The sequence below is a fragment of the Gopherus evgoodei genome, chromosome 24 (genome assembly GCF_007399415.2).
Source record: "Gopherus evgoodei ecotype Sinaloan lineage chromosome 24, rGopEvg1_v1.p, whole genome shotgun sequence".
In the NCBI taxonomy this organism is placed as follows: Eukaryota; Metazoa; Chordata; order Testudines; family Testudinidae; genus Gopherus; species Gopherus evgoodei.
Window position 1 is genome coordinate 4773391 of NC_044345.1, and position 71691 is coordinate 4845081.

Sequence of the window (71691 nt, forward strand, 5' to 3'; positions counted from 1 at the left end):
CATTGATTTTAATGGAGTCACCCAGCATAGAATGGAGTCACGCCAGTGATGTGATCCTAGATTGACTCCAATGGAGTGACACTGGAATTCCACCAGAGAAAGCAGAATCTGGCCTTCAGCTTCTACAGTATGTGAAAAATATTAATAAAAATACAAATCCCTCCTAAAATCCTAGAACGACTTTTGGACTAGTTAACCTTTCCTGGTCCACTCCTATCACTGCAGCCAATGGGAATTTTGCCATGGACTTAACAGAGGTAGGATGGGGCCAGTGTAAAAGTTAATATAAAGTGCATCTGATCTCCAGTCCAGGGCATCACTGCATAACTTCAATCACTGACAGTTCAAGTATTAAAAACAAAAATGAGGTAAAATAAAAATGAATGAGCAAACAATCTGTTTCTTGACCCCTGCAGGGAAGGACCAGACCTCTTCACTCCATCCACCACAAACTCCAAGGGGCCAGGACACAAACCAGAAACCATCACCCTCTGCTTTCAAAAAGCTGCCACCGTTTTAATTTTGTTGCCAGTTGGGCTATGGTGGTTTGGGCTCCGTTTCTGCTCTCCTGATTACAGCAGTGTTAGAGAGAGAAATCAGGCCCAATGGAGTTATTCCTGATTTACACCTGTGAAAGAGAGCAGAATCAAGCCCAATGGAGCTACTCCTGATTTGCAGTGCAGTAAGCAGGAGCATAACAAGAACCAATTGTCTTCACTTCCATCCTAAACTGCCAAACAGCATTACTGTACGCTGTTAAACAGCTGCTACGTCCCACCCCAGAAGCAGCTGCATTTCCAGCAGTTGGGGTGAGGGATGCAGCGACTGCACTGCCTGTGGAAATGCTTTGGGATCCTGCCAGGTGCTAGTGAACTGTAGGACATTATTGGATTCTTTGTGGATGAATCACAGCACAAAATATTAAAAACTAAAACCAAAGGCAACACCTACTTCTCTGAGGCATCTCTTTTGCGGTAGTTAATTTCTTCTCATAACACCTATATATTTTAAAACTATGTTATTTATTATATAATATTATATAAGTGGGAGATTTTGGTGCGATCACCACTGCTGTGGGACACAGGGCTCACCCTACTCTGAATGATGACTAGGGTGTAGCATGACAATACTCAAGGTTGCTGGGCAACCTTTGTCCCATCTACAGCTGTCCAATGCACTCTCTGGGCTGTGTTTCCTACAGTAAAACCTGCCTTGAGTGAATGCCCAGGACACCAGATAAGATTCCATCGACAGATCTCAAAGCTCTGGGCCTTGATCCGTAGCTCCATGAACTGAGTGTAAAGGCTCACATTGATTTCAATGGCTTTTTTGGATCAGACCCTTAAACCTGAACACTGTTCTGCCAGGTAAGGAGGTGTTGGCCACACCTCCTACCAAAGCTGGGAAAAGAACCCAGGAGTCCTGCCTCCCCTTTTACATAGGGGGAAGTCAAGCACGTGGAGCGCGAGGCTGACCTGTCCCTGAGATCATAGTATCTCAGCCGCAGAACTGGGAATCGTTCCCTCTTTCACTCTGGATTCACAGATTAGCCATAAAAATAAAATCGGTATGTGGTTCATTCGCTTCCATCTCAGCACCATAGTGGTACCCTGCGCTCCATCACCCCCCCCCCCTTTGAGCATTTCAAATTGCTTTATCCCCAGTTTAGAGGCAGAGGAAGCTTGAGGCACAGAGCCAGAGGACGTGACTTGCCCAAAGTCTTGCACTGAATTCAGAGGTAGAGCTGGGAATAGAATCCCAGAGTCCTTGCGTGGGACCTGTGCTCTAACCACTAGACCACACTCACTCCAAGACCTAGGAACAGAACCCAGGAGTCCTGATGTCCAGTCCCCTGTTCTAACCCCGAGATAAGTTTCCCCGAAAGGTTGGAGTAGAACCCAGACATCCTGATTCCCTGTACCTGCCCCTAGATCATACTGCCCTTCCAAATCCCAGCGTAATTACACGTCTCCTTCTTTAGCCTCTAGATCACATTGTCTCCTCTAGAGTTGGGTATCGAACTCACAAATCCTGACAGCCAGTGCCCCCTTCTCTACCCACTAGACCCCACTCCCAGGCCGAAGCCAGAAATCGAACCCAGGACTCCTGACTCCCAGTCCTTCTCTCTAACCAACAGATAACACTGCTGTCTTTCCTTTTCTACCTGGAAACCAGAGCATAAATATTAACCTTCCCACAAAGGACCTGAACTGACAGCCCTGATGTAAACTGGTGTAGATGGACGCACAAGAGAATGGAGCAACCAGCTCCTCCCTCCACCCCAGCAAGTCCAAAAGATTCTTTTCCCCAAACATGACACCTCTGAGTCCTCCAACGCCTGAGCCCTGGCAGAATGGCACAAACGCTTAGGTCTACCCGCTAATGCTAGTTGTCCATGGAAACTAGTCATGGTTTTCCAGCGTGTTACGATCATCTCGTCTGATCTCCTGCATAGCGCAGGCCAGAACATTTCACCTGGTGAGTCCTGCAGGAAGCCCAAACACTTGCGGTTAAGCTAAAGCACGTGGGGTTGAACAGTCATTCTACTGGCTTCTCCAAGCAAACTAAGCTGTTCAGGATGGAAAAGTGGATCCCCTTGCAATGCCGCTGGCTCTGCCAGAACCTGCAGATTGTCTAGCAAGCAGGGGACTTTCACATCTCAAAGGCCAAGGTTCATTTTTGCACCATCCATCCTTCCCTCTGCAGTTTGGTGTCGCCCTCTAATGGACAGGGTCAGTAACGCTATCAGACAGACACTCGAGACTTTGGATGCTAACCTCATACATCTCTGGGCTTATTGGCCTGATGCTCTCCCTGTACGGCTCAGATAGTCAGTGCAGAATATTAGCAGGCTGGACTTAGAACTTCCAAGAGAAACTTGCCATCAGTTTTTGTTCTGAGACTTGCACAGCGTGTGCGTCCGGCCAGTGCATCACACAGGACCCTTTGCGAATCCCTCATGCCCACCTAGGAGCCATATCTAAGGCAGAACAGTGTCAGAGGGCCCAATTTCATTTACATCAGTCACCTGAAGGGACTGGCCTTAGGTGCAAATGGAACTCAGGCCCCAAACCCAACACTGCATGATCCACGAGGTGGTGAACGCATTCCTCTGACCTCAAGACACTTGGTAGAAGAAAGAGGTTAAAAAGCATCATCCTTTTACAGCACGTTTCCTTGCCTTTACAGAAGGGATTTCATTTTCCTTTGCCTCTCTGCCTATATATAATGTAACTTGTCTCCACCAGCCTGCTTCAGGGACCTTCCAAAACCATCAGTGCTTTTGAGAAGTTTAAAAAAACCTAAAGTAATAGTATAAGAAACATAACAACTGCGAGATATTTACTTTCAACCCTTCTTTCTCTGAAATCTCCACTTCCACCCATGCTAGCCCAAGGTTGGAGTTCAGAATAAGGCAAAAACAAGGCCTCCCTTGCCAGGTTTGTGTGTTCAGTGGATAGCCAATTTTTATATATTAAAAAAAGGAACATAAAACCCCAAACTGATCTTTTTTTAAAAAAATACATATCATCAGATCCCATTTTTTTCCCCCTCTATAAAAATAACTTCAGGACTTTGATTGACAGAAGGTACCAGACGGAGGTTTGAATTTTTGTTAGGCGCTTTTTTTTTTTTTTTTTTTAAATTTCAGAAAATAGTACTGAGCAAAAATGGATGGAATCTGTGGGGAAATTAAAACAGTAACAACTGACCTTGTTTACAAGTCTAGTTTACATTCTGTTCTGTCTGGGATCATCACCTCTACTATAGATAAAACAATATGGATAACATCTACTATATGAACTAGTTAAGTTTATTTATTTTTTAATCTTTTCTATAGGATTATATGAAATAAATTTCAATGTTTATTATTATTATTTTAATATTTTTATACCCATCAACTCAAACTGTTTTTTCCCCTCTTTTTGGTTAAAAACAAACAATTCTTATTTTAAAATGCTTCTTTAGAAGGCAACAGATTAGAAATACCCCACTACCATCTTTCTGATGCCTTGAAAAGGGTGAATACCGTTAAGGTTGGATTTTCAGAGCTGACACGAGTCACCCCAGCTCCCGCTGACTTGTACTGGGGTCAAGCGTGCTCAGCACTTCTGCAAGTCAGGTCCTTGAGCCAAGATCATGCAAAGCACTTGAGCACACGATTAAAACTTAAGTGCTTTCCAGAACAAGGATGGATTTAAACACACGCTTTGCTGGATTGGGACCTTAATGGCTAAAAGGGTGCAGGGGAATTAACATGCCCACCCTGCCCTCCAAAAGCCCATGGTTTTCTTAAAGAGGATGCATTATCTTTATAGTTTTTTGCAACAAGTGCTGTTAATGCTCTAGTTTGTAGGGGGTCAAAAGAGGGCAAGCTCAGGGTAGCCAGAAATTCAAATAAAAAAAGATAGAGACTGGGCTCTATTCTGTGTACCCTCTTCCCTACCCTTCTGGCTTGGTCATATCACTTACTATAACCTAAGAAGGCTGCATTAAGGCCCCCATCCTGTAAAAGCTACTGGGTGCTGCGGAACCACTTATAACAGGCACCTGATAGTATTTGCAAGGTTGGGCTCTTGTGGTGGATCAGTAATCCCGCTCCCTACCATCCGCAGGGTCAAGCTTCCGATCCACACAAAGGGCTTGAGCTAAAGCACAATAGAATCAAGGGGTAAAAACCTGGCTTTGCTGAAGTCAAAGGCAGAACTTCAGTGGGGCCAGGAATTCATGCAATGGGCTTTGGATCAGGCCCTTAAGTGCATGCTTAAGTTTAAGTCCTGCTCAGTTAACGGGACTTAGGAAGGTATTTAAGTGCTTCACTGAATCAGGGCTTGAAATGACAGTATGATTGCACCAGACAGGAAAAGGCTCAAGCATATGACTAACCCTTGACTCTCATGGCAATTAAGCATATGCTTAAGTGCTTACCCATACAAGGATGGGTTCCTGGACTGGAGCCATAGTGAAATATGCCACTGATTCAGCAAAGGCTTGTGGTCCGATCCTGCAATGACTTGGGGCCCAATCTTGCAGATTCCTGCCTGCTGATAACTTTGCTCCCCCAGGCAATAGGACTACCCCCGTATGTGAAGTGACACATATGAGGGGCAGTTGGGAGGATTGGGGTTTTAAATGGCAGCAAGATTTTGAATTCATAGTGGTTTTTCTCTTCTCTGATTTTTAAGTTTTTTAAAATACATACAACTTTGTGTAACTTTTTTATTTCAGGGAAGGGCCATTTGCACTGTAACTATCAACTTTTACATACACACACGCACACAAAAAAAGAAACATATATTAAAAACACTTTTTAAGCAATACTCTGGATACAAATGTATTTTTTTATCCTACATATATTCTAACCCTTCTAAACTTTGTAAGGATCACTTTATCATAAAATAAAATATCCTTTTTTTTTCTTATAATAAATTACCTAATAAAAAGTATTTTATTAGCCCAGTTCCTTGCTACATTTACATGTAATAAATGCATTTATTAAAATAGAATATTAAATTATAAAGAAATGTTCTAATTTTTAAATCTTTATTTTTTCCTCCTCTCTCTCTTTTTCTTTTTAAAAAACGCCTGTAAAAGAACTGGAATAAAAAGTCAAACACCAAACAAGCAAGTTGAATATTTTTGATTTAAGAGGTTCTGAAGGTTAACAGTCTTAGCCTTTGCATGTATGGAGATTTAAAAAAAAAAAAGAAAGAAAGAAAGAAAAGAGAAAAAAGATTAGATATCCCTCCAGCTGAAAAATACATTTGCAAATGGGAGCTAGGACGATATTCTTATAGTATCTCCTCATTAAATATAAATCCAATTTTGGTTCTTTTTTTAATTTTATGTATTATAATACATACTATTCTCTATATAATTTATGATGAGGATATCACAGTATATTTTATATCCCTCCCTGCCCCTGTGTTACATTTATCATCCCCAAGTCATCCCCCCCATCCCCGCAACCCCTCCCCGATACCTCTAAAATAATGGCCAGAGACATAGCATATTTGTGTCTCCTTTCACAGACAAAGCAGATTTTATTAATTAACCCCTCCTCTGAATATCCTGTCACAGCCCTAGTATCACAGTCCACCATCGAGGGGTATTGTCCCAAAAGCTTGCAGTACCATATACAACACCAAGAGATCTCTCCCTCTGGTCCTGAAAATCTTTACTTGCCCATCAGGACTAGTTGTCTAAGGTGGCTTGGTGAGTAAAGATTGCAGGATCAGGTCCCAGTTCAGCAAAGCACTTAAGCGTGTGCTTAACTTTAAGCACAGGCTTAAATCCATTCCTGTTCAACAAAGCATGTGCTTTAAGTCCCAAGGCTCTGCTGAATTGGGTATCAGATACGTCCCTGTTTTCTCTATCCACTCAGACTCCTAAGGGCCAATCCTGCCAGGTCCTGAGAGCATCAGGAGAAAGGGCTCAGCACTCTCCAGTCCCAATTGATGTTAATGTCACTACTCGTATGAGTTAAGGACTACTTGCATAAGTCAGGTCCCAGGATGTACCAGAGGATGTCCCTTTCTGCCCCCACATCCACCTATGCATCTAATCGATCTAGTTCTTTGGGAGAGAGCCCATCAGCGTGGTATCTGAGCCATCTTACCTCTTATTGACTCCATCACCCCGCAGGCTTGGCCCCTAACACATGAGGGCTCCGTCCTGCCCTCTGCTGTGCAATCTGCCCCCTGTACTGCAAAGGACTTAAACACGTGCCTACACCGCTGAGCACCTTGACAGGATCAAGCCCCTCATGTGACTCCCTAGGTGTTATATATGGTCACTGCTGTTATATATGGTCAAGCCCCCACCTGCTCCATTTCTCCCAGGATCCCACTGGAATCTAGTATCGCCTGATGCTGAAGTCACAACCCACCTCTAGCCTGTCCAGCAACGCCAAGAGGTAGAGCAGCAGCAGCATTAGTAGAGACCTACCCTCTAAGGCCCCGACCCTGCAAATACTTAGGCACATGCGTAACTTTACTATTACTAGCAGCCAAATTGATTACAACAAGATGACTCATGAAAGCAAAGTGTAAGTGTTTGCAGGACTGGGGACTGATCCAGATCCCACTGAGCATTCAGTTTGCTCTTAAACCCTGAGGTGGGGAGAGGGTGGAACAACTCAAATGAGACCCGATACTGGTCACATTTGCTGGGTTCCATTTCAATCCAACCTTGCCCTCTTTCCTCCAGGGATGTTTTAGGGGAGTGAAGGGGGAAGGGAGAGCCCCATAAATTTAGCACCCCAAATAGTGCCTCATGGAGTCCTAAAATACGTCCCTTCTCCCATGACTGCGAGGTGGAGACACTAAGGATTTGTCTAAAGACATTTGCACAGGTGTATCAACTGCAAGATGGGTCACCCAGTACCTTACCCCTCACCGCAAATACACTCACATAGATTTACACTGAGTGTAGGTTACCAAATAAACCCCAGTACAGATAGATTAGACTGGAGTGGGGACATTTCTTTCTTTTATCCTTATTGCTGGTGAATTGGACCAACAAGCCATTTCTAGTCACCTATCCAGGAAGGTATAAGTCAGAGCAAATAGTTAAGGTCGTGGGCAATTTTTGTGTTGTTGATTTTTTTAAATTTTTTTGTGGGGTTTTTTTTTTAAGATTTTTTTTTTAATATATATACATATATTTAAAAAGAAAATAAAGAGTTATGCAAATTTATGCTCAGCCACACGCTGGGGTCCTGGCGAGCTACTAAGATACAGGGCCTGGGGCATTCCATCAGTTGGATGCCCCCTACAGGAGTTCAAGGATTTAGGCCCCCCCGTACTCCTCTCCCCCGCAAAGTACAGCCTCCTCTCAGACCAGAGGTAGCTCTTGATGCCCCTGCAGCCTGCTGTTCTTTCTTCTGAAGTTGCTACATCAAAATATGGGGAAGGAGAAGATGGGTAAGGAAGGGAGAACAAAATAAAACAGGTCGCAATACTGCTGCTCTGTATAAACTAGAACTGCTACATCAAGCTTTCTTTTAATATATATGTATATGTGTGTGTGTGTGTATATATATGTATATATATATATATATATGTAAAGGTTATTGGAACTAAAGATTTCATTAAAGGCCAACTTGGAAGCTGGAGTGGGAATGCCCAGTCCATGGAGATATGGACAGGCTGCCTACTGGCCATCCAGATGGCTTCCCCTCCTGGTTCCGATCGGCCACCTTGGATAGTTGTTAGGGTTAAGTTTTTTTGTTTTCTTTAGAAAGGTTTTTCTAACATTTTCAGCATGCAGGAGGCTTTTATGTCACTTTATTTCATGAAGGGGAGGGAGAGAATCTAAGCTCCCATACCTTCCTCCCCACCATTCCCTAGGGTCAGTGCTAGAATATGGCCCCCATCCCACCAAGGTCCCCAGTCCAGGTATCTTCCCACCCTACCCCATCCCACCCCACCCAAACCTCTTCACAACCTGGCATCAAAGAAAAACATTGATCAAAAACTCGCTCACATTACCACGAACAGACTTCACTTAGCCAATAATGACTAGTCACTCAACTAAGATATTGGCCCCATGGGACTCAGCCAGGGAAGCACCGGCTGTTGTGTTGTAATCCCATCCATTACCAACACAGATATTTCTGAACGCCCCTTTGGAAGGGTGGTCTGATTTCCGACCCCCTTTTTCCCCTAACCACTCTCCTGACATCAGTAGGAAAGGTAAGCGCAAAGAGGAACAGAATTGCAGGGGTTACTCCCCAAAAAGAAAACTTTTTTTGTAACCTTTCCTTCTCTTCTATTGGGATCGAAACAAATCTAGATTTCAAACAATAACTGGACCTTTTCTGAAAAGGATGTGGTCAGAACAGGACAGATCCTCAAGTTTTCACTGAGGCAATGTTTCCATTGAAGTGGCTGGGAGGGGATCTCACTGCTGCACATTGGAGACAGCCCAGATCCCAGGCACCATATAAGCCCTCAAGATTTGAGTGGTACCTAGCCTCTTGCTCCTATGGAAGGCAACTAGCCCAATTCACCATTGTCCTGCAGCACTGGCGTAAACGACCCGAGCAAGTGGGTCTAAAATGCTATGGCTGTGATTTGGTAGCAGTTTGCCCTCTTCTTTGCAGTGGTGTAAATGACTGCAGAAGGTGCAGGGCAATGGAGAATTAGGCTGATTAAGGTTTGTTAAAGCTGTGTGGGGAAGAAGAGGGGTCATAACTTTGACATGATAGTGTCCCCTTTTGTACAACATTTTCTATCATCATCCGCTGCAGAAGCTAGGAACACAACCTCCTACCGCCGTCTGTCCCCTGCCCTGTAAAACAATCCACTATCAATGCAAAGTGTTATAAGTACAAAATTTCACGCCCCTCCACCTAACATCTTAAGACCTTTTCTGAGGCTAGAGTCCAAACAGAGGTCTGCCTCAGTATCAGCAATCCACCCCCTGTATGTGACCAAAGGATGTCTTGAACGAATTGTAAAGGGACCCAATTGGAGTCCAGTGGCAACGAATCAAGAGAAAGAGGGGATAGTCCCAGGAAGCACATTACGATGAAATTAAAGTCTCCTGTAACTCAAGGAACATCTCTGGCTATTTTTATTTACTTTTTGGCTGCAGAACTGTCTCTCCCAAGTTGCTAAGCTCGTTGGTCCACAGTTCTAAATCGGGGTCCAGAATTCGTGAGCAGAAGTAATTTGGGGGTAGGAAGAGAGTGAGGTGGGGGTAAATATATATATATATATTGGTACTTGGTAGGTTAATCCAACACATGTAACTTTGCCACCATGGCAATTTGGCATCCAGGTACTGGTTGAACAAACCTGATCACGTTAAGATGCTGGATTGTGATTGGCGTCGAGGCCAGATTCGAAGCCTGTCTCTCCCACTTCCCAACAGTTTAAAAAGTATCTGATTTAACAAAACCAGGAGTCTTCAAATGATTAAAAGGATGTTCAACAAGGCAATTCATTTATTTATTTTTTTTGTTTTGTTCTGAAAAAAATATAATATATAAAAGTGGCAACCTCCGGAAGATCCAGGTTAAGGACAGGTGAAGAGGTTTTGGTCCATAAAGAAATATTTTCTTCCTTTTTTTTTTTTTTTTTTTTAAATTTTCCACTTGGTTTTGGGTAACAAAAGTTTTGGTCCAGTTTAAAAACAACGACGACGACGACAAAATTATATATATAAACTCGTTTTTTGCTTTCGGTCAGGATGCATGTTGGTTTCAAATGGGCTCATTGTCTGTATTGCATGATCGTCTTTCTTAGGTTTTGGTGTGGTATACTTTTTAAAAGAAAAGAATGTTAGCGTGTGCGTGTACTTTAAGAAAAGAACAATGTTGTGTGTGTGTGCGTAGAGCTGCAGCTGGCATCACTTGGAAAAAGCAAAGAAGAGTGAACTATGGAAACATGGAAGTCAATCCTTGCCCTTGGATGGGAACTCAAGACTGGTTTTGAAATACCCTGTTAGTGACTCCTGATTCAACTGATGAACAAATCCCTGTTTGGATTGGAAAAAAAACAAAAAAAACAAAACAGAGTTCCAAACTCCGCGGTGGCTCAGAATAACAAAATAAATGCTAAGCACCCAGTGTGACTCCTACAGGTTCTTCCAAACCTTCTTCAGTTTCACCGGCGTCATTTTTATGTTTTTTCAATGTTCTTTTTTTTTAGAAAAAAAAGGAAAACAATAAAAGTTCTTTAGCTGCTGTTGTGATTTTTTTTTGTTTGTATTTTTTAAAATCTTTGAGGTAATAGAGTTGTGCCCTCGTTCTAACAGGTTCCCAGAGGTTGATGTTTTTTTTTCCTTTCTTTTTCCCCCCTTTGCCATCTGTTTTCTTTTCTTTCTGTTTGTTTCTTTCCGAGCTCTCGTCTGCCAGTTGGTTTGATGTCCCCAGGAGGAGGGGGCAGCTGCAGACCAACAGGGAGTGTCGGTGGGGAAGGAAGAGCCGTTGGGGAAGCTCTTCATTTTCCACGTGCCCCTGGTGTCTCGGTCAAATAAAGATGACCAAGCTTGGTCAATGCAGAAGAGCTGTGAGTCCCGTCTCGCCACAAAAAAAAAAAAAAAATTAACTAAACTGCTTTGCTTCCGAGATCCAAGTGTGCGTTCAGAGTACTTGTTTTAAAAAGACATCGTAGGCTGGAGCATTGTTTGCCCTTCGAAATTTCTGGCTTTTCTATTCATTTTAATTTATTATTATTCACTTCTTTTTTTAAAAAATAATGTACATTGCTCGTAAAATAATTTTTTTCTTCTTCTTTAAATTAATTATTTTATTCTTTCATTCATTCGGTTATTCTTCAGATGTCATTATTATCATCATCATTATCTTTTTATTGGACTCCCACCCCCTCCCCCTTTCGGTCCCCACTTCCCCCCACCACCCCGTCCTGTCTCTTTAAGAAAATATTCTAATAGCCTGAGTGGCTGCAGCATGGCAAACCGGGCACTCTGGGTCGGTCCTCTCGCAGATCCGCACAGCGCACTCCATGCAGAAGAGGTTATGGCCGCATGGCACCAGGGCTGCCGTCACTTCGCTTTCAAAACACACCATGCACTCCCGGCTGCTGGAGATGGATGTCCGGGCAGTGGTGTTGGCTCCCAGCTTGGAAAATCCTTGCAGTGGTTCCCCTGGAGACCTTCTGGGGAGCCCAGAGAGGTTAGGCTCTTGGATAGAAGAGGATGGGGAGCGATGCGAGTTAGGATGGACGGCGCCAGTGCTGCCAGATCGTTGCTGCTTAGAGAAGAGCACTGAGACGGGGTTGGTGTTTTCCTGCCCGGCCCACATGGGGGCACCAGATTCTGGCACCCCATAATAGAGATCTTGTTTGTTCACACCATAGTTAGGAAAGAGGTAACCATAATTGAAGTCATTTTGGTCGTTCAGTCGAGGTGTCTCGTAGACCGGGTCCACAGAGCAGTCACCGATGCACCCAAGGCTGTTCTGTCGGAAGGTGGAGAGGGGCTTGCAGCCTGGGGCAGGGGTGTGGACCCGCCACGCCTCTGAGTAGCGGTTCTCCATGCTCGAGTCAGGGCTGCTGGACAGGAAGTCATTCTCATTGTTATATTCCAGGATCTTGCCCGTCCTCACCGCGATGTGGGTCTCAATCTCCTCCCGCGCCCGCTCCACATTGCCGGGTGCTCCTGTGATCTCGAAGACGGGGTCCCGGTCCCGGCTGGGTGTGATAATGTAGGTATTGGTTTGCTGCTGGATCCGCTTGATGGTGGCCCCTTTGGGACCCACTACCAAGCCCACCACACGATAGGGTACACGGACCCGGATGGTGACTTGGCCGGGCAGGGTAGGGGCGCTGCCAAAGTTGGTGCCGGCCTTGTTGCGAGAGGCCCGGATCATGGAGAAGTGCTCAGCCGCCGAGATGATCTCCCGCCTAGCCATGGCAACGTCCTCCCGCCGCCCTGTCACCATGAAGACTGGCTCCTCGCCGCGCACTGGGGTCTTGATGTAGGTGTTGGTCTTTGCCCTCAGAGCTTTGATCTTGCAGCCTTGGGGAAAAGCAAAGACAGAAAACAAGGGAGAGGGATTAGAGTCAAGGCCTTCTCCCCAACATCCTCTGCACAAAACCCCACCTGGCGCTCAATTTTCCCTCACGGCCGACTCTGGGTCCCAGCCCCATCAGGGGCCCAGCAATCTCCCACTCCAGACCCAGTCCTGCCAGGGGCCAAATGACCAGAACCATGTATTCTACACTCCCAGGTCTGTGCATAGTGACCAGTTCGTCCAATGGTCTCCCCCAGAAATTTAGGGCCTTAACATGATATAGCTCAATGTTTTATGATCAGCAGCCTCCCCCGACTCCATCCTTCCAAGCAGGGGGTGCTGGGTAGCGATTCCACCCAGCAGGTCTATAGAGAGAAATATGAGGCTCTGGTACATCCTTCGCTGGGGCCTCATCCTCTCCCCATTTCATTTTATTTGCACAGACATCACAAGTGTTTTGGGGGCTCCCTGAGCTCAGGGTCCCAGTACAATTGCCTCCACTCTCTCCTCCTCAAGTCAGCCCTGCCCCTCAGCCCCCTGCCTGGGGAGCAGGGGAGGAAGGGGCCCCCACCCCCCTCAGACACACACTGCGGAGGGGGGGAGGAAGGGGCCCCCAGCCCCCTGACACACACTGGAGAGAGAGGAAGGAGAGACCTCCCTCCTCCCCCCACATAAACACTGCATGTAGAGGCCTCAGGAAATCACCTGCCCTCTGCCCCATAGTGGCTGGTGCCCCCAGTCCCCTTCTCTCTCTCCCCCACCCCGCCAAGTGCCCTATCGTGTCACCCTGAGAACCGTGTCCCCTCCCCTACACACTGCCTGGGCCCTGAGGGGGATTAAATGGCTCCCATGGCAACGCAGGATTCAGCCTGCCTAAGGGGCTCCGACCCGTCATTCCCACCGACATTAGTAGGCCTTATCCCATTGACTCCCATGGGGGAATAACGGGACCCTGACTGCAGACAAGGGAGGCTCAGCCCCTCTCAGCACATTGAAGGTCCAGCTCCTAAATGTAACTGTTGGGTGAGGGGATGAGTGGTGAAAAAGAGGTGGGTTGCTTGAAGAGATGGGTTTAAAGGACGGATCAGGTGTCTGGCAGAAAAGTGTCCCGGCCTAAGGGGCAGCATGATGGAAAGCATGAAGCAGAGAGCGGGGGATGAGGTGAGGAAGGGATAATGCAAACAGCAGGGCCTGGGTTCCCCAACCAGCCAGTGGGAAGCTGGCATGAAGCCTTCCCCGCCCCCAACAAAAGGGGATAAGGATGATTTAAACCCTTGAGCGAAGGGTGATAAGGCCACGGGGCTGAGAGTTTGGACTGAGGACCACATGTGAGGACAACGGACTTTGTTACCCCGGAAGGGGTGGAATTAAAAACATGGCCTGTCTGAAGAGCTGAACTGCAGCAAAAGACAACCCACTGCAGGACTGGAGCAATCACTGGCAGGGAGCACTACAGAGGAAAGAGCTGCTATGCCATATCCAGCGGCGAGGGGGCGAGCCAGTGGGGAGTCTTGTTATATTAATTTAGATGGAATATATGGGCCCGAAGAGTTAAAGCTGTTAACTTGACCCCGTCTGTCACTGTCCCACATTAAACAGTGTTAAATAACCTCTGGGGTTTGGTATACAGAGGCTGCTTAGTACCATGGCAAACATGCTAGGAAATTCACGCCCAAGGTTAGAAATGTATTGATTGAAACACACAAAAGGAAAAGAATCAAAAGATGGCAAAAAGCGTTGGAACTGAGATTGAGTGATTATGCAAAACAAATTTAATCAAAGCCTCTTTTTAAAGAGGGCGAATACTAGTTAAAGTCTTTTATTCTGTCAAACAGTCCTTGGTGGGGAAAAAAGGATTAGTACTGGTGTTCAGTTCTGAGTAGGGAATGATAGCCTCAACACAGAAGGGAGAGGGGGGCAACATGGGGAAAACACAGCTTTTGTTGATGTTTTTAGGGTACAGGGTGACAGGTCAGTCAGGAATGGATGCTTTAGGATGCTCTCAACCCTACCTCACCTCCGATCATCTCAGTGATCTGGTCCGGTCCCTCTCCTGGTCCATCTCAGGCCCTGCAGGACTGAATGGACTGCCTTATGCCAGTGTGGTATAGTTGACTTCAAGATCAGATAAAAAGCAGAGAGAGAGAGAGAGAGAGAGGAGAGAAGGAATATAGTGGGGGACAGAAAGATACATGAAGGAGGGGAAGAAGACAGAGCAGGATCTCACTCGTGTGAGCCTGGGTTCCTCACTGGAGCAGCAGTGATGGTCAAGTGTCCCCAATGGAGTAGCAACGTAAAAATCCCTATGCCGCAGCCATAATGGTTATAGCAGTTCCCTTTCCTCCCAAGCCTCTTTTTAGTGCCCCAAAAAGTGTGATGGGTGGAATGGCTCATTCTTTCCTTATTTTGCCCACCAATTAGGCCTAAGTTCCAAAAAGACGGTTACTCACCTTTGTAACTGTTGTTCTTCGAGATGTGTTGCTCATATCCATTCCAGTTAGGTGTACGCGCCGCGCGTGCACATTCGTCGGAAAACTTTTACCCTAGCCACTCAGTGGGCCGGCAGGTCGCCCCCTAGAGTGGCGCCACCATGGCGCTCCATATATACTCCTGCCGGCCCACCCGCTCCTCAGTTCCTTCTTGCCGGCTACTCCGACAGTGGGGAAGGAGGGCGGGTGCGGAATGGATATGAGCAACACATCTCGAAGAACAACAGTTACAAAGGTGAGTAACCGTCTTTTCTTCTTCGAGTGATTGCTCATATCCATTCCAGTTAGGTGAATCCCAAGCCTTACAAAGGCGGTGGGGTCGGAGTGAAATATGGCAGAATAAAACTGCCGAGCCAGAGGCTACAGCCTCCCTTGACTGCTGAACCAGGGCATACTGCGAAGCAAAGGTAAGGACCGAGGACCAATGGAGCTTCGCGACAGGTCTCGTGGGTAGAAACACGAGCCAGCAAGGCGGCAGATGAAGCCTGAGCCCTGGTAGAATGCACGGTGATGTGGCTTGGTGAAATATGAGCCAAATCAGAACAAGTGGGGATGTCCGCCATCACCCAAGATGAGATCCTCTGAGAGGAAAACAAGCAAGCCCTCCCTTTGGCCCGCTACCGGGGCAGAGCTGGGGCACCTTAGGAAATGATTCTGTCAGCACAAGATAATGCGAGCACTCCACAGATGTCCAAGGAGTGCAAAGGTTATGCCCATTGCGTTGAGCTGTGGGTAACATGAAAGGCCAAAACACCTTAGGGAGGAAAGCCGGGTGCGGTCACAACTGCACCTTGTCTTTGTGGAACCTTCGTAAGAGCTCTGATCTCAGAGACCCGTCTGGCCAAGACTAGGTTGAGGCCCCAGGGCGGGCCTGGGCGGCGCACCCGAGGGTGCAAGCGCTCCAAGCCCTTGAGGGACCTCGAACCCATAGAGCGTGGGACACTGAACGTCCATCTTAGCCTGCTGGAAGGTAGGGACGGCTGCTGAGCGTATCCTCAGCGATGATACCGCCAGATCCTGCCGCTAAAGGCCAGAGGCAGGCCAGAAAGAGGGGATCGAGACCTCAGCAGGAGCAAGATCGAGCGTACTGCAGCTGTAAAGGAAACGCTTCCACCTGGCTCGGTACGTTGACCAGGTGGAAGGCTGCCTGTCACCCCAACTCAGGTACGCAGGAGCCACCGTGAGGCGAAGAGGCTGCAGGTCCGAGTGACGAAGCCTGTCATTGCCCTGAGTGATGAGGTCTGGGCTGACAGGCCGAGCAACGTGGTATGTCAGTGCTGCCTGGACCACTCTGGAGTGATCATGATGACGCACGCTCCGCCCCTGCGGAATTTGAGCAGGACGTAACGAACCAGTGGGAACAGCGGGAAGGCATAATGCAGTTGGCCGTTCCACGGTATCAGGAATGCGTCCAAGATCGATTCCGAGGAGAGACCTTGGAAGGAGCAGGACACCTGGCATTTCCTGCACTCGCGGTGAGCGAACAGGTCTGTGTGAGAAACCATTTCCACTTCCGGAAAGCGGGACGCCTCACATGGGGCAGAGTGATGACTCGTAAGACAGGAAAGACCTGCTGAGTCAAAGAGATAAGACGTTCCGAACGCCTGGGAGAAAGGACGTCGCCAGCTCCATCGAGCGGGCCATGCAAAAGACCCGGAAATGGATGGCCTCCTGACAAAAAAGGGGGAGGACTATGTCCCCCCTGAATGCTTATGAAGCACCTGGCCATTGTGTTGGCTGTAAACACCGAGATACAACGGCCTCGCAGCTGCCGCTGGAACCCCTGGCACGCCAGGCGGACTACTCTGATTTTTGGGGCATTAATGAGGAATGCCAGCTCTCTAGAAGACCGAAGGCCTTAAGCTCGGAGGTGACCATGAGCACTCGAGCAGAGAGATGATGCGTCCGCCGTCAGGGGCAGTGAGGGCTGGGGCGGATGAAACCGCATCCTGTCCACACCAAGGAGGGGGTTAGCCACCACTCTAGGGAGCCTAAGGCGTTCGAGGGAACGGTGACTACCATGACCATTGGCTCCCTGTCCAAGCGGTACGCCGAGGTGGGCCAGACTTGGAGAGGACGGAGGCGGAGCTTGGCGTGTTTGGTTACAAACTTGCGGGCAACCATGGACCCAGGAGACTGAGACAAGAACGAGCTGAGGTCGTTGGGAAAGCCTTCAGACCTCAGATGATTGATGCCATCGCCTAAAACCGCAGTTGCGATAAGCAGGCTCCGGCTAGGCAGGAGACCAAGATAGCCCCTAGGAAGCCCAACCTCTGCGTGGGAACCAGAGTGGATTGCTCTATAGTAATCATCAGGCCTTGATCTGTGAATAAGACCGTGACGATGCCCACGGCTGAGTGGGTTGTGTGTCAGAGTCTCCTCGGATAAGCGAATCGTCCCAATACGGAAAAACGCATATCCGACATAGCTACGGTAGGCGGCGACTATGGCCGTAAACCGGGAGTATTCACCGCTGGCTATAAAGCGGAGGCATCTCCCATGCGGAGGGAAGATGGCATTGCAAAAGTACGCGTCCTTCCTATCCAGGGCGGCATAGTAGCCCCCCGGAGGCAAGGATGGAATAATGGTTCCCAGGGATACCATGCAGAACTTCAACCTTATCCCAAACCGGTTGAGTCCATGCAGGACCAGGAAGGTCTGACCTGTGGTCGAGTGGGGGACTAGGGCATAACGGGAGTAAAACCGCTAGCCCCTTTTGTCCGCTGAAGGGGGACAGGGCTGGAGCAATTTTAAGGTGGTACCTATGCTCCATCGTGCGCAGGACCCAGCGACCTAAAAGTAACTGGGGCCATGCCAGGAGAAAGCGGGATCAGGATCCCGTCCTGCGACTGGTACACCGCCCTCCGGTGAACCTTGGAAGGTCCGTCTTTGGTCCCAGTGGTAATTGCGAGGGACCTCGACTTTGGCTTTTTAGGGGGCCTGACGTTTGTCTGCGACCACCTTGGCCTTGCCGTTTTCCAGAGTTCTGCCTCTGGCTAGGCACAGAGTATGGCGGCTGGGGCCATAAAGGCCTGCGTTTGGTCGCAGGCGTATACATGCTGAGATGCATTAGGACCCTATTGTCCAGCAGGCTTCGCAGTCTGGGGCTGTCTCTGCCGCGAAGATGCCTTTACCAACAAAGGGTAAATCCTTTCCCCCGTCCTCCAAGACGGCAGCGAACTCTAGGTGGGAGGTTCGAGGGAGAAACTCCTCCACCCAGGTGTTATAAGTATCGCAGCTAAGCAAGGCTTGTTGCTTCGCACCCCAGAGGTGCAGGGCCCCTGCAGAATACACCTTGCATTCGCCAAGGCTCTTTCCGCTTCGGGGCTGGCGCCCGCTGGCCATGATATCAGGATCGTGGTCCTGAGCATAAAATCCGCGCATATGGGGTGACACGGATGCGTGTCCGGACGGCCATGGAGGTACTAAAAGAGGGCACGGGCCGAGTCCCTGACTCACTCGGACCTTGCCCAACTCGGCACCGGGGACCGGCATCGGGAGGCGTATCGGTACCTGGAACGAGATCCAGACCCGCAACCAGAACGGTGTCGGGAGGTCGACCGAGATCTCGAGGCTCGGAGAAGAGCTACAGGAGTCAAGGTACCTGCCCCGGTGCCAGATGTCGGAACGGTGCCGATAGCGGGTCGGCGAACGGGATACCGACCGGTGCAGTGAGTGTGACCCGTACCGAGGAAAACAGTACCGGGACTGCCAGTGGTGTCCGGCGTGCCGACAGGACTTGGCGCGTCTGCGGGACCGTGATCATAGACGGTGCCGCTCTGCTGTACTGACAGGGGACAGTCCCTTGAAGAGACTGTATTACCCGTACCGGCGGTGCCCGGGTCAGGCAGCACTGACTCCGTCATGGCACTGAGAGCCCTCGCCGTTGGTAACATCTCCGGCGCGCAGGGAACAGCAGGCTCAACCACAGTGCGTACTGGGGAGCTGTCAGGCACCGGATTCGACGGCCCTCGTGGGGCCGGGATCCATGGTACCGAGGTCATCAGAGCTTCGGTAGGTGCCGGTGCCGGGAGAACCGAGTTAGATAAGCCGTCTGGCTGGGGTGCCGTCAGCACTGAAGCAGCGGGAGTAATACGCTCAACCACGGCGCGTGCCGGGGAGCCGTCGGACACCGGATTCTACGGCCCTTGCGGGACCGGGATCGACGGTGCCGAAGCAGGTGTCGGTGCCGGGCGATCCGACTTAGACTAGCCCTCTGGCCGCGGTGCCGTGGGCACGGAAGCAGCCGGAGAAGTAGCTCGACCACGGCGCGCGCCGGGGAGCTGTCAGGCACCGGATACTATGGCCCTTGCGGGACCGGGATCGACGCTGCCGACGTCATCGGTGCCGCAGCAGGTGTCGGTGCCGGGCGATCCGACGTAGACGAGCTCTGGCTGCGGTGCCGTTGGCACGGAAGCAGCCGGAGCAATACGCTCAACCACGGCGCGTGCCGGGGAGCCGTCAGGCACCGGATACTATGGCCCTTGCGGGACCGGGATCGACGGTGCCGACGTCATCGGTGCCGCAGCAGGTGTCGGTGCCGGGCGATCCAACGTAGACGAGCTCTGGCTGCGGTGCCGTTGGCACGGAAGCAGCCGGAGCAATACGCTCAACCACGGCGCGTGCCGGGGAGCCGTCAGGCACCGGATTCTACGGCCCGTGTGGGACCGGGATCGACGGTGCCGACGCCATCGGTGCCGCAGCAGGTGTCGGTGCCGGGCGATCCGACGTAGACGAGCCCTCAGGCTGCGGTGCCGTTGGCACGGAAGCAGCCGGAGCAAACGCTCAACCACGGCGCGTGCCGGGGAGCCGTCAGGCACCGGATTCCACGGCCCTTGTGGGACCGGGATCGACGGTGACGACGTCATCGGTGCCGTAGCAGGCTGTCGGCGCCGGGCGATCCGACTAGACGAGCTCTCTGGCTGCGGTGCCGCTGGCACGGAAGCAGCAGGAGCAATACGCTCAACCACGGCGCGTGCCGGGGAGCCGTCAGGCACCGGATTCTACGGCCCTTATGGGACCGGGATCGACGGTGACGACGTCATCGGTGCCGTAGTAGGTGTCAGCGCATGGCGATCCGACTAGACGAGCTCTCTGGCTGCGGTGCCGCTGGCACGGAAGCAGCAGGAGCAATACGCTCAACCACGGCGGGTGCCGGGGAGCCGTCAGGCACCGGATTCTACGGCCCTCGTGGGACCGGGATCGACGGTGCCGACGTCGTCGGCGCCGGGCGAGCCATCTTAGACGAGCTGTCTAGCTGTGGTGCAGCTGACACCGAAGCAGCAGGAGCAGTAAGCTCTACCACGGCGCGAGCCGGGGAGCTGCCAGGCACCGGATTCCCTGGTCCTGGGGGACTGGAATCGACGGAGCCGAAGTCATCGGTGCCTCTGCAGGCCGGATAACGCAACTGAGGCGAGCTCTCTCGCTGCGATGCAGGTGGCACGGAAGTAGCGGGAGCAGGGGGCTCAACCACGGCGCGTGCCGGGGAGCCGCCAGGCACCAGCAGAAATCGTAGACTCTCTCGACCTCGGAAGAAGGGAACGGTGCCGAGTCGACATCGGTGCCGGCGACGGTCGGTGCCGGAAGGCCCTGGTGGTACCGGCGGGGTCCGGTGCCGAGGAGGCGCTTCTGCCCGCCGCTTGAACATCGCTCCGCGCCCAAGGTGGAGGGGCAAGTGAAAGTCCCGCACCTTTTTGTTCTCGGCTTAAAAGCCTTGCAAATGGGGCACTTATCTGTCAAGTGTGATTCTTCAAACAGGAGTCATGTAGATCTCTCTTCGGCCGCGGCTTCTGGTAAGCCGGGCCCCTTTTGAAAATCTGGTGAGCCATGCATGGCTCCGGCACTGGGCTCACGGAAGGGCTACTTCCTGAACCCCGCTAACTAAACTAACCATGTTAGCAAAGGAAAAACGTATAACCATACAAATATATATATATAAAAGTGTTATAACTGCATAATTATATACGAGAAAACGAGTAGCTAGGGAAGTGGAGGTCAGCTAAGCCGCGCTCCACTGTTCCAACGACCGACACGGGCGGTAAGAAGGAACTGAGGAGCGGGTGGGCCGGCAGGAGTATATATGGAGCGCCATGGTGGCGCCACTCTAGGGGGCGACCTGCCGGCCCACTGAGTGGCTAGGGTAAAAGTTTTCCGACGAATGTGCACGCGCGGCGCGTACACCTAACTGGAATGGATATGAGCAATCACTCGAAGAAGAAGCACCAGTTTTGGCTCATTAATTTCTGGTCAACTGCTCCTCTTGTTTACCAGTCATAATCTTAATGCAGTCCTTGGGTAATATCAGTCAGTCCTCTCTACTGAAATTAATTTACTCTTTCTGTCTCCTTAAATCTTTTCTTAAAACAGTTTTATACAACAGGTCATTGTAACAATTCATGAACCTTTATCCACTTTCCACTGGCTAGGCTCACAGTTGTAGTAGACCTGCTAGGCCTTCGCGATGACCTGTTATGGAAGTATCTCTGGCCTCTCCCAAGACTGGGATTTATTGTGCTGGGACATGGTGAGAGACAATCCCTGCCCTGAAGTACTTACAATGTAAATAGACAAAGGAAGAATGATTATCCCCTTTTTACAGATAGGAAACCAAGGCACCGAGGGTAAATGATTTGCATAAGGGCAAACCAGGAGTGTGTGATAGAGGCAGGAAACCAGATGTCCTGGGTCCTAGCCCAGCACCTCAGCCACAAGACCATCCTTTTTATAGGTAGAAATAAGGGATAATTACTAGTTGAAAAACAAACATCCTTTGTAAGTTGAAAGAAAAATTCTTCCTGTAGGACAGAGATTCTATTAAAAACTCCTTTTTAAAGCATCTCAACTTTGGGACCAATGCCTGACATGATTTGTCCCATTTGAAATAATGAAGCCGGGAGACTGGCAAGCTCAAGGGGGATGGTAGATGAAGCCTTTCACCTCTAACCCATCCATTCAAATCGTGTTGGTAGTGACCCAGTGTTGTTAACACCTGGAGGCTATTGGGTTGCTTGTGAGAAACAAGTTCAGCAGATCTCAGCGACACAAAACCAGCTGTTGTCACTGGATCCCTTATTGTCAGCCTCAGTGGAGAGAGAATTGAATGTGCCCCTCTCGGTCACAGAGATGATCCCCTCCAGACAGAGTTGAGGCACATTGGGAAGTGTGGTACGTTTGGGGTGGCAGGTAGAATCTTGCATTGCCACTGCTGTGCTGGTATTGAAAACTTGCAGATGATCAGCTCTGCCCGCACCCTGAGTTCCTGGAAAGACCAGTCACTGGCCACGTTGAGCGCTCCACAGGCACATGATCTCACCAGCTGGCTCTCAGCCTTTCTGCCAAGCTGTGGATCACCTAGAAATTCCTCTGCTTTTCACTTTGTCTAGGGCTAACCATTCCCTCTCCCACTGCAGCACCAAACCTGCAGGTAGCCAGCAGCTGTGCCCCCCAGCCCAGCCCACTTAGTGGCAGCTGTGCCTCTGCCTCGCTGGCTTTGCTGCTGGATCAGTGGAGCCGCACATCTACCAGCTCCATCCCCCTCTCCAAAGCCCCACTGTGAAGAAGTGCACAGAGCCGGACTGCATGGTGCTTGGGCCCTGCCCATGAGCCCCAAATCTTCCTGTGGAACTGCATCAAATCTGCAGCATCTGCTGCCACAGAGGAAGCAGCATTTTGCCCTAGATGAATTTCAGAGAGGTGAGATATGCAAAATAAACAGCCCTGGCAGCTGATAGTACTGCATGAGCTGTAGCAAGGTGAGCTACCTTCCTATACTACTTCCCTGTCAATATCCTAGATGCTAGAGGAACCCCATCAAAGTGCTAAGAGGAGAACTGAATCTCCAAGGTCCAGTTACTCAACTTCTCTACTAAGGCTGCCTGGTGGTTTTTCTGGTATGGAACTGGACTAGCCCCCCCCCCCACTCACTCCACACAGGCCACTGAACAGTTGTGAACCTTCTGGTCATAACTGACCTGGGTGAGATTTACACACCATCCTAAAAGGGAAAGAGTACATACCCCACTACCAGTCCCCTCTCCCCTGGTCAAAAATTGCTTCCTGTCTTTTCAAAGGGAGGGAAAGGAGATTCATGGTGGTTTGATGTAGGAAGGAGCCATGGTACAAACAGCCTTAGACAAGGGAAAGAAGGAGATCTGAAAATGATCGGCTCCCTGCCCGTCCCCCCACAAATCTGCAATAGGCAAATGGGGTTGTTCCCAGCTGCAGCATGTTGACCTAAGATGTCTCAGTTACAGCTAGTCAGAAAAAGGGATGTCTTCAACCTGCTTCAGTCTCGATAAATACAGTCCCTCCTTGGTATTTGCTGACCGGGGAGCACAAAGGTTTCAGTTCCCAGCCGGAGCTGTGCAAACCCTAAGCACAACCACAACTCACCTGCTTTCCCATGCTGTTACAGCTCCAAAAGCTGGACCCGAATCTGAGTATGTCTGAAATATAACTGAGATCTGGAGGCAGGAAGGATTTCCTAGTTGGTAGAACATAGACTCATAGACTCATAGGTCAGAAGGGACCAATCTGATCATCTAGTCTGACCTCCTGCACAAGGCAGGCCACAGAACCCCACCCATCCAATTTTATAACAACCCCTATCCCAGGATCGAGTTATTGAAATCTTCAAAATTGGTTTGAAGACCTCAAGCTGCAGAGAATCCACCAGCAAGCGACCCGTGCCCCACGCTGCAGGGGAAGGCGAAAAACCTCCAGGGCCCCTGCCAATCCACCCTGGAGGAAAATTCCTTCCCGACCCCAAATATGGCGATCAGCTAAACCCTGAGCATGTGGGCAAGAGTCACCAGCCAGCACCCAAGAAGGAATTCTCTGCAGTAACTCAGTTCCCATGCCATCCAACATCTCCCCGCAGACCACTGAGCAGACCTATCTGGTGGTAATCCAAGATCAATTGCCCAAATTAACAATCCTATCATAACATCCCCTCCATATACTTATCAAGCTTTGTCTTAAAGCCAGGAAAGTCTTTTGCCCCCACTACTTCCCTCAGAAGGCTGTTCCAGAACTTCACTCCCCTAATGGTTAGAAACCTTCGTCTAATTTCAAGTCTAAACTTCCTAATATCCAGTTTATACCCATTCGTCCTCGTGCCTACATTAGTACTAAACTTAAATAATTCCTCTCCCTCCCTAACGTTAAGCCCCCTGATATATTTATATAGAGCAAACATATCCCCCCCCACTGCGCTTGTGCAATCTGGGACCGACTCTTAGCTCTGCCACACACTGAGAAGCACGCCACTACCTTTGGAGACCTGAATCCCACTTTAAAACGTGATCTGGGGGGTCCACATCCATTGACTTTCACTGCACTGAGGTTCCTTTTGAAAAAGTGACGCAGGGCCAGATTTTTAAACACATTTAGGTGTCAAAAGATGCAGATAGTGGAATTTTCAAAAGTGCCCAGGCAGCCACTAGGCACTTATCCACACCTTCAGCCAAACACATACCTTTAAAAATCTGACCTGTAGGCTCCTAAGTCACTTAGGTACTTTTGAAAATTATTACCCTTTATTTCCCCTGTGCCTCAGTTCCCCATCTGTAAAATGGGGATAAAACCCAATAATGATTGTGAGATGCTCAGATACTATAGTGAGGGCCAAAAATGTACCTACTAGATAGACCAAAGACTAGATGTTAAAAGTATTTAGGAGCCTCACGATCCAGGTAGATGTTTAGTGAGATCTTCAAAAGCACCCAGGCACCTAATTCCCCCAAGTGCCTAAGTAAATCACACTATGTGCCTATCTGCATTGTTAGGGTCCTAAATACACCCTGCTGCTTTAGACTGAGTGGCACCAAATACGATGACATCACATCGGAACACAACCAATGAACAGAGGAACAGTGGTGGTGTGGTTAAGGTGCTCGCCTGAATCTGCTGGCCCCACGTTCCTTCCCAGCAGATTCAGATGGAAATCAGGCACAATCCAGCTGCAGGTTCTGCAGCTCACTCTAGCCCCAATCTCTATAGCAAACTTCAGGACAGCCTATTCTCTGCTACACCATGCCTCGTGCAGTCATTTCCACCTCTGCCAACCAAATCAGGCAAGTCTGTAGTGCTCCATACTCATGCAAATGACTGCATAAGGTGCAGGACAATGGAGCACCTGGCCCGATAGGGCTACTGGTAGATTAAGGAGATAAGGCTGTGATCCTCTGACTGGCATTATCTGTATTGGGAGACTGCACTCCACTACCTCTGTAACCCCCTTCCCTGGAAAACAAGCCACTTCCTTGCCTCCTACTGCCCTCCCGTCCCAACCTTCTTTCCTGCCTTTACATTGTACCTTTAACACACCACAGCCTACAAAGAGGTGTTCTGTACCCAAAAAACTGGGACGACTCAGCTCGTAGGCTGAAACATTATTATTTATATAGATCCTAATAGGTAACAGCAAGTCTCTGAGCTGGGAGCTCTGGACTGGAGTTCGTCTTGCAAGATACTCTCATTGCCGGGGTCAGCAGCAAGGATTGAACTCTGCCTTTTCAGCACAAGGCCACTCACTTGAGCTACAAGGATAACACTAGGTACAGCCACTTTTTTTCCTTCTTTTTTAAGACCTGCAGCAGCAATTGCAGTGTCAACTGACTCGGGCTTGTGCGATGCGGATAAAAATAGAAGTGTAGATGTTCCCGCTCAGGCTGAAGCCCGGGCTCTTAGATACGGCCCCGTCGCTGGGTTTCACTGAAGCCTGGAACACCTACACTGCTCATTTTAGCTCTGTCGTGCAAGCCTGAATCAGTTGACCCAGGCTCTGAGAGTCACTGCTGCAGGATTCCCACCCCCCACTGTAGATGTGTCCTCTGTCAGCTGGCAATAGAGGTAGACTGTTTATATGGTTCAGAAGGGCCACCCAGAGGATTCAGGGGGCCTGGGGCAAAGCAATTTCGGGGGCCCCTTCCATAACAAAAAAAGTTGCAATACTATAGAATACTATATTCTCATGGGGGCCCCTGCAGGGCCCAGGGCAAATTGCCCCACTTGCCCCCCTTCCCTCTCCGGGCAGGCCTGTGGTTCAGTCACTAGATAGGGTTGCATAAAGCATACTGGACCACCACATCATGCTAGTCAACCACTGTGCAACACAACCATTTGGGCTGCATTAGATCGTATGGCAATGAAATACAATGACACCACATCAAAACGTCACTAGCTCATAAGTAAAGAATGGTCTGGTGCTTAAGGCACTGGCCAGGCACTCAGGAAACATGGGTTCATGTCCCAATACTGCCACAGACTCTCAATACAAGTTAGAGCAGGTCACTTAGCCTCTCTGGAGAAAATACTCCTCTGCCCTTTATTTAGGGCAGGGCCTGTCTCTTACTATGAATCTGTACAGAGCCTAGTACCATAAGTAATGTGACAACACCTAACTCTGCCAAGACATCGATTTCACAGAGCCCCATGGAGGGAGTTGCTAGATGCAACCCTGAGAAAGATCAAGGCAATTCCCAGAAATCCAGGCCAGCTAGAAACCCTACCGAGTGCTATCCAGCCTGATGCTACTCCCCACTGAGATTGTGCCCTGCAGTAGATTTGCAGTGCTTTGTCCAGTCAAGGTTTAAAATGGCTCACGTGGACTGACTACTATTTACTATTTGTACCGCAGGAGCACCAGTCAGGGATCCGGGTCCGTACAAACAGAACAAAAACACAGTCCCTATCCCACAGAGCTCACCATCTTCATAAGATTAACCGAGAGTCCATGATGTCCTGTGGGAGATCACCCCACCATTATATAGTTAATGACATGCTTCTGCCTTGGGGAGAATGTTCACCTACTGTGTGGGACTGAAGTTACGTTTGCCCGAACACCCTGGTATTTAGGTAAATAGGTCTGCATCCCAGGAGCAAGAGTCCCGTTTGCATCCAAAATAGAATGTCAGGTTATGCACTTGCCAGGGGCGGACCTGGGATCTGCTAACAGGAGAACCAGGGACAATGGTTGCACACAGATTGAGGGAGATCCAGGCCCAGCCTGATAGGAAACAGTCAAGCAGGTGACGCAAAGGGTCATGCAGGCAGAGACAAAGGAAGGGGGCTCCATGCTGGGGAGAGATGGAAGGAAACCAAGGCAAGATATACATGAATTGGGACAAATGTAGAACAAGATCATATAAGCTGGAGCAGGTAGGGAGAGGTTACAGTGATAGCGAGAAACAAACAGTGATGGGGGCGGGGGGAGAAGGAGAGACGCAGGGAATGGCAATGGGGACACAGGCAAGGAGACAGCACAGGAGAAAGGGGGAGGGAAGATCTGGAAACGGACAAAAGGACGCATGGTGCAGCTGATGGTGTGAGAAGCAGGAGGGAGGGTCTCCAAGCGGCCTGCAGACAGGAGAGCTAGCTTTGCAGAGACAGACAGATGGGGGAACCTTTGCTTTAAACTAAAAAACACAGGAAACAAGATTGACCAACACCCAACCATTAAGCCAGGAGGCTCCTCACAGTCCAGTGGGCCAGATCCTCAGCTGATGTGAATTGGTGTAGTTCCACAAAAGACAATGAAACAGATTCTCAGCTGGTATAAACTGTTTTAGTTCCATTGACTTCCAACTGAGCCACGCTGAATTACACCAGCTAAAAATCTGGCCATTCTTATATTTGATTTATCCATTTATACTTATGATATCCTGAGCCCACATCCAATCCTGATCTCGCTCTATGCTAGTGTAAATGAGGGGCGTAACTCCATTGACTTCAGTAAGTGCATTTTTTGGCAGCACAAACCAGAGTCAGGATCCAGCTCTATTCATCCCAGCTGAAATAAGCAATAAGGATGGCATCCTTTCCCCACAACACACATAGACTCCTCCTTTCCCCTGTTTTTGTTATTCAAGGCTTTTTCTCATCTCTAACAAACAACCCAGAACAAACCTCTTTACTTAGTGGATTAGTAAAGGGCCAGATTTGCCCAGTACGCTATCAAGAATGTAAAACTAAGTAGAGAAGAGAACCTGCAGCACATTTCTGTAGGGAAGTAGTCTTTAAAGCTTTGCACAAACATCACCTAATTTATCCCTGCCAGCTAGGTTTTTATATTGGGAAGGGAAATAAGCCTTTGCTTGTCTATACAGGTTGTTGGTTTTTTTTAAAAACTCAAGTTCATTGATCGCCAATTAACTCAAGTTCACTAACAATTTTGTAAATTATTTCACTAAACTACAAACCTTTGTCCAAGAATAAACCTTTGTGGCATGTCCAGACTTGCACGTACAAACGAGTTAGCTAACTGGAGGCAATTGGTAATCAGTTAACTCCAGCTAAAAAGTCTAGTCTGGCCATATCCCAAATATGGTGATTAAAAATACTGGAAGATTGGAATAGAATGAGTCAAATTCTCCTCTCTGTTACCCCAATGTAAGAGCCTGCTCCAAAAATACATGGAAGTTGAGGGATCAAAGATTAAGGGCTTGATTTGTCATTGCCCTGCACCTAGAGTTATTTAATCAGTGCAGTATGGGTGTAACATGCTATCGTTTGCACACACTGGTCCCAATACTTTTCTCATAACTGGTTTTACACCAGTGTGATTCCATTGAGAGCCAATTCTTGTTTGCATCAAGATCCCTTTGCACTGCTCTGGCAGCGTCAAGGGGGCCTTAAAGTGGATCTAAATCACAGATGCACTCACTTTGGGTGTAAATGCTGATGCAAGGCACAAGGCAAAAGAGAATCAGACCACTAGAAGTTTACACCAGTGTAAATCCAAAGTTAATGTCACTGATAGCAAAATGCAGCTTTTCATTTCCAAGACTGAAGGCCAGATCCTCAGCAGCTGTAGCTCCACCGAAGCCAACATGAATGATCTTCAGCTGGTGTAACTTCACTGAAGCCAGTGCATTAGACCCTCAGATCAAGGAGAAAATGGTGCTACGCCAATTTACATCAGCTGCTAATCTGGTCCTGAGGTTTTTAAACAGATCACATCAACTCAGTATTGGTCTTTACACATATATATATTTTTAAGATATAAATAATTCCCATAGACAAAAGTTTTCAGCCTGATTCTCTTTCACACCACCCCCTTTACACCGCTCTGGTGTAAATTACATACATATGGATCTGCTTTAAGGCACTTTTAGGCTGCCAAAGTAGCACAAAGGGGCCTCAGAGAAAATGAGGACCTGGCCCCTTATCTGTAATATTCATAACATTAAAAGAGGCCTGTAAAATAAACAACCATCAAATATATCTGTGTGGCAAAACTTGTTTTGTTGCTGGTGAAAGTTGAGTTCAAAACACATACCCAAAGCACCAGAAACATGCAACCACTAATTAACTGTTGGGTGAGATTTTGTTGCATTGCTGATGAAAGCTGTATTAAAAAACACATACACACGAAGTACCACAAATAAACAACAACTAAATCTTTTTGCAGTGAGGCCTTAGTGCAGTACTCATGCAAGTTGTGTTAAAAAAACACCAACACACCCCAAAATAAGTAATCACTGAATTTCTGTGTGGTTGAGGCCTTTTTGCATAGGTGATTAAAGTTATTCAACACACACACACATATACACCCCAAGACACCACAACCAACCACCATCTTGTTGTGTTGCAGATGGAAGTTATGCCAGAGAAAAACACAACCTCGACAGCAGATCTCATACAGCAAGGCATCATCATGCAGGGTGGGTGTGTCAGTGTTGTGCCCGCATGGCGCAATCCTGACGTCTGACTTTGTCACATGTTTTAGACCTCGCTGGGAGAACTGCACAGGGATGGGAGGCTGCCAGACAAAGGTGGGAAATTGGTGGTGGTAATCTGGAGGGAGGGGACCAAGGACTAAACAGCAACGTGTTTTCCTGCCGCCCTAGATTCTAGCGACCCGACTCTGCAGTGAGGTTCATTTGGTCAGCAGTAGCACAGCCAGCAGCCAGACCCAACACATGGAAAATTCCCTTTGTCTCTCCAGGCTTCACTTTCTCCTCCTGCTACACACACTTTTGGTTAGGTTCTTAAGAACCACCCAGGGCAGATTTCCCTCTTGCATCAACTGGTGTAAGTCCAGACTAAGCTGGGCCTGAATCTCCTTTACACTTGACACCGCTCGCTCGGGCACACAGCCCAGTTTACACCCAGAGTGAGAATCGGGCCCCACTGCACCGAAAGGAACTAAAACTGGGATTTCCGTGGCAGAGCAGACAGCAGGATCTGACCCAGAGCTGCTTCCCTGATTCTTTTAGACACACCTCCACATGGGGGGCGAGGGGAGGAGATAGAATCATCAGGCTGCCTCAATGAAAAGGTTCCCTCGGACTGTTTTTAAATGCAGAGAACGTTAGAGCGACACAAAGAGCCCAATCACCTGGGGTTACTGGGGCCTCTTGTTATTTGACTTCACCTCACCAAGAAAGCACAATTTATGTTAAGCTCCCTCTCAGCATAATCTCGTCTCTGTTGACAACAGGGCTAGTAAGAGCAGGCAGGGAGATGCTTCACTAGAAAGTCTCTCCGGATTTAGGGAGTAATGATGTTGCCATTGCTAATAAAATAATAAAATAGTAATAATAAAATTATATTTTATTGTTATTATAATTATACCTAGATCTTACAGAGGACTTCTTTTCTCAGACAGGGTGGGGGCGCACAGTTTGCAAATCCACAGCTGGGAGCATTAGAAAGCAAACCTAATCCTCCCCCATCCCTCTACCATACTTACAAAGAAATGTGACTGCATATCAGCTCAGGATGCTGTTTAAAAACTGGAAGCCCCCAGCTAGCCGCTACCTTCCCTGTGGGTGGGAATGGCACCAATTAACCCAGCAAAACATTCAACTCCTTGCCTCTCTCAGGCCTTTCCACAACTAGGCCCTGGGCTCCCCAGTGAAGAACCCAGGTGTTTTAGCGCCTCCGAATTTTGTTCCTTTTAAAGTCCTAGGCACATGTAGTGAGGGGTCACACCTCTCGCTCCCCTCCACTCTCATCTGGCATCAGTCCCCTCTCTGACAATCTTGATAGTCTGGGCACAAGAGCCTTCTCCTTTGCAACTCTGGTCTCTCTGCTCTTCAAAGTCACCTGCAAACCTATTGAACTTCTCCCCTGCCCTCTGCTATGAATTTTGCATTTAACTTTGTGAGCATATTTAGCTCTTGGGAGCAGCTTGCATGGGTGGTAGAATACTGGAGCCAGTAGTAATTCAAAGCACTCCGGGGCAGACCTAGAAGGGACCCAGAAGAGGTAAACATCTGCAAACCCAGCAAAGCCGTATTCTCCCCTAGCTTCATGTACAGAGGGGGTGAACAAGGGGCTGGAGGCCAGGCAGAGGTGCCCCCAGTGGGTTTGCATCTCCAGTGGCCATAAGCAGCCAAGTAGGGGTTTGCCTAGGGGTCATTGCTCCCACTCCAGCTGTGGAAGGGAATGCCTGGTTGGTCCAGGTACCGACCATGGCTCCAACCCCCATGCACGCGGAGTTCATAAATGCCACTCTCAGGAATCATTATTACTTTGTTCCCTGTTGATCCTTCTCTGGTTTCCTTCCATCCACACTGATTTAAAAAGGCAGCAACTGGCTCATCCCACAAGATATCCAGGTTCATTGCTGACCTTTGTGGCAAGATGGGGGAGGAAGTGGCCCTATGTACATGGCTAGCAGCATCCTCCAAAAACCAGGCTCTCCAGGGAAAAAGCCAGTGTCCTAGTGATTCAGAATCTTGTCCCTTTTAAAGTCCACAGCCCACATAGGCTGGGGTTGCATCATTAATGAGGCTCCTGCAGTTTACAGAATGCAGCTGGCTCTTTAAGGGCATATTAACCGTTCCCAAGGAACATGCGTATCTATCAAGCACAAGTTTATTTCCTGGAGCATCTATCATTCAAACTGGATACACCCCTCCCGCCCCCAAATTAAGCCACTTTGCAAAGAGCGCTACAACCATTCAAATAAAAATACATGTTCTGGCAGTGTAAAGGGGTCTTAAACTGGGCAAAAATTGCACTGCTAGAAGTGTGCAAAGAGGCCTTGTGTGTGTACATTTTTAATAAGTTGCACCTGGACAGCTGGGAAAAGTTTTTTTTTTTTAAAGATCAAGAAATTTAGCAATTTATTTAATTGGAACAATGTCAAGTTTAAAAGAAAGACAACTGGTTTTGATTAAAAATCCTCAAACAAGTTTTTAAAAAAGGATATTTATATCTCTTTTCCATACATTTTTATCTCTTGATCCTCAGATATCCACTGAAAGCAACCATTCCCCTTTAATGTATCACAGGCTTGCATTGGCTTCATCCACTCTATTAAACAAGGGACCTCATTTATAATCTTCATGCAGTGGGTTCTCCAGAGACTCCAGGCAGGCCTTTCAAAAGAACTCAGCACCCATTCACCTAACCAAAGTGATCAGGGATAGCACCCAGCAGCACCCATTGTCCTCAATGGATGCTCAGCACTTTTGGAAACCTGTACCCCATCATCTAACCTTCAAACAAAAAACAGACCCCCAAAGGCATAAGATTAGACAAGAAAGAAAAAAAAAAGATCAATCCTCAGCTGGGGTAAATCAGTGTGGTTACATAGACTTTAATGGAGTGAAACTGATTTAAACCAGCTGAAAATTTGTCATCTTGACTTTAAATGGAGCAATGCTGATTTACCCCAGCTGGGAATCTGGCCCATGGATACTTACCAGTTTCCCAGACATTGGAACCAACCCTCCCGCCTCACAGGCAAACCACTAGTGGGAGAATTGCAGCAGGTTTCTGTGTTTCCTTCCATCACTCCATTCACAACACACATACTGCTGCATACAAAACAAATCAAAACACACCCCTCTCCTTTAGTTTGGGTCAGGGATGCTATCCAGACAGAAAACAACACAGGCATCTTTCTGGCATCATATAACATTTCCAGTTTTGATTTGGTCTAACAAATCTCCCTCTCTCTCAACTTTATTAAACAAAGGGGGCCTGATTCTCCATTGCCCAGCACCTGGTGCAATCGTTAACACTGGTGCAAACACCACCCTGCTGACCACACTCACTCTGCTCTGGTGTAAATGACTGCACATGGCATAGGGGCATTGAGAATTGGGCCCAGGGAGATCTTCTTTGATAGCAACATACCCCCACAACCCCCATCCCCTCTATTCGCAGAGACACTGGGCCAGATCCTGAGCTTGGTGGTATGAATCCAGAGTGAAATCCATTGACTTTAACAGAATTGCCCTAGGTTTACACCGAAATCAGACCCCTGAGGCGCTTTTGCCCACACTGGGGTCTTCTAAAGGCACCTCACTGATGGCAAAAGGCCTAAAACTTGCTTTCCCAGAAGAAAGTCAAGCCACTAAAGGCCCTATTGTTCCAATATATGTTCCACTTAACCATGCACAACCATTAGGCATCCATATTTCTCCCTAATTCCCCCCCCTCCCCAGCATCAACCTCAAGAAAGGACCCCCTTTGCCTTTACTCTCTCCCCACATCTGTCCAACAGCAAAACTCCCTGCTAAGGACAACTTTGACTCAGGACCCAAGAAGAGGCATTTGGTTTTTGAACTGCAGTTTTGACCAGTCACGCTTCCAGTGCATCAAGTTACTTGTTTAGAAACAAAAAAAACACATCCCACTTATCCCACACTGCTTCCCCCCCCCAACATAAAACTTCTCTCCGCCAGCCGTATTAATTTTAACCCTGCGTTAGCACTGGACTGATGGCTTCCAGGAATAATTCCTTCGACTTGGAAGCCTGGAAGGGGGTGGAGGGGGAGAGATGGGCGACTTAGGAGTGGGTGTGGTGTATATATATAATTTTTTAAGCCCTCCTCCATTCTACCTCGCTTCGAATGGAGCCCGTAAAGAGAACAAAAGCATTACTGTCAAAGAGATTCTGGTCAGCTCTGGGGGGGATAGAAAAGGAGGATGGAAAATGAAGAATAGGGCACAAGCAGGATTGTTAAATTCCAAACCCTCCAGTCACATGATTCCAGCAAGAGTTCAACTTTCATTAATCTGTTTTTTGAATCCTTTATAGGCCTTAAGAACGCCTCCCCCCCAACCCACAGCACAACCCCCCGACTTCCAGCACGGAGCCCAACAAAGGGGATTTTCCCCTCGCCCCGCCTCGCCCCCGTGGAAAGAATGAGCGCACGAGTCTCCCTAGCCGGAAGGCAGGGAGTGTGGCTGGAGAGAGACATATTTCACACCAGCAAAGTAGCAAAAATGAGGGTTTTTTTCGCCAACGAGCGGAATGATCTCACACACATTCCTCCGGATTTCAGAGCAAACAAACCAACCAACTCGGGACCATCGCTCCCTGCACTTCGGCCCAGAGAAGTCCTCCTCGTTTCAGTCCGGGGACACCGGGGGAGGGTGGGGAGGGGAGATCCAAAGTGAGCTGTATTTCTCCCGGAGGCAGAACATCCCCATTTCCCCCCTTTTGTTTCTTGGCATTATGAAGCACTTTGAAGGGTGATGAGGAAGAAAGGAGAAGGGATGTGGGGAAAGCATTTCCCTCCCCCTGCAGTGGCCATTATTCATCACCGGAGAGGGTGGGTGGAAATACTACTAATAGATGGACCTAGTCGATAACAATGGGAGAGGAGGCCTCACAATGGGGCGGCGGGGGGGGGGGAGAATCTCAAGCGGACACTATTTAACTTTAAAACCCACTTCGAGTTCCACCCCACCTCCCCATAACGAAGGGGAAAGACCGGTGTGTGTGTGTGTGTGGTGTGGGGGTGTGAGTGTGTGTGGGGGGGGGGGGGGTGTTCCCCAGTGATGCCAACTGAGCGGGTGGTTTAACTTTTACCACTTCCACGCACCCCCTCATCTTAACAAAAGAAATAGGTAGGATGCTAGACGTTGAAGATGGGGGGCGTGGAGGCAGGGAAGAGGAGACAGAGTCATGGGGGGGATGTCTGGGAGGGGAGGCAGGTTAAGAAGGGGGGTCGCTCGAGCAGGGCACACACACAAAAGCCCCCCCCCACACACACCCACCCACGCGTACCTTGCCTGCCCACTATCTCCGCCACGTGCTCCGAGCTGGGCACGGGGACGCACTCCGTGGTGTTGGAGCTGCTCTTCAGCCGCAGCTCAGCCTCCTTGTACAAGGCGCACAACTTGGTCTCGGCCGCCCCGGCGGTGGAAGCGGAGGACGAAATGGTCGCGGAGCCTTTCGGGGCCGGCGGGGGCGGCTGCTGCGGCGGCGGCGGCTGAGGCTGGGGCGGCTGCTGCTGCTGCTGGGGCGGCGGCGGCGGGTTATTGTTGTTGTTGTTGCTGTCCTCCGCTCCCACCACCACGGCGGAGGAGGAGGAGGAGGACGGGTCCCCCAGCCCGAGCAGGCATAGCTGATCCAGGGCGAGCTGCAAAGCTCGGTCATCCTCCAGCAGCGCCCTGTCCTTGCTGCTCCCCGCGAAGCAGCCTAGCTCGCCGAAACCCCCGTTCCTTTCCATTATCCCTGATACTACCAGGCTAGGCATGGCTAACAAAGACTTGAGAGGGGGGTGGGTGGTGGTGGGTTGGGGAGGGTGTGTGTGTGTGTGGTGGTGGCGGGGGGGGAGTGTGAGAGAGAGGAGGGGAGTTGGGGGGGAACAAAGAGCTTGGGAGAGAGAGAGAGAGGAGGGGGGGAAAGGCAGAGAGAGAGAAACAGACAGAGGGAGAGAGAGAAAGGGACCCTCCGCCCACCTCCCCTCGCACTGGCCAAGCCCCTTTCTCTCTGTCTCTCTCGGTTCCTTTCTGTAACCTGATCTCTCTCTCTCAGGCACTTCCACTCCAATGTGGATCCCCTCCCACCTTTGCCCAGAAAAGATTCCCCCACGCAGCCTCCCCCCTTGGCAGACCCCGCCTGGCTTTTGAGGGGTGTGCGGAGAAAGAGGCGCAAGAAACAGCAGCAGCCAGCGTGTGCAAAAGGAGGGAGACGAGACGGGGGGGAAACTCTTTTGTTTTAAATTCCCTGGCTGCAGCATGAAACTGACACTCAGGAGGGCCCCGGAGGCTGCTGGGGGATGTAGTTTCGCCCACAGGCGCACACACCCCCTTTTCCTGCTGCTTCTGCAGTCTAGGAAAGAGCGAGAGACAGAGAGGGAAAGAAGGGGAGGGAGGAACGGATGACAGAAGGTAAGAAGCCTGGTATTGTGGTTAAGGCATTGGCTTGGGACACAGGAGATCTGGCTTCGGCCACTGGTTCCCCTTGTGACCATGGGCCAGTCACTTAATCTTGCAGCATCTGATCCCCCAACTGTAAAATGGAGAAAATAATCCTTTCTGGTCTCCACAGGATGCTGGAAGGATAAAATCCACAAATGACAGCGAGAGACTCAGAACCTGTTGTGATAAGTATAGGGAGAGGAAACTAGACAGGAGTAAAGAGAGAGAGAGTGGGCCTGCTCTTGTTTAGACCTGGGCAAATCAGGAGTGAGTCCACTGAAATCCAGAGGAGAAGCAGCCCCAGAAGCTAGAAGGAGCGGTGGGGGCAAAAAGGAGCTAGCTGGGAACGGAAACGGATGCACACACACAGGCCCCTGATTCAGCAACAGGGCTGCATGTGGGTGCTCTGTGCCTGTGCAGAGTCTAACTGACGTACGTGGGGAGCTCCAGTTAACAGAGGAATCAACAGATTCATTGCAGGATCAGGGCCCTGTAGAGAAAGCAACACAGAATGCGACCCAGAGAAGTAGACACACAGGGTCATTTCACTGTAGCCTTGTGCAGCTGTTTGCACCAGGGTAATGAACCTCTGGAACAATTTCCCAAGTGTCTTGGTGGATTCTCCATCACTGACAATTTTCAGATCAAGATTGGATGCTTTTCTAAATGATCTGCTCCTCTAGGAATTGGTTTGGGGAAGTTCTATGGCCCGTGTTATCCAGGAGTTCAGACTAGATGATCACAATGGTCCCTTCTGGCCTTGGAATCTGTGAATTTAGTGCAAAACGCTACCAGATCAGAATGCTCCCACTTCCTGAGGGTGTAAATTACAACTCAAGTTGTAGGGTGACAGTGAAGTGGCCCATGGAGAGAAAAAGGCAGAGGGGAGGGGGGCTGATTCACCACTGCCTTGTGCACTAGTCCTTTGTACCACTCTGTCTGGTAACACTTGCTTTGCACCAGCGTAAATGACAGCACAAGGGGCAGGAGAATCGAGCCCAGTAAGTGGTATTGGGCCATCTCAGACAAGATTTTTTTAAACCTCTTAACGGACAGAGACCCAGCTTAAAAAAAAAAAAATCTTTCACCATCTACCAAAAGAAGTGAGATCCTTGGAAAGAAAAGAGGAACAACCCTGCTTTCAGATGACTCCCGGATGAAGGATTCTCTACATGAGCCAGACTTGGCAGAGCTGTGGGGTGGGGGAGGGGGGCAAGGGAACTCATGTGCTATTTGTTTAATGCAAAAGCAGAAAACTCTTGAATTGATTGCAATAACCCAACCTCCTTTTCCCCCAAATCTAGAGATCGGGGGTGGTAGAAATACAGTGCTCCCTTTTCTTATTGAAATGAGGGGTGACTTGCTGGAAGGGGAGATTGAAAATCGCTTTTCAGCTCCAAGCCTGCAAAGCTGTTTTCCTCCCTCCTTCCCCTTTCTTCCCTTTGAATCAACCAGATGTCTCTCCATGAAATGAGATTGCATGAGCTCACGCTGAAGAGAGACAATGCAGAAAGATGCAAGACCCCTTTGAGCCACACTACACGGCAGCTTTGGCAGAGGCGACGTCTGCCTCTCTGGCTGGAGGGAATAGTGTGCGTGTGTGGAGGGGGGTAGCCTTGTTACTGAAGCAGGAATTTGCTACCCAGCACTGTATTTTGCATTAGTTCCTCTCTCTCTCTCTCTTTCTTTCTGATTCTGCTGCGGCAGAAGATCTCAGCTTGCAAATGAACTAAGTAGATGAGGGATACTGCTCAAGGAAATGTCTCATCCAGTGACTCACAAGGTAAGGTGTTGCTACAGCTTTCTTTGCAACTTTTGGGAGTGGGTATTTTGCATCTTTTCCAACCAGCCTCCCTGATCCATGCCAAAAAATCAGCCGGATGCTGCAACACCATCAGATCAGACAGCCCAGCATGTTTTGTTTTGCTTACACATATGAAATGGTTCTGATTTTTGTTTCAATATCTCATGTTTATGATGCGATCAGAAAAACCTCCAGTATAAGGAGAACAAAATAGCCACCGGGTTATGTTTAATGCATCTTGTTTTGACCATGATTTTAGAATTGTGTAATGTGAATGTATGTACATACATGTATACATATAAACCGACACGCATCACACACACATTCTATACATAACACATGCGTACTCATGTATGAGACATGAACACTACGTATAATACAGGATAAGTCTGTATGTGCATTTATTTAAAATAAATTCATATACTCACACTCAATCATGCGTACACATGCACACATGATCTATGTCAATTACACAAATGCACACATAGACAATGATATATAAAGAGAGAATAAACTATGTGTATATACATAACATGTACTGTGTATGTGTATGCATAATATGTGCATATAGTTGTGTGTTGTAAGCGTTTGTGAGTGTGTATATATAGTGTGTGGGCATACTTAGTGTGTATATTTTGGGGTAAAGTGTGTGTGCGTGCACATAATACATATATATAGTTGTGTGAGCATACACACACACTATAGCTTTTGGGGTGAGTGACAGAATATATATCTTTGAGAAACAATGTACTTGTCTTCTAAATTACAGCATTCAAGAATTGTATTTCACCTGGTCAGAGTTTGATCTCTTTAGAGAGACAGATAGTGATGCCTTGTCCGTAGGTATCACTTCATTTTAGGGAGGCAGTTTCTCTTGCAACCCCCATTTTATGATCCACCCTATAATTCGGGAACAGAACTGTGACCCCTAAAGCAAAGAAAGTGAGTGTGGAGAGTAATTCTGATGTTTATAGGCTGATCTTGTAAATACTGGCTCACTCAGCCTTTACTCAGGCAAATAGCCCCATTAATGTCAGTGGGGCAACTTGCAAAGGGCTCGCTTGTTACTTACTCACATGAGTAAGCATTTGTATAATGAAGTATTTGTTTACTCCTTCACATGACACAAGAACTAGGGATCACCCAATGAAATTAATAGGCAGCAGATTTAAAACAAACAAAAGAAAATATTTCTTCACTCAACACACGGTCACCTGTGGACTCCTTGCCAGAGGATATTGTGAAGGTCAACACTAGATAGGAGTTCAAAAAAAGAGCTAGATAAGTTCATGAGGATAGGTCCATCAATGGCTATTAGCCAAGATGGTCAGGGATGCAACCCCATGCTCTGAGTGTCCCTAGCCTCTGATTGCCTGGAGCTTGGTGTGGACAACAGGGGATGGATCACTGGATGATTGCTTGTTCTGTTCATTCCCTCTGAAGCACCTGACTCTGTGCACCTGACAGGATACTGGCTAGATGGACCATTGTCTGACGCAGTATGGCTGTTCTTGTATTTGTAGAATGGCTACTATGCTTGAAAACTAAACTGGGATTTGAATACAAATAGCCACGCCAACACCCAACATGCCTTTGAGTTTGATGAGCATTCAGAATCCTGATCTGGATTGTGGTGGAGCAGCAGCACTGCCATAGTTCTGGTTACTAGTTTACTGTGTAACAGACAGAGGGGTAGGGGTGCACCTTAACTCTGTATTTCCTGCATACTTGACGTTCTGGAAGGGCCTGTGGCACTGCCAGTCAAACATTAACTAACTTTTGGGGCAGTGAATTTAGATCCACAGTTTGGCCCTGATCCTGCAAGCTGCTCCCTATGGTGGGAATATCTCTGCCCATGTAATGCCCCAGTGACTTCAGTGAGGTCTACCCAGGCAGACGAGATTGTTTGATTGGGATCTGAGGGTACAGCAGCTGGGAGGTGTAATTCCCAGCACAGGTAGACACACCTATGCCACCTCTGCTCGAGGTAGCACCTAAAAATAGCAGCATAGCCCCAGCGACACCTCGGGCTAGCTGCCCGAGTACAATCCCACCCAACCACCCAGTTCGAACCACAGCCTGTGCTGCCACAGCCGCTCTGTTATTGTTAGCACACTAGTGCGATCAGCGGTAGAGCAAGGTGATCTCCCCACTGGCATTCTGGGAATCACACCTCCCAACTGCTGTGTGCAGACATCCCCTTAGTGGCTTGTTCCCTTAACCCATGCCCCTCTGCCCCCTCGAGTTGTGCCTGAGCCACATGTAGAGGTTGATCAGCCTATTAAAGTCTTGGATCTGTCAGCTCAAGCAATAGAGACTCATTCTTTAAGAACCAGAGGTGTGAGGCTCAAACCCTGAACCACCTACAGATGCTGAATTACATCTCCACCTATGGTAGCTGATGTTCATACAATTCATTTGGAACATATTGCTCTTCAACCTGTTTGCTTTGTAGCGTGGGCTGACAGCAACAGAGATCTTGCAGTGACTGTGCTTTCCAGGCAAGGATCCCAAAGTGCTCGACAAACACTCATTCATTAAGCCCCTGTGTGAGATAAGTAAATATTATCTGTAAAGGCCTTAATTCGAAGCTCAGTGAAGTCCTGGATTCAGGTGCTGAGCGCTTGGAAACCTGACCCTGAGCTTTTGGGGAAAGGGGGTGGCTAAAGGAGTTTGAAATCTAGTCAGTTTTGAACATTGATGAGTAGCTTCAGGGATTGCACTCGGCCCTGAGTCTCACTGCCAGCTTGTGTGGTTTTACAACTACATTTTCTTATTTAAAGAGCAATGTGTTTCTCTCCCCTGGGTGGAAGACCCACACAAACAAAGGCCCCAATCCTACAATACAACTGTGGAGGCGGATGTCCTTTTATTTACTGGAGCATCTGGGCAAGCTCACCATCTTTAATATACTTCTCCTCCTGTGAAGGAGGGCAGGGTTCTTATTCCCAGTCTACAGCTGGGGACCTGAAGCAGAGAGAGATCGAGGCTTGGATCCTTAAAGCCATTTAACCCCTAATTCCCAATGGAAGTTGGGCACCTAAATATTGATGAGGATCTGAGCCTAACTGAGACTCACCCAGGCAGTCTGTGGCAGAGCTGGGAATTGTACTGTGGCCTCTTAGATTATGTCTACACTGCTGCAAAACACCCATGGCTGCCCTACATCAGCTAACTCACTGCACGTTGCAGTATGAGCCCAAGTCAGCTACGTGGGCCCACCATGGGTGTTTGAGTGCAGTGTGGATGTACCCTTACGCTGCAGGCTAACAGCCTGACCACTAAACTATCCTCCCCCTCTAAGGCTTGCTCTATGCACAGTTTTAATGCCAATGTACCTATTTCCATTAGGGGTGTGATTTTAATGCCAAAATAGCTAAGGGATTAAGGAAAACCCTTAAGCCCATCTCAGATCTCAATGACTTGAAAGAGAATGCAGGTGGCTGTACAGTTTTGACTGCACTAATCCTTGTTTGTGGAATTGGGGTAGAAAAGGAAAGCTAAGAGCCAGATTCTGATACCCCTACACACACTGAACAGTAGGTCAGAGTCTGCCCTAGTGCAGTGGTTCTCAACCAGGGGTCCGGGGCCTCCGGAAGGGGCATGAGCAGGTTTCAGGGGGTTCGTCAAAATAAATGAGAGAGCAGGGCCGGCGTTCGACTTGTTGGCTCCAGGGCAGAAAGCTGAAGCCTGAGCCCTGCCGCCCAAGCCTGAGCAATTTAGCTTCGCGGCGCTGCCTGTGGTGTCAGACCCAGGGCCATTGCCCTGCTTGCTACCCTCTAATGCTGGCCCTGGCTTTTAATCTACTGCACATGCAGAAAAACAGTCATGGCAAAGGTGGGCCGAGGAGTTTTTATAGCATGTTGCGGGAGGCTCTCAGAAAGAAACAGGTTGAGAACTCCTGCCCTAGTGGACTGTACAGGGGAAACTGTGAAATTGACTATACACACAATGCTGTCCAATGGACAAAGTTAAACAGCAACAGCAGAGAAAGATATTTCTTTAGCCTCTATCTTGAGTTTTTCTCATACCCAAAGCAGGTGACAAATATTCAGACAGCAGCATGAGCCTTAAATTCATGGCATCCCTTTAAGTAATTTGGCCCAAGTCACATAATGAGTCAGTGGCACAGCCAGAAATAGAACCCAGGTGTTGTAGCTGCTCCCAGTTCCTGCAGCCTGTAGACCAGTGGTTTTCAAGGACTGGTCCGTGGACTGGCACTGGTCCCTGAGATCTCTCTGACACAGTTAGGAAGGCGGCAAGCCAGGCTCTGGTATCAAAAGGTTGAGAAACATTGGCCTTGATAACAGTTACTTCCTGTAAGTAGTATTTTCATCTTATGCATTGACATATTCATTTATGTATCTGCTTTTTCTTAATTTTTTGCCCCTTGTGGCAGAATAATCTGTATTTAAAAAATCCTTCCTCTGCTCAGATTTAAACTCGGGGAGATGGGTTACCTCCTTTTTCCCATTCCACAATGTCGCACGTAGTGCTCGGATGAAGAAGGATGTATTACATTTCATTATGTATTATCTCCTTTCGGAAGATGCTTTAATTGTTCCTTTCAGTCAGGGAGGCTGTGGCATGCTTTCTGTTGAGGCTAGTTTTAGTCTCAGGGTAGAGACTGCAACAACTACCACTGCTTTCTTGTTGTGCAGGGCGCTGTGCAGAAACAGAACAATGGGATTCAGATCTCTGACTCGGGGGCCCCTAGGCTCTACAGCAATAGTAAATAAATAATAAATAATATTCATATTCATACAAATTACTTTTAATTCATGTTATTAATAGTTAATGTTGATATTAAAATTAAATAATGATTAGTGATTGTTGATTAGTAATTAACAATTACTCCAAAGGGGAGCAGTGGAAGTTACATCTCATGAGACATTTAAAAGCAAATAGAACAACGCCTATAAACATGGTCATCAGTGGGGACTGAAGTGGTGGCTGTCAGCAGCCACAGAGCCCTATGACTTGAGCTTAAGAGCTTTGCTAGGAGTCACAAAGCAGCAGGTTCTTCTTCTTGCTGGCCCAGCCAGCGTGGGCAACATGATCACATGTATTTAGGCTGAGATGTTCAAAATCTCCCTCAACCTTGATCCAAAGTGACTGATTATCTAGGGAGGTGGTGGAATCTCCTTCCTTAGAGGTTTTTAAGGCCCAGCTTGACAAAGCTCTGGCTGGGATGATTTAGTAGGGGATTGGTCCTGCTTTGAGCAGGGGGTTGAACTAGATATCTCCCGAGGTCCCTTCCAACCCGGATATTCTATGATTCTATTCTATGATTCTGTGACATTCAGTCTCTCCAGTCCATTCATTCCTCAGCCTCTGTGCTGAGACAGCTAACAAGGAGGACAGCCCACACCTGGCATGTTGGTGAATCTGGAGATGTGGGCAGTTGTCTGCTAGGAATTAGGCTGAGACCCAGCAAACTCATTTCAGAGAGGCTCCCGATGTGGAGCTGTCAAGTGGTGCCGTAAGCCTATAGGCGAGGTGAAACAGTGGTCCCCAAAATGAGAAAATGCCATTGTGCACAATTCCAGAAACGCTGCAACGTGACTAAACTCACTGTTTAAGTTAATTTCAACACCTTAATGTCGAGTTCATTGGTCAGAACTACCAAAAGACAATGTATTAAAAGATTTTTATTGGTTTTGCATGGGCAAGTTTTGTTTGTTTGTTTTGTTCAGAAATGATGAAGCTGTTTAGCATATGGAAAAAATGGCAAAGATCAACATTGTGCAATATACTAACAAGAAATATTTTCACATCGCATATTCCTAATTGTCAAAATATCTCAGAAGTAATTGTAATAGTTTTCTGTATTTTCAATTGAGGTTTGCTAACTAAGTCAGTCTCACACTCAAGGTTGTGCACCCGTAGCAGTAGATTGCGTGTCTATGGTTTGCACTGAATAGTGGGTAAATAGAAATGTTTGTGAATTCCTAATGGAATGTTTCTCTGTTTGTAAGCTTTTGTACATGCAATGTATCATCTAGTCTCCCTAGTAGAAGATTTTCATTTGTAATTGCCTATGCCTGTAGTATTAGCCTTTGAAATATTCTAGAAACTAGCTTTTTAATTTGACAACACTCATGCACGGTCAGTATTAGTGTCAGAAATGACAATACACATTCATATTACGAATATCCAAAAGCTAGGAGAGAACAAAGTGGCCTAACAAGAAGTAGTGAAGACAAAGTCCACAAACAAGTCCTTGCTTCTGCACTGAAGGAGAATGAAGAGTATGTTACAGCCCTTACTAACCACACAACAAACCCATCTGGGCCTGAAGCACATCCAGAAGTGCTTATCAACATATCTAGTCGACTGCACGGAACATCAGATGTACAAAAGGCTCTAGTGAAAATAGCAGATGTTGGTGAAGAACAATGGAGAGGCTTGGGAGAGGTGCACCTGATTCTGTTGGGACATGTAGCTCCTTCAGCACTATCATTAAATCTGGCATCAAAACACTTGCCAACATAGCCAAGAAGACCAAATTTGAGTCTGTCTAGGGAGGGACAATCACAGCAGCCATCAGTCCAGCAATTGTTTTCTGCAGAGCCCTGTCCTTAGCAAGATGCAGAGGTAAAGTTTCAATGGCAGCTGTTCTTAGTAGCCTAGTAGGACCTGTACCTGTGTCCCTCTTCCCTGCTGATGGAACAGTGAGAAGAACAGATAAAGCTGAATTAGAGCATCAGCTGGAAGCCTAAAACTGAAGGAATCCATGAGGTAAGAACATACAACAGAGAACCCACACTGTACCTCCGAGATGCCATGGCTGTCAAACAAATGACGGCGGGAGACATATTCCATGCATTCGATGAATTGGCTGTTGAGTATTTGAGGCACAGTCTCCGATTTCGCGGCTTGTCACGGATTAGTGTGGAAATAGAAGGCAAATGGGCATGACGTTTCTAGGCCATCAGTGGTGATTGGGGCAATTAGCAACACAGGTTGAACTGCTGGGATAGCACAGGAACATAAGAGTTACCATCCCAAATTAGGCCTGGGCTCCGCCCGCCTAGCCCAATAGCCTGGACCCAACAATGGCCAGCACCAGCTGCTGTTGCAGAAGGTGCAAGAGCACCGGCATCACTGGGATAACCTGCCCTCTGGGGATGCTTCCTCCTGACCCCACCAGCTAGAGAGTGGTTTATGCCCTGAAGCAGGAGGATTTTCAAACTACCCAAACTCTTGAGGCCTGATTCTGCATCTCCCTGTGCCTTGTGTAGTCATTTAGACTAATGCAAAGTGGGTGCAGGGTGACAGCGTTTCACGCTCGCTTTGCACTGATGTCAGTGACTATGCGAGGCTCAGGGCAAGGCAGAATCAGGCCCTGAGTTGAGTCAAGCCTGTGATAAATCTGGATGTTCTCATTATCCAGATAAATGTCTGATCCCTTCTGACTCCTGCTACTCTCTGGGCTTCAAAGGCACGAAGCGCAGGCAGCAGACACCCTGGCCTTGCGCTCCCCTTTGGAAGTGTCATTCTGCCCCAGCATACACATCTCTGCACTGGATGAGCAGATCTATGGCTGCTGCATTGCACTATGTTCTTATTAGCCGTTATTATTCATTATTTTTGCCAATTCTTAATTATTCATGTAGTTGTTAGTATTTAATTGATCACTTTAATTATTGTTTGCTATTTTTTTCCTGTATTTGCTTCCCTAGCAATGCAAGGATGCTGGTTAATTTACAGACATAAAACCGACAAGCTCCCTGCTCCACAAAAATGCTTATGATCTAAGCAGATCTGTCATGGGGGTTGAGCTGGCCCTTTAAGACTGCTGAGGCTCAGCTGCTCTGTGTTGAAGACCAGACCGTCCCCTGTCACAGAGAGATCCCCCCACCCCCTAGTGGTGCATTGCCCAGAGATCCTGGGATCCACTCTTAAATGGGGATCTGCAGGAGAGGGGAGAGCCATCAGTGGACAAAATCCTGTACCTTTGTATCTTCTTCCGCACCCCGCACACACCCAAACGTGTGGATAACTTTGCTACATTTCAGCCATGCTTCCAGAGCATCCCCTGTGCTGCAGCAGCCCTGGGAACAGGGAGGGCTCTGTGGACGCATGCTAGTCAGTGGGGCATGCAAGGGGGTGAAAGTTTTGGTATGTGGCATTTGAAAGGTAATTTTGTTTCAGTTTCAGGTGCGCTGGCTACATGAGACAGTGTGATATAGCATTCAGCTGGATTGGGTTCTACCCTCTGGTGCGACCATTGCTGGAATACTGTGTCCAGTTCTGCTGCCCACAATTCAGGAAGGATGTTGATAAATTGGAGAGGGGTCAGAGAAGAACCAGGAGACTGATTAAAGGATTAGAAACAGGCTTTATAGTGGTAGACTCAAAGAGCTCAATCTAACAAAGAGATGGGTGAGGGCTGACTTGATTACAGTCTATAAATGTCTATCTGGGGAACAAATATTTAATAATAGGCTCTTCAATCTAGCAGAAGTTTTAACATGATCCAATGGCGGGGTTGAAGCTAGACACATTCAGACTGGTAATAAGGTTTCATTTTTTAACGGTGAGAATAATTAACCATTGGAACAATCTGTCAAGGGTCGTGGTGGATTCTCCATCATTGAAACATTTTAAATCAAGATCGGATGGTTTCCCAAAAAATCTGCTCTAGGAATTATTTGGGGAAGTTATCCAAGAAGTCAGATAAGATGATCACAACAGTCCCTTTTGGCCTTGGAATCTATGAATCTCTTCCCACCTACTTCAGAGGAGTGGGATGTAGTGGCTAGAACATGGGCCCCTGGGTTCTATTCCTGGTTGTGGTGTGGAAAGCATGGTCTAGCGATTAGAGCAGGCTAGTGGGAGTCAGGACTCCTGGGTTCTATTCCTTGTTCTACCACTGTGACCATGAATGAATCCTGTCCCCTCTCTGTGCCTCTGTTTCCACACCTGTAGAATGGAGATAATCATACCAGCATCCTGGGAGGATAGTAGGCTAAATGCATTAACATTTGTAGGGACAGTCTTTTTGTTGTGTGTTTCTGCAGCGACTAACACCATGGGGTCCTGGTCTGCGAATGGGACTCTTGGATGCTACAGTAAGAGAAATAATTAATAATAATAAAAATAACAGTAATAAAGTGCCATGAGATCCTTTAACTAAAGATGCTGCTGTTAATTATTTTATTGTTCATAGTTCGAGTGGGAGCCTTCAAAGCTTTTTAACACAGTGTTTCTGTCTCCCTTATATTTTCTGCTCTGTTGCAAAAGGAGCAGACAGGACCCAGGAGCAATGTTCAGCGATCTGGAGCATCCAGCAATTCCCAGGACCAGCAATGTTGCTTGACACTGGCTCTGGTATAGAGATCCTCAGTGAGGTGGTGCGAGGATGCCTGTTGTGTCCTGGTTGCTCGCATGCAGGGAGAACTCAGATCCTCCTGCTTCTGCTGAGACGGTACCTGTGGGCCAGACAAGACACCGAACAGGTGCCAAGACCACAGATGAGGTCTGTGCTGCAACAGAGCATCAGCTGTTGGCAGGAGAGTTCATGCCAGCTCCGTGGTCCCAGATGGTGGTACAAGTTTTGTATTACAGGTAGGCTCATGGCGGGGCCGGGATGCTTTTCATGCGGGTGTGTGTTGGAAATTGAGCTGTTTTCTGCAATGCGCATCTGCTGGTGCTGGGAATAGAACCCAAGCTCCTGCTCTATCTACTAGAGAACAACCCTTCCTAGAGCTGGGAATAGAACCCAGGAGTCCTGACTTCCAGTGGCCTTGCAAATGAGATTTAGGTTTAGTTTGCCTATTTACTTCTCTGATTCTGCAATGTATATGTATTTATAGTTAGAGCTTGATTCTGCCATCCAAGTCACATGGGGCCTGATTCTCCGTTGCACTTGGTGTAATCATTCACACCAGTGCAAAGTGAATTTAAAATGCTTAAACCAAAGAATCTAGGAAAGCGACTTCACAGACAGGCTTACCCAGCTGCGGGGTTTGAATTCGCTCATTAATACAGTGACTCTGGAGGAGCCTGGGAGGGGCTGGATGGGGCCATAGCTAGCAAAGGAGCAGAGAAAACAAATCCGCACCTGAAGCAGAAGCTGTGTGTGATCCAAATTGTTCTTAAACGGCTCTGATTCTCATTACTCTAAGGCCCCTTTGCCCCATTCTGGTAGCATGAAGGGCCCTTAAAGTGGGCATAAAATTACAGTTAAACTTACTGTATGGCCTCTTCATGCTGTCAAAGCAGAATAAAGGGGCCTTAGCATAGATGAGAATCAGACCCTGTGTCTTTAGAGGGCTGGTGAGCTGGTGGGGCATATATCAGGTGCAATCAATGAAGGGTTCCTCAGAGGACAGGAAATCAAAGCAGGTCACCAAGCCGAAATCAATGGAGTAAGAGAAACTGCCCCAACTGGGAGCCAGCCCAGGTCTCCCACCATAGCTGGGAAGCCAAGTGCATCCATGCAAGGGGAAAATGAGTTGTGGTTAACCCATTGTTTTCCAGGGACCTGGCAGTACCCAAGCTGCTCCCTCCCAGTAATTAGCTCTCTCTGGCATGGCTGGGAGAAATTAACCAGTACAGTTTTTTCTACTACATGGAGGTATAGGCCAGGTGCTGTACAAACACTGAACAAAAGGAGAGTCCCTGCCCCAAAGAGCTTACAAGGGACAATAGATGAATACAGACAGGGGAACACAGGGAAACAAGGAGACAGTAGCCAGGAGCTAAATATTTGGTAGCGCTGGTCTCTGTAACATTCGCTATATGAAGGCTCATGAGAACCAGATGGCATTTTGGTGCTCTGGGCAAAATGAGCTGGGGCTTGGAGATCCTTGGACGGGCCAGATAGCAATGCATTTGGATGGGCATAGGAAAGCTTCGATCCATGATTACTACTATTAATTATCTGTTTTACAGTAGCAGCTAGAGACCCCAGCCAAGAGCAGGGCCTCCATGTGCTGAGTGCTGCACAGATGCAGACTCTGCCCCAAAAAGCTACAGACAAAAGATGTGGATTAGACCTTCTGCGATTTGTTTATGGTCACATAAGGAAATCTATGGCATGCCTAGAACGTGAACCTGTCACTAAGTCCCATCTCTATGCCTTAGCCACAAAGCCATAGAAACACAGGGCTTGAAGGGACCTGGGTGAGTCTTCTAGTCCAATAACCTGAACTGAGGCAGGACCAAATATTATCTAGACCATCCCTGACCGGTGTTTGTCTAACCTGCTCTTAAAAACCTCCAATAAGGAGATCCCATGGCCTCCCTAGGAATTTGTTTTAGTGCTTAACTACCCTGACAATTCGGAAGTTTTTCTTAGGGTCTAACCTAAATCCTTCTTGCTGTAATTTAAGCCCACTGCTTCTTGTCCTGTCCTCAGTGGATAAAGAGAATAATTTATCACCCTGCTTGTACTTGAAGACTGTTATCATGTCTCCCCTCAGTCTTTTCTTCTCCAGACTAAACAACCCCAGTTTTTTCAGTCTTTCCTCATAGGTCATGTTTTCCAGACCTTTTTTTTTTGTTGCTCTCCCCTGGACTTCCTCAATTTGGCCACATCTTTCTTGAAGTGCAGTGCCCAGAGCTGGACACAGTACTCCAGTTGAGGAATGCTGAGTAGAGCGGAAGAATTACTTCTCGTGTCCTGCTTGCAACACTCCTGCTAATGCAGCTCAGAATGAGGTTCGCTTTTTTTTGCAGCAGCGTTACATTGTTGATTCATATTTAGTTTGTGATCCACTGTAACCCCCAGATCCTGTTCTGCAGGACTCCTTCCTAGGCAGTCATTTCCCATGTGATATTTGTGCAACTGATTGTTCCTTCCTAAGTGTGGTACTTTGCTTTTGTCCTTATTGAATTTCATCCTTCCCCTCAATGCAGATGTAGCATATTACTATATATTATTACAAAGTTATTATTACTAGTGTCCTATAGCAATCCAGCCCCTTTTCACCCAAGGATTAGAGTTACCGGGGTTGTAACGCCTAATGGATTAACGTGCATAAAGCTCGTTGGTTGAGATATTAAAGCAGACTTAGTGGTGTAAGATGCATCTATGGGTTTGCAGAGGGGTGGATTCGAGCTACAAAGGAGAGCTGTAATTGCAGCAGCTGATCAAGCAACCCAATCCTGGGCGAGGGGGCTGGGAAAGGAAACTGATGCCACTGCCTGCCCCCAAATCCTAGATAATTAAAACAAAACCCTGGCATAGAGGATCACTCACAAACAAGACCTGGCTCTAATTGGCACCTTTGCTGGCAGCCTCAACGGAGGCCTGGAGCTGAGCAGGCCGTAGAGACTAACTCCTCTCATCTGCCCCCCCCCATAGAGGGGGTCCCCATGGGGCAGGAGTGAGACATGCTGGCAGGGTGACGTGTTGGGGCAAGCAGGGTTGTGTGCCTGCTATGTGGGGAAGCAGAAGCCATTGCTGCCTAAGGCTGTATCAGTGTGGCACCAAGAGCTGGCGTTAAATTCACGAGGGCAAGTGTGCATACTGGGAGAGGGCCAAGAGGGGGTGCACACTTGTACATAGACACACACATCTCAGGACGCCAAAGGCAGCCGATACCATCGCTCCCTGATGGAGGTGTATTCTCCTTTACATCAAGGCCCCTCTTCACCATTCTAGAATCACACAGGGGCCTCGGTTACATTTCCACCCCCTTCTTACCTTGCTGGCGTGGTGCACAGGAGCCATATTCAAGGCATTTAAGGCCAGACGGGACCATCCCCCTGTATATCACAGGCATGCCATTTCACCTACTTCCCCCTTTGTCGAGCCCACCAACCCGGGAAAAGCATTTCTTCCAGAAAGGCAGCCAGTCTTGATCTGAAAACTCCAAAAGACGGAGACCCCACTGCTTCCCGTGGTAGTCTGGTCCAGTGGCGAATCACCCTCACTATACAAGATTTGTGTCCAGTTTGAATTCGCCTCAGGCTGCGTCTTTACGGCCAAAGCAGTGTGGGTTTGTCTGGAGATAGCCGTCTTGCTGTAACATCCTGGAGTGGAGACAAGGCACAGGTAATTCGTGACATAGCCAGACAAAACCCCAGGTGATGGTGGGATGGAGAGTGTGACCTTGACGAGCTACAGGAGAGTTGAAAACAACCTCTGCCTCGTCTCTGCTAGGATTGTACATCAGCATCACTACCTCCATGTCAAACACACACCTTTTTTGTAGGGAAGCCGAAGTCTGGTTTCTGTTAACCCTGCACCGCTTTCTCGTGTAGACGTGGGGTTTGATTGGAACGCGGCCTGAGCTGAGCTGTTTCTTTAGCCCTCTGGCTGCGTCTGCACTGGAACCGTGGGGAGGGGTGTAATTTGCAGCTTGTGGTGACAGACCTGTGCTAGCTTTCATCCAGCTGGTGTGGCTAGAAAGAGCACTGGGCTTCAGCGCAAATGGGCAATGCAAGGGATACGCAGGGTCCCAGGCAGGCTTGGGCAGCCCACGCTGAAGCCTGTGCAGCCATGTGCTCGCTGTTGTTTTTAACAAGCTATCTAGATCGAAGCTCTCATGGGTACGGCTACATGAGCGGCACTCATGCCTCCAGTGGCAGGGTGGATGGGCTTAACCTAGCCCCCCCCCCCCCCCCCGCACTCTAGAGCCTCCTCATCATTAATTCATGGTGCTTGCAGCCTGCTCCATTAAGGAGCGAGCTGGTGACCTCCAGCTGCATATTACTGGCCTGCCTTCCACTCCCCTCTCTGGCTCGTTGCTTCCTTTCCTCTTCTAGCTCCATCAAGCTCTCCTTCCCCTCCAGCCAAGGAACTCTCAAGAGTCCTCTTCCCCAGCACAATCCATCCATCTCGGCTTAGTCCTGCCCCTTCCAAGAGGCGCATGTGGCCAGATGTTTGGAACATCTGGATGGACGCCACCAGGAGCACAGAGAGGAACGCATGCCAGTTGCCCTGGTTGAAGGAGACTTGCCAAATCACCGCGAGAGGGTCTCACCTGGGCATACAAATCTGCTCCTACCGTAAGCAAGACGAAGATTATTATCAAAATCATGCAAGATAGCCTGATCTGACAAATAACCCTACTAAAGTCAGTGAGACTGCAAGATATGAACCCTTATCCACCCCAGAGCCAGGAGTGGAACCCAGGAGTCCTAACTCCCCATGTGCTCCCACCACTAGATCACATACTTCTGCTGGACTTAGGAAAAGAACCCAGGAGTCCTGACTCTTAGTCCCCAGTTCTGACCACTAGACCCCCAGGTCATATAGAATTTTTGAGATTTGGCCCAGAAATATATTAAAAGGGCCTGATTCTCAGTCCCATTAGGCCCCTCTAGTGGATGGAAGTGACCCTCTGAGAATCTTCCTGCACTAGGAGCTTCCCTGACTGGTGGAGGGGGCTGGTGTAAGAGTTCTGTACCCACCCTGCTCCCCACCCCTGGCGTAGGAGCAGGTTGGGGGATGGCCAGAGCACAATGCACTATGGGAATTCTCAGCTTCTCAGGGCTCATAGGATGCCACGGGAAGCAGCGTGTAAGTTAGAGGAGCCCTGAGGCTGCTCTCATGGGTGCTGGGCACCGCCCCAGAATACAGAGAGCACAAAACTAGCTTAATGCACCCCTTAATCCCTCTATCCCTGCCCCAAGTGCACGAATAGAGTAACTGAGAATCAATTCCATCAATACAAGGCTGGATCTCAACTGGCATCAACTGGCATCACTTCATTAACTTCAATGGAGTGAGGGCGATTTACACCAGCTAGGGATATGGCTCAAATCCTAACGTCTACCAGCCTAGGATATTTTTTTCTCAGATTCCCCATGTGGGGGATGATAAACTATGACCTCCCCCCCGAATAAATCTGATCTCCACCAGCTGCTCCGAGGGGTGAAATGCTAACGACAGGTGTTTGAAGGGAGCCAGGGACAAAGGCCTGTATTTCCACAGGCAGCCCCTTCGCCTCTCACGCTCCTGGGGGATGCAGGCTGGGGGAGGTTGGGTTCACTGTTTCCTTTGCTCACTGAGAAGTCAGGTGCATGCAATTATTGTCTAGACGAGTCTCGCCGGGGAGCACGGTGGCGTAATGGTCCCACGGGGACACCCGCCCAGCCCCTCGCAGCACAAAAGCCGTCTTGAGAGCCCGCGCCTCCCCCTGCCACTCAGAGAAGTGGAGAAACACAAAGGAAAGAGGTGGGGAGGGGGTTGGATGGGAGGGAGAGACACCCCCCCTTCATGCCCAGCAGCTAATTCCGGCTCCACTTTAAGAGGGATCTCGAATAATAAATGTTGTTGGGGCTGGCTGGAATTTGATTCATTTAAGAACAAAGCAGTGGGCCTTTGGATTCTTGGAGAGCACTCCAAAGGCCCGCTCCTCAGCTGGTGAAAACGGGCCACCTGGCCTGAATGACACCTCAGCTGGTGCAATGCAGTTCTGTCGCCTTCAGCAGCGCTAGGCCCAGCTGGGGAGCCGGCTTTTTTCAGATCTCTCCTGGAAACTGGTCCTCTTGGCCCCCTCTCTCCCAGCTCCAAATTTCCCTCGCCAGCACTTGTGCTGCACCCAGCGTGCAGGTCTAGACTGATGCTGCATTGTGGCCACATGTTTCACTCAGGAAGTCTCGGGGCGAGAAAGTTTTTCAGGAAACTTGGAGCCACAGTTAAGTGGCTCCTGCTTCCTCATATACTGGTAGCAGGTTACTGCCTTAGAAGCCTCAACTGCTTGCCAATCTGAGAAGGACTGATTTTGAGTCTCGGTTACTCTGTTTGTGCACTTGGCGCAGGGATGATGGGATTAAGGGGTGCGTTAAGATAGTTTTGTGCTCTCTGTATTCTGGGGCTGTGCCCAGCACCCAGCATCGGTTAGAGCCGCTTCAGGGCTGCTCTAACTTACATTCTGTCCCTTGACACCCTATGAGCCTCGAGAAGCCAAGAATTCCCATAGTGCATTGTGCTCTGGTCATCCCCAATCTACTCCTGTGCTGGGGTGGGGAGCAGGGTGGGTACAGAACTCTTACACCAGCCCCCCACCAGCCAGGGAAGCTCCTAGTGCAGGAAGATTCTCAGAGGGCCACTTCCACCCACTAGAGGGGCCTAATGAGATTGAGAATCAGGCCCTTTTAATATATTTCTGAGCCAAATCTGCAAAATTCTGGGGGTCTAGTGGTTAGAACTGGGGACTAAGAGTCAGGACTCCTGGATTCTCTTCCTAAGTCCAACAGAAGTATGTGATCTAGTGGTGGGAGCACACAGGGAGTCAGGTCTTGTGGGGAAGGCTCTGAATTGGCAGCCAGGACACCTGGGCTCACTGCATGACCTTCGGCAAATCACATAGAACTTCATTCTCATTTACACTGAGGCCCCTTTACACTGCTCCGGCATCAGAAAGGGGCCTTAGTGTCATTGGGAAATGAGGCCTCAGTTTCCCAACTCTAAAATGGGAATAATGTTTCTATTGTCTTCCCTGTTGGGATTGTAAGTGCTTTGGGGCAGGGACTGTCTCTCACCTTGTGTACGGACAGTGCCGGGCAGGATGTGGCCCTGCTTTCAGTCTCTCTAGGGGCTAAAGCAGGATTGATAAGGCTAGCTGAGGATACTAAGGTCCCATGACAGGCAGGGGAGGGCAGTGGCAGCAGCAGGGAACATGGCAAGGCGAAGCATAGGGCAGAGCGTTGTGGATGTCCTTTTTTCCCAGCTCCTCAGAGGACACCACCCTACATCCCAGCTCTGGCTATAAATCATGTTCTGGTCGTCCTTATGATGGGTGAAGATTGCTGCGTCCTCCCAGCTTTGTGCTCCTCTTCCAGTGTGACAGTGCTGGGAGATGCAGCCTGCTCTGGCGCTCTGGCCTGTGGACTTTTATGGGTTTCTTCCTCACATGTGGTGCCCTTTGGAAAGCAGCCACCCGCCTGGCTGCTCCTCGTGCAGGTGGCTTCCAGGACACGTGGTTCTGCTTCTCAGTTCCCCATTCTTGTGTCTGGGGCTTCCCAGAAGCTAACAGCAACTGGCATCTCAAGCAGGCTCCGTTGCCGCTCCCCTCCAGTGAAGCCAGGGGGACGAGGACGGTGTCCAGGGCAGAGGACAAGGAGTGGTTGCGGGTGCTAATCTGGCTGGGCTGGCTCCCTGATGTGAATTAACAAAAAGGAGTGGATGCGGCACATGGGGCGGAGTGGACTGTAAGATAACGGGCTCCTTTGCCCTTTATGGCCACCTTCCGTGACGGGATCAACAAGCCGCGTCCATGCCCCTGCTATTGCAGCCGCTGGTGGGAGTAGGGGACAGGGGAGAGAAAGTTGGTGGTGCCAGGCGGGACAGCAGAGTGGCCAGAGCTGATTCAGCCCATCCCCTTGGCAAGTGTCCCCGCTATGGTGCCCAGACTGCTACTCGACCCACTCCCATCCCGCAGACTCCGCCAGGAGGGCGAGTGCCATCGATGCCTGCCTGGGGGGGCACTTGGGGCCTGGTTGGGCTGAGGAGGGGATGAAATGATGTACACGTGCCAGGCTAAGGATGTAGCAGGCCTCCGATCTGTGTGTGAATGGTGCCGCTTTGACAACACTCAAAACCAGACTCCCCCCCCCCCCCAACCCCGGCTGCTCTCTCCTGGCTTCGTTACCAGAGAGCCTCCTGGGCTGGAGCCAGCCGCTTGGCACTCCTGGCGCCTGCCAGGTGGTGGCTGGTCCTGCCTGCCTCCCCAGAGATTGTATTTTCTCTCTCATAGGCCTGGATTCCACCCCACCCCTGCCCAGTGAAAAGGGACAAGCCTGATCCCTGTAGAGCAGCCTGCTGCCGCGCTGTCTGCCCGTTAACCGGCCACATCCAGGTCTCCGTTTGGCTCCCTGCCTTGGGAGCAATAACATCCCAGCACCAGGGCAAGCCAGAGCACGCCAGCAGAGGAAAGGGGCAGGGTGTGGGCAGCTGGCTTGGGGAAGCAGGGAGGATGGGAAGCCCCTTCAGAGACAGGCTGGGGACACATAACCACCTGGTTTCCGTTGCCCTGGCGAATCCCCGCTTTGATTTCCGCTCATGGGACCTGATTCTCACTTAACCTCAGGCCCCTTTAGGCTGTTCTGGCTGCACGAAGATGCCTGAGAGTGGGTGGAAAGGGGCACATGAGAATCCCCCCCTCTCCCCTCCAGCACAGGTGTGAGGCTGGCCTAAGGCCTTTGCACCTGCCTTGCTCCCAGCAGATGGGGCGGACCAGGTGTGTGGCTGGAATGCAGCTGCTCTCTGAATCCGAGTCCTGGGGTCCCATAGGGAACAGAGCATAAGTTAGAGCCACCCCGAGGCTGCACTGTTTGACAGCAGGGGCAGAGCCCAGAATACAAGGGTTGCAATGGTGGCTTAAAATTTGCTTCCCTCCTCCACCTTCCATCTCTGTCTGAAGCTCAGGAACAGCGTTAACTGAGAATTAAGTCTGTGGGCTTTGGTTATGACTGTAGTGTCTCCACGCAGCACAAGAATACAGTGAAGCCCTGGGCCCTGGAAACAGACCCCCTGAGTGTTCCCCATACGCAGGGGCCTTCCTAGCTGGGGTGGAGTTGGCATGAGGGCCCTGGACCCACACTGCTCCCAGACCCCAGTGTAGGGGTGGCCAGAGCACATTGCACTGTGGCTATTCTCTGCTTTCCAGGGCCCGTTGGGAGAATAGCATAAATTAGAGCTGCCCTGAGGCTGCTCTTACTTACATAGGGAGCCAGGCTGGGCTCTGCTTTGCCCCAGAATATGGGGAGTATAAAGACCACCTCAAGCCTCCTTAACCCCCTCTGTCCCTGTGCTAACTGCAGGGATACAATAACTGAGAATCAGACCCTGTGGCTCCTTGCCAGCTACCAGCATGAACACACTCGGGGCTAGCATAGCCCAGCTGCTGCCCCCATTATCCTTCCCAGCACTTGGTGGGTTCACAAAGCTGTGGGGATTATCCCCCACTGCTCTGCAAGGAAAGCGGGGTGAGAAACTCTGCTGGGTGGATGCAAATCTGCAGCCCCCTTGGGGGAGATGCCAGCTGGACTAAGTCAGATGCTCCAGTCGGTCACGAGGGGGCACCACCATCCATTGAAAGGAAGCCGTGTAGTGTGTTTTATGGGGGATCTCGGGGGTTCAAACAAAGGACGCTCCCTTCCTCAACTTTGTCGCGTCCCTCGCAGTGCTACAGCCCTAGCCTGCAGCACATTCCATGACTCATGATTTATCACCACGCTTTGCTGAGCTAACAAGGAGCAATTTTCCAGCCTTGGCACCGCGCCTATTAAAATGAATATATATGTAGCGGTGTTCGGTGGCCTGCGCTTTCGAAAAAGAATGTCGTGCTGCAGAGCAAAAAGACAGGAGGCTGTGATGGCCTGGGCCCTGCGCCCCAGATCAGCCCTCAAGTCTGATACTCCACGGGGTCGATTTGGAAATATGGGCTCTGATACCACACTGAGCGTGGGATAAGCACATGGAGCTGCAGGGCAGTCAGTGAGAAGGCTGGCGTGTCTCTAGGGAAGGGTGAGCCAGTGAGCAGGCCACAGGACCAGGTGCTAGCAACTGTCAGTGACTTCTGTTCCCATATCTGGCTCCTGGGAGCAAGTCCTTCCTTTTTTCGTTGCCTCAGTTTCTCCACCTGTGAAATGAAGATAATCTCATGGGGGGATGATGGGGTTAATGGGTTGGGTTGGGTTGTGGGGAATTTCAGACCTATATATGCAGAAGCCTAAATGTTCACAAGTGGGCACTGATTTTTGAGCACCTCAATTTCTGATGTGTGAAAAGGGCCCTGATTCCCTGAGCCACTGCAGTTTCCCTTGATTCTGCTGGTTGTTTTGGGTATTCAGCACCTCTGGACATGGCAGATTCTCTGTCTCTTTTAGTCTTTAAAGTCAAAGCTGGATGTCCTTCCAACCGATACACCATAGCTCAACCAGAAGTTAGGAGCTTGAAGCAAATATATCAGGTGAGGTTCTTTGGCCAGACTAGACTAGTGGTTTTCAACTTTTTTTCATTTGTGGACCCATAACATTTTTCAAATGGAGGTGCAGACCCCTTTGGACTTCTTGAACATAGTCTGCAGATCCCCAGGTGTCCGCGAACCAAATGTGGAAAACCGCTAGACGAGATGATCAGAATGTTCCTTCTGGCCTCAAAACCTAGGATAATCAGGCTCAAGGTGGGCACCCAGAAATGTGGTACCCAAAGTTGGGAGCCACCCCTGAAAATTTCACCCTGAGTGCCAAAATTCCTGTTGCGCATCTTTCCCGTTATACACTAGATGGCGCAGTTGCTCACTCTTGTTTTGGTGACCACAACAGTGCTCAGCTTGGTAAAGCAATTGACCAGCTTTGCATCTGGTATATGGGTAGAGACAACGGCTGGTTTTGGAGTGAGGGGTACAGGCCCTCTAAAGGGCGACTGTCCTGGATGACAGAGCCAACGGTAAATGGGCTTCATGTACAGGTCGTAGCTTTCTAGGCAGCAGCTGACAGCTTGCAGTGACTGACACCATCTCCTGGGACAAGGAAGGGGGCACTGGAGTTAATCATACATTGCGGGGCTTAATCTGGTGCCCGAGGGATCTGGCTTTTCCCAGGAACAGGAGGCCTGATTCTTTCCTGACACTGCTGGAAATCAGGAGTAGCTCCACTGATGATGGTGCAGCAGCACTGTGTGGGTGAAGGGAGAGTCACATCTTGTGATTCTGGGAGTGTGAGTCTGTGTGCAGTCATGGCATAGGGGGGGATGTCTGTGTATATGGCTGAGCATATGTGTGGGCACAAGTGCATAACTGCAGTTGGGGGAGAGCTGGGTGTATGTGTGATTGTGTGCAGGTGTGCCTGTGTGTGGAGTCAGGAGGTGATTGTGTGTGCACGACTGTGCACTAAGGGGTGATCAGAGTGTGTGTGTATGTGGGCATGGGTACACGCCTATAGACACAGGGGGTCTGGGTGTGTGTGTCCAGGTGTTATTGTGCAGAGATGTCTGCATTTGTGTGCCATTGGCAGTGACAATGGTGCAGTGAGGGAAGGTGGGAGTGAGTGTGTGCGTGTGAGTCTGTAAGTTTGTGGAGGTGAGTGCACAACCACAATTGGGGGAGATCTGGGTGTAAGTGTGTGCATGGATTATGTGTGTCTGGGTGTGAGTGTGTGCCTGGGTGAGTGTGTGCATGATTGGGTGTGTCCCTGGGTGTGAGTGTGTGCATGCAGGCAGCTGGTACCAAGTCTGAGGGTGTCTGGGTCTCAGTGTATGTGCAACTGGGGGAGAGGGTGATGCGTTGGAGGGGTGCCTCTCTGCATGAAGGTGGATGACTGTCACGTGGACAGGTGTGCATGCTGCAGTTAAATCCGAGTAGGGTGGGAGGAGAGGATGGAGCAGGAGGGGAGTGTGATGCTCTTGCACATTCAGTCATGCAGCAGGCATGCGAAACCTTTGCCGAGCAGCTGCAGATCCCTGCTGGATTTGGGGTGTGCGTTGGCACGCTTTTGTACCCTGCTTCCTCGGGCTGGGTAGCCGGGACGGGCTTGAGGAGTCCAAATGACTTTCCTCCCTTCTGAGCTGCGTCTGCAGGATCAGCAGGCTCATAGCCTGCTGGCGTGGTAAATGATCTCTACCCTGCACACAAAAGACATGCCAGGCCCAGCCCTGCAGGGGGTGCACTTGTGATCCATAAAATGGGACAGCTCCATTAATGAAATCGCTCCGGGCACCTTCCGCAGCAGCGAAGAGCAGGTGTGCCCAACCCATGGCCTGCTTCAACCCAGTATACTAACAGCCCATTCGTTAGAGTTTTGTCATCGTGTTTACATCATGTTAGTTTACACAACCAATCTAAACACACACGTAATAAGCAGAACTTAAAATATACATCTATGCAGGTGACTTTAAATCTTATTAAATGTGTAGAATCTGTTTGGCCCACACAAGGCTGTGGTTAGGTTTATGTGGCTCTCCTGTGTAATAAGGTTGGGCACCGCTGGCTACGAGCTGTATTGTACTCTCCAAACGTGGCTTTATAGAGAGCGTGGAACCAGACAGGGATTTTTACCCAGATCCTGTTTTATCAGCACCCCAAAGGTAACGGTTGCGCGCTGAGCTGAGTAGTTCTGTTTTTGGCCAGTAGGTCCTGTTGACTGTACAAGCCAGCCTGTGCCTTGTAGAGTATATGGACCGTGCATTAGAGATCATCTGGGTGTAGGGACCAGCATTATAGAGTGCATGGTGCTGCAGACTATACAGACCACGTGTTACAGAGTATGTGAGTCTGTACAAACTATAGCATGGAGCATATAGACTGTGTATTATTATTTATAATTATTAAGAGTAAATGGTTATTATTTGTATTATTGTTGCATCTAGAGTCCTCAGCTGAGATCAGGGCACTTCTGAGCTAGGCATTGTACATACGCACAGTGAGAGAAAGTCTCTGTCCTGAAGAGCTTACAATCTAAATAGAAAAGGCAATCAGAGGCTTGGGGAAAGGAAGGACTGTTATCCCGGGATCAAGGAACTGTACATTATAGAGAATATGGGTGTATAGGCTGTATAAGCTGTATGGATTGTGCATTACAGATCATACTAATCATGCATTATAGGGTGTACGGGCTGTACAGACTGCCCATCCCCCAAGTCCCTTTGCACTGCCATCACCTGCACGAGAATGAGACCCCGCAAGCAGAAGGACGGATGATTAGTAGCTGTACCTGAAGCTGCAGGGAGGAGAACCCCGACGCTGCACCCAGCGCTGGATGCTGAGCAGGGTCCGGTGAGGATGAGTGTTTCTTGGTCCAAGAGATGGACCCGTGAGGCAAGAAGGGCTACAGCAGTCCCACCATGATCCTGGTGGTGTTGCAATGATCCAGATCACGGCTTCCCTCCCAGCCGCTACTGACTCCCGGGATGGTCTGCTCCTTGCCTCGGCACTCCACGCCCCGGGGTTGGTAGCAGCTCTTCCCCGGCTATTAAGCGCACGTGGTTGGTGGGGAGGAGGAACTGGGACCAAACTCAGGTGTGACTCCATTTGCTTCAATGGCCTTGTTTACCTCAGCTCAGCGCTTGGCCTGTGCACTGCACGTTGTCTGCTTTGGCTGTGTTAGCAAGCATCTAACTAGACAGCGGGAACCAGGTTTGGAAAGGTCACTTGGATGAGGCATCTGGAATTCTCTCTTCCTGCTCATTGCCAGGGCTCTAATATAATGATTGAATTAGGGGACGATCCTGCCTTCCTCTTGTTGTATGTTACTCTCATTATTTTAACAAGGGGGGAGTCTGTTCCTCAGAGTCTTTCCCCCACTCGTCAGTTTGGCCTCAGTTAATCTCTGCAGCTCCTTGCAATAAAACTGAGATTGTAGAGAGGCTGTTGGATTTTGAAGATCTCCCCAGGATGTGATGGGGATGTAGGTGGTAGGCGACACAGCCACTCCAGTCCATTGACCCATTCAGCTCAGTGTCCTGCCTCCAGCCTGGCTGGAATAGACCTGCTCTGTCTAGTCTGGTTGCCCTGATGAGTCCATCTGGATTATTTCAGCCTCCTCTCAAATGCAGCCACTTCTGGGGCAGAGCACAACAGCTGTTGTGACAGTGCACAGCAGTGCTGCACGGGGATTGCTCTTCCAACCCAACACCAACAGGGGTGTTAGACTCAAAGAACAGCCATAGCAAAGCGCACTCTGGCCACGCCCTGGATCTGCCCCTACACTGAGAAGCTGGTGCACACCCCATACAGCAGTGCTCCACTTGCTGCAGAGGCTCCTGGCACAAGGTGGAGGAGTCGTCGGGGTCATTTCCACCCAATCCACTGACATCTTTGCTGTCAGGGTGGCTTAAAGGGGCCTCAGCAGCACTCAGAACCAGGCTTAGAAAGTGCCAACAACACATGAGAACAACCCTGACAACAGCAGGCTTTAAAATCTGCACCCAGGGTCCCCCGTGGCTCTCGCTCAGAGGGCCCTGTTCTGACTCCTCAAGTCCACTGCTTTCTGCTGCTCCTTGTTATGTCCTGGCCCCGCTCCTGTAGTTGAGCCATCCCAGCATGTGCCGTTTGGTTTGGGGCTATTTTTATCCCTTTTTGTGTTGCTAAAATGCTATGTTAAACCCACTGCTGAAAATCACAGCCTTTCCATGAAAGATGAGCTAATAATGGAGATTGAGAAAACACCAGTTGTAGAAACCGCGGGAAGGGAAAATGAATGAAGCACAATTGCTTACGCAAAGTCTGGGACCGGCTGGAGTGTTTTGGCAACAGGGCTCTGGCGTTGTTAGGTTACAGGGAGCTATGATTCATCTCCAGGCCATGCAGAGGAGGCACTGAAGGAGGGAGTGAGATGACTGCAGTCCAGAACCTGGAAGGATCTGATGTATGAAGCAATTTGTGCCTGCCTGTGAACAAAGGAGGAGAGGAGCAGATTCTCCCTCGCCCTGTGCCTCTGTGCTCATGCACAGCACTGCAAAGTGGCTGTGAAATGCTCTCTGTCCAGGCTAGCAAGGTTTGACATCCTGTTAGCACTCACCTCAACTTGCTAACACATGGGAAAACTAGAAGCTGCTTTGTCTTCACTAGGCTTTTAACATGTGGTAGCTAGCGCATGGTAAGGATACCACCCCTTTTCTAGCAAGAACACATCCAGGGTTAATCCAGTGCACTATTGACAAGGCCTATAAAGTAATAAAACTGGCAGTCAGTGTCATTCTTCCCATTTTACAGATGGGGAAATTGAGGCACAGAGAGGTGAAGTGACTTCCCAAGGTCACCAAGCTGGCAATGGCAAAGCTGGGAATTGAACCCAGGCCTCTTGAGTCCCAGTCCTCAGGGTCAGGGAGTGTCCACACAGGTGTTTAATGCAGCTAATTTGGATTAATTTTCCTGAGTGTTGCCATGTAGACAAGCCCTTAGTCCCGATCTACACATCAATGTAACTCTCTTTAGCTCAATGGGAGTTGACGTGTTTACACAAATCTGCAGAATTGCCAGCCGCAAGAACTCAAAAATCACAAGTCAGCCCCCCCTCCCCCAAATCATGAGATTATCTTTAAAATCGTATATATGTTTTGGGTTCTTTAAAAAGTGAAGTTGACCCAGCTATGTTGCTCAGGAGGGGTGAAAAATCCACACACATCCCCCGAGTGGCCTCTGTAAGCCAATCCACTAACCCCCTGAGTACACAGCATTAGGTAGATGTCAACCTAACTTCCGCTTCTCGGGGAGGTGGTTACCTACAGTCATAGGAGAACCCCTCCCATGGCCGTAGTGAGTGGCTGCAGCGTCAGAGCTGAGCTGGTGCTCCGCCATGCCCTTCCCCATGAGGCCACGGAACCAGCACCAGGTGAAGAGCTGTCAGGGCTGCCACTCGCCATATCCCCCGAAGAGGTGGGGGATGACCCCGAGCCGGTTGGGAGAGTAGGAAGTAGCCCAGGGGCAATCGACTATAGTCTGGTTGTGTCACTGCCTGAGCACCAGTCAGCGTGTTTCGGGCAGATCCCCGCTGACCCAGTGTTAGAACACTCTGCCACTGTTGGGCCTGGGCTGGGACCTGGTGGAGGAGGGTGGGCCTGGGTCCACCTACGCCCGGCTGCCAGCCCTACCCCTGGTGTGGCAGCCTCTCAACCTTAGGCCAAGAGGCCTGTGTTTGTCTGCCAGAGCCAGGATACCAGACTGTCTTGTCGTTTGTTGGCTCTGCCCTGCCTGGGGCCAGAGATCATAGACTGTTTGGGGCTCTGCCCTGCCTAAGGGCCTGAGTCTGAAGCTAAGTTCCCTCTAAGATGCGCGGCCATGCAGAGGCTTATTAAGCCCCGCGCAGGGGATCAGGGCTGTGGCGAGGAGAGGCGCCTTTCCCTGCCAGCCCCAGCTTGGACCTTCCCCAGACTTGCTGTGGCTGGGTCAGGGGAGAGGAGCCCCTCCCTGGGCCCAGCCAAGGCTCGCTGGAACTGCCGCAGCTGGGTAAAGACGCCTCTCCCCCGGCCCCAAGCTGCTGCAACAAGAGAGGGCTGAGGGGAGTCCTCTCTCCCGACTGCAGTCCCTTGGCAGCCTACACCTCCAAACCGCTCATCCCCAGCCCCATCCCAGAGCTTTCACCCCTAGCCGGAGCCCTCACCCCCTGCCCCCAACGTGCCCTGAGCCCCCTCCCACACCCCAAACCCCTCATCCCCAGATCCTGCACCCCCATCCAGAGCCCTCATCCCCTGCAAACCTCAACCCTCTGCCCCAGCCCTGAGCCCCCTCCCGCACTCCAAACCCCTTGACCCCACCCCTGCCACATGAATTTTGTTATGTGCACCAAATTATATAATGGTGATGTGTCACAGATGATAAAATTCATTCCGCACATGGATGTAAAAAATTAGAGGTCTGAAGACTGCTTGGGGTTCTGCCCTGCCTAAGGGCCTGGACTCCTTAAAACTGCGAGACTGTGCAGTCCTGCCTAAGGGCCGCGGCTTTAATCTCCGATAGGGAGCGGCGTCCCAGAGACATAGTGACATAGAGTGATCTCCCACTGAGCCCGAGAGGGAGGATCACCACCAACCTACTACAGAAGCCTTGTCCAGAGCTTAACTACCCTTAGCGTTAAAAAGCTTTTCCCAATATCTGACCTAAATCTCTGTGGAGTCTGAGTCTAAATCTCCCTTGCTGCATATTAAGCCCAATACTTCTTGTCCTACCTTCAGTGGACATGGAGAACAATCGATCACCATCCTCTTTATAACAGTGCTTAACACATTGGAAGTCTGTTATCAGGTTCCCCCTTCAGTCTTCTTTTCTCAAGACTAAACAGGCCCAGTTTTTTTAACCTCTCCTCATAGATCAGGTTTTCTAAATCTTTGATCATTTTTGGTGCGCTCCTTTGGATTCCCTCCAAATTGTTCACGTCTTTCCTAAAGTGCAGTGCTCAGAACTGGACACAGGACTCCAGCTGAGGTCTCACCAGCACCGAGGAGAGTGGGCAGTTATCTCCCATGTCTTAGGCTTTGTCTGCACTGGAACTTTGTCGGCAAAACTTTTGTCGTTCAGGGATGTTAAAAAAACACCCTGCCAAACGACAACAATTTGACCGACGAAATGCGCCAGTGTGAACAGCGCTTTGTCGGCAGGAGCGCTCTCCTGCCGACAAAGCTGCTGCTGCTCGTTGGGAGTGGAAAATTTTTGTCTCCTGCCGACAAACAGCAGCTACACTGTGCGCCTTTTAGTGGCACAGCTGTAGTGGCACAGCTGTGTCGCTACAAGGTGGGTAGTGCAGACAAAGCCTTACATACAACGCTCCTGTTAATACAACCCAGAATGATACTAGCCTTTTTCACAACGACGTCGCACGGTGGACTCATTCTGTAGTTGTGTAGATTTTTCCTTCCTTAGAGAAGTACTTTGCACTTGTCTTTATTCAGTTTCATCTTGTTGGTTTCAGACCAGTTCTTCAAAGAGGATGGAGCTCAGCTGTTCTCAGTGGTGGCAGATGATAGAACAAGGAGCAGTGATCTCAAGTTGCAGTGGGAGAGGTCTAGGTTAGATATCAGGAAACACTATTTCAGTGTTTCTCAAACGGGTCGCCGCTTGTGTAAGGAAAGCCTTCGGCGGGCCGGGCCGGTTTGTTTACCTTCCCCTCCGCAGTTCGGGCCGATCACATCTCCCATGACCACGGTTTACCGCTGCAGGACAATGGGAGCTGCTGGAAGTGGTGGCCAGTAAGTCCCTTAGCCCACGCCGCTTCCAGCAGCTCCCATTGGCCTGCAGCGGCTAACCGCGGTCAGTGGGAGCCACGATCGGCCGGACCTGCGGATGGGGCAGGTAAACAAATCAGCCCGGCCCACCAGGGGCTTTCCCTACACAAGCGACAACCCCAGTTTGAGAAACACTGCACTATTTCACTAGGAGGGTGGAGAAGCACTGGAATGGGTTCCCTAGGGAGGTGGTGGAATCTCCATCCTTAGAGATTTTTAAGGCCCGGTTTGACAAAGCCCTGGACGGGATGATTTCGTTGGGGATTGGTCCTGCTTTGAGCAGGGGGTTGGACTAGATACCTCCTGAGGTCCCTTCCAACCCTGATCTTCTATGATTCTCCAATTCCTCAAGGTTGTATGTGATTCCTTACACCCACCCTTGCCTGCTGTCTTCAACTGGCATCATACACTGTCCACTAGCAATACTATAGCGCTAATCACAGCTAAGAGGCTTGAGGTTAGCTATGGAGGGTGACTGTCAGCCTGGATGGATAATTTTAATGGACGCCCTTTGCCAGCAGTGGCTAGCTGAGCTCTGAGCGTGGGAGGAATTGATTTGACTCTGCGGTGTCATCTCGAGAAGGGTTTCGCCCGCAGAGTTACGTACGGTCCCCCTGCCACCCACACACACGGGGAGCACACAGAGGGATGCACCGGAAACCATACGCTTCGGGGTTTCCCTCTTGTCACTAAGGAAACCCGCCCAAAGAACAACACAGCCTTCAAGCAGTGGCCTCTGAGTCACTGCTGCCTGTGCTGAGTTGGATACAGTCTGTACTGCCAGACTGCAAGAGCAGCAGCTGTGGAGGAGGCCAGCTCCTGTCTGTGAGCCCTGTTGGGCACCTGCTCGTGGGGAACCTGCACAGATGCCTCCCACAGAACCATTTTGCTCCAGAGAACCAGAAAGAAAAGGGCAGGGCCTTGTTCCTATTGACCAGGGGTGGCCAACCCGTGGCTCAGGAGCCACACGCGGCTCTTCAGAAGTTAATACGCGGCTCCTTGTCTAGGCACCGACTCCGGAGCTGGAGCTACAGGCGCCAACTTTCCAAAGTGTTGGGGGGGAGGGTGCTCACAGCTCAACCCCTGGCTCTGCCACAGGCGCTGCCCCCTCCCTCCCCCCAAAGCCTCCTGCACGCCACGAAACAGCTGATCGGGAGGTGCGGGGAGGGAGGGGGAGGTGCTGATCGGCAGGGCCACTGGGATCAGTGCGAGGAGCTGATGGGGGGCTGTTGCTGTATGACTGTGGCTCTTTGGCAATGTACATTGGTAAATTCCGGCCCCTTCTCAGGCTCAAGTCGGCCACCTCTGTCATTGACACTGGGTCCCCTTGACACCCACCTGGAAGCCTAAACGGGCCTCTCACTTCCTGGCTACGTCAACTCTGCAGTCCCGGGGTGTGACTGCGGCTTGCACAGACCTACCTGAGCTGGCTTTAATGTAGGCAGCTTGGGCACCCATGGCAGGCAAGGTGCCGCAACACACCTTCAGCCTGGGCTGTACAAGCCCTCCTGAGCCACGGGGCCAAGCGGCTGGTCCAGCTAGATGAAAGCTGACGTGGGTATGTTTACACGCACTGCAATCGCACCCTCGGACTGAAGTCCAGACATAGCCTAGGGCACCAGATCAGTGTCAAAGGGCTTTATTGTCTACGAGAAAGAGTGGGCTGGATCCTGCGGTTCCTGCTCAGATAAACTGGCTCTTTTGCCAATGGAAGGGATGAGTCATTGTCTGCTGCTAGAGTCCCACCATGGACATCCTAGCACACTGCAGTTCATTGAAACTATATCCCCGGCTGGGGTAAATCAGCGTCACTTCATTGGAATTAATAGGCCTGATCCCCAGCTGGTGTAAATCGGCATAGCTCCATTGAAGCCAGTGGGCCACACATCCCCAGCTGGCGTAAATCGGTGTCGCTCCACTGGAGCCATTACCCATGACCAGCTAAGACTCTGGCCCCAGAGATTCCTATAGTAAAACAATTTTAAGCAGCTAAAGGACTTTTCCCTGCTGATGCTCTTTGGCCCCCCACTTGTGCCTACCTGGGCTGGAGTCCTCCCTCCCGTATCATTCCACTGGGAGGGGACGGGGCTTACCCCCTACCCATGGAGAAGCCTGCCACACATCTGGTGGATTGGCCTGTGGTGCTCCCCCTTCCCCCGACTCCCCTTCCCTGTAAGGACCCCGGACTCCCTCAGAGAAACCGCTGAAGGCTCCCGAGGGGGAACAGAGCCAGGGGGGCAGTCGAGCACCTTGTTTGCATCAAGGAGCTGACCTCCATTCCACGCCCGGATGTGAGGGTGGGGATCTGCCTCTTGGTTTGGGCCTGGTTTCAGCTCCCCAGTGAATCCAGACTCACTCCATTGGTCTAAACAGAGTCGCTCTGGATTGCCGTTGATGAAGGTGAGATTCAGAACTAAGGTGCCTCCCCGCCTGTACCAGCCCTTGGGCTAAATCCTGCTTCCCATTGACACCAATGGGGAGTTCTCCCATTCAGCAGGGCCAGGATTTGGCCTGTAAAGCAGGACAGGCTTCACCCATCTGCAGGTTAACGTTGTGTTTCCTGCAGGCGCTTTCATCTCCACCCACAATTGCCAGGAGAAGACCAAGTACCATTAACATCCTGGATAGGTTCCAGCTCCATCCTGCACAAACATTTCCCCCCAAACCTCTCCACTTGGGCTGGTAGGAAATTGATAAGCCGCTGCCTGATGACTCAGCCGGGAATGTCACTGGCCTGGGACGGCAGGGCGGCAGCGCCAGATCCTGCCCATAATGTCTGGTGAAAGAGCCAGCTGCTGTGTGAATTAAAATGGTCACACAAGGGGTTTGAGCACCAGGGTAAGAGCTTGCACGTTTCACATTTGCTTGTCACACCTGCATGCTCTGATCTGCATCTTTGGCTGTGCCAGTTGCCCCAGCGGGCTCTGGGATGCAGAGACATCATTTCCTACATAAACTGCCTGCAGGCCGCCAAACAGCCAGCATAGGAGGAGTGGGCTGACCCAGGGTGGATTCAGACTCGTGACCTGGAGGTGAAAGAGTCCAAAGCCCATTAGCTCTGCTTAGGAATGATGAGAAATATAAAAGGAGCCAACACTTTAATACACACACCAAGCATCACCAGCCTGAGGCATCCACCGAGCCTGGTGGCTTTGATAGTGGGCCAGATTCTCAGCTCCCCCATCCCTGCCTTGGGAGCAGGGATGGAGGGGACGAAGGGAAGGCAGCCTTGAGCCACCTTAGCACTTCCAGGATTCTGTGGCTCTGTAATCTGGCCCTCAGTCTAAGTTAGAGCAGCGTCAGGGCTGCTCTGACACACTCTGAGACCATGGGCTCCTGGTGAGCAGAGACTAGCCAGAGTGCAGTGTGCTCCAGCTGCACCCCTGCCCCGATCCATGCTCTGCACCAGGCTCTAGGAGCAGACCTGGGGTAAGGCCCTTTTGCCAGCTCCACCGTGGCTGGGGAGGCCCCCTGCTTCATGAGGGTCTAGGAGGCTGTTTCCACCTACTTTAAGGCAGCACAAAGGATCATGCAGCTGAGTGTGGATGGCAAATCTTCTCCCTGGTCACGTGACTTTGCCCCCTCCTGTCTCTTCTCCACGATCTGTAATTTAGGGGGGAACCATGTGCCTCTACCAGAACTGCCCAGAAACTGCAGCGCTGCTGCTCTGGCACAGAGATGAAAGGGTGGGGACCTCGATAGAAAGGAGCAGTGCCAGGTGTTCCCCCCCATCCCCCGGGGCTCACAAGCCTTTCCAAGAATTGTCAGCTTGGGAGGAGGGGGGAAAGCTCTCCGCTTGCAACCATTGTGCAGAAAATGGTGCCAGCAGAAGCTCCTCGGGGACTACCAGACTGTATCAGAACATGTTGTCTTTCCCAGCAGTTAAAAGCGCGTGTCAGTGTGTTTGGGGGGATCTTTATTAAAGGGCTGGAATAAAACCTTGGAGCTTGCACTCCCCCAAAGCGGGCCACTTCTGCACTGAAGAGGAAGCATCATGTAAGAGAGTGGATCAACAAACGAGGCATTCAGCATTGGTTAGCCTGGGACAAGCCGTGTTTAAAACCCTGTTCGCTAGTAGCACAAAGGGCCCTGATTGTGGGTGGAAGCGGCCCCCTGGGAATTTCCTTCCATGCAAGGTAAAACTGGATGAAGGGCCCAGCCCCCACTGTAGGGAGCAGACTAGGGTGTGGCCAGAACACACTGTACTGTGTGTATTCGCTGCTTTCCATTGTACAGGAAGTACAGTGCAAGTTAGAGCAACCCTGGGGCTGCTGACAACATATATATGTATAGACATGCACTCACTAGCTTGGGTCCTGGAGAGGTGAAGCTGCAGCTTCTGAAGCCTCTGCTGATATCTGTGCTGGCATGGCTACACTGCTCCAGGACCTGAGCTACTAGCTAGATCAAAGCTAGCTCCTGTATTGTCTACACATGCTGCGATCAAAGCCTGCAGCATGCAGCATAAATGTAGCCTGAGAATCAGCCCTTTAGGGGCTCAGTTTATCTACAGGAAGCCAACGCTGTTCCCAGAAAAACCTCCGAGGTTGGCATTTCGTGTGGTATGTCCTGGGCTGGGGGGGCAGGGAGGTGCCTGCTTCCCTTCGTGCCCTCCCCCATGCACACATCCAGAGCCAGCTCATTGTGTTTGAATTTCCCTGAGCTCTCCGAATTTGCTACCTTGGCAGCCACAGAGGAAAAAAATGTACATTGAAATTTGAACTTAACCCCAACCCACCGGCATTCCTGGTGTGGGGAGGGAGGAGGGAATTTGGCTTGGTTAGGTTCTTCACCAGGAAGCTGGATTAAGTGAAACAAGGTGGTGTTAGGGGGAGGGTGGGTGGTGCTGGGCATGATTGGTTCCCTATGTGCATCCCCCCGGCACTGGCGCCACTGGTGCGAATTAGTCATGACCCCTTTGGGCTGAGGCCTGGGCTATTGGCTTTCTGAGCTGGGGCCTGATCCAACAGCTGTTAAATATAATAACAACGAGGAGTCCGGTGGCACCTTAAAGACGAACATATTTATTGGGCATAAGCTTTCGTGGGTAAAAAACCCCATTTCTTCAGATGCACGAAGAAAGAAGTGGGTTTTTTACCCACGACAACTTATGCCCAAATAAATCTATTAGTCTTTAAGGTGCCACCGGGCTCCTCATTGTTTTTGTGGATACAGGCTACCCCTCTGATCCTTGTTAAAGATAATGGCCTCTCATGGACACCGAAGGGGAGGAGAGAAGAGAAGCCGTTGGCTCAGGACGGGAGCAGGGAAGATTCGTGGACTCCATGTGGCTGGCTGCCTTGGGGTCTGGGACTGGAGCTCCAAGGCAAGAGGTTCAGCAGATTTTCCTTTAAAAAGATCTCCCTGCTCCGCTGGACAGGAGGCAAGGGAGATCCAAGGATGGGGTGTGTTTTCCGTTAGATGTCCTGGAATGGCCTTTATCCCTGGGGCTTGGCCACGCTTCCCCGGCACCAGCACGCATGTGCTTTATGAGAACACAGTCTGGATGGCAAGTCCACTAGAGCAGAGGTCTCTGATCCCAGCCCCTTTCCCTGTACGTGCACTGACTCTGCCCCCTGCTCCTTTATCTGTAGCATCCTTTATCTATAGTCTCCCTGCATTCCAATCCCTGCCCCTTCATCTATAAGGTACATGCACCATGATCCCTTCCCCTTTGTGCATAGGGTCCCTGCAAGCTGCTCCCTGCCCCAGGATCTAGAAATGGAGATGAGAGAAGATCCTTTGGCTCCAGGTGCAGTTATGCAGATGCTGCATTCCCAAGCTCTGCTCCTGCTTGTTGCTCTAATTCGCTTTAATTGCGCTCAGCTGTTTTAACCTGTTTGCTTGGAGGTTTCTCTCCTCTGCAGAGTTCTGATCTGTGACCCTCGTCCCATCACAGGAACAGAGCGCGGACCTACCTGTAACCTGGGCACTTATTCTGTGCCTGTCCCCGCCTCCCCCCCCGCCCCATCATATCCATGCAGGGAACTCCACCTGCTCCTGTATCTGTGTGACCCACCCCCATGGGCAGAGGCCCTCGCAGAACGGCGCCATTGCTGGCCCATGTTACTGCTCCTTCTGCTCAAAGGGCTCCATGAGGAAGAGTCACAATCTGGAGAAGATGCTTAGGAGGGGCTGATTCATGTATGAACAATCTCTGGGGCCTCTGGGTCAAGTT

At 49.8% G+C, this 71691-nt stretch overlaps 1 protein-coding gene across 1 annotated transcript; it reads right to left on the reverse strand.

The window, feature by feature from the left end:
• Window positions 1-11380: 11380 nt before the first annotated feature.
• MEX3A (mex-3 RNA binding family member A) lies at window positions 11381-35459 on the reverse strand. The gene is made up of 2 exons (XM_030542095.1): window positions 34949-35459; window positions 11381-12489 (listed from the first exon to the last, which is right to left on the reverse strand). Exons 1-2 carry the CDS (start codon window positions 35418-35420, stop codon window positions 11384-11386), a joined length of 1578 nt encoding a protein of 525 aa, XP_030397955.1. The 5' UTR covers window positions 35421-35459; the 3' UTR covers window positions 11381-11383.
• Window positions 35460-71691: the final 36232 nt, after the last annotated feature.

Excerpts from the sequence above, each read along its gene's own strand:
- MEX3A (XM_030542095.1), bottom strand. The coding sequence starts at position 35,420 with ATGCCTAGCCTGGTAGTATCAGGGATAATGGAAAGGAACGGGGGTTTC. Across the intron at positions 12,490-34,948 it reads GGAGATAGTGGGCAGGCAAG|GCTGCAAGATCAAAGCTCTG; the intron begins GTACGCGTGGGT and ends CTTTTCCCCAAG.